This window comes from Bos mutus, chromosome 23 (assembly GCF_027580195.1).
Source record: "Bos mutus isolate GX-2022 chromosome 23, NWIPB_WYAK_1.1, whole genome shotgun sequence".
NCBI classification, from domain to species: domain Eukaryota; kingdom Metazoa; phylum Chordata; class Mammalia; order Artiodactyla; family Bovidae; genus Bos; species Bos mutus.
Window position 1 is genome coordinate 35649263 of NC_091639.1, and position 71590 is coordinate 35720852.

Consider the following 71590-nt stretch of genomic DNA (forward strand, 5'->3'; position numbering starts at 1 on the left):
AGCCACTGGTCAGGGTCTTCTCCTTTCTTGTCATGTGACACCACTGGCATCATCAGACCTCTTTCATCTTCCGACACCTCTAGGGCCTCACATTTCCCAGGCGCCCTTTGTGTCCGGCCCTTTATGGGACCAGGGAGGGGCCCACTGAGGTGTCCTAAGAAGAGGGACAGCCAAGGGAGGTGCTGACGTCACCAGAGGCCCAATCACCTCCTTCAACCTATCACTCCCTTTAAATGGAGATTCACTGCCTGGAGTCTAATGTGAGTCTTTCTTGCTGCTATAGGAACCCAGATCCCCTCGTTCTGTCCCCCTGAGTTAGAGAGGTGCTCATTAGCCTCTGCCTGCCTCCCCCAGCCCCGTTTAACTCCCACCCACCCCCTCGGCTTTTTCTACAAGTTCTATTTTTTTCCCAACTTTTCATCATTTCTCCTATTGGCTCTGGCTCCCCTCCAAAACCTCCAAATCCTTCTTAAATGTGACAGCTAAAATAAGACTCCAGGAGAAGGCCAAGTGCAGTGGGATGATCGCACCATGTCTTGCATGTGCGGCTTCCGCCTTCCTGGGCCCTGTCCCAGTGGTGGAGGCTGGCCCCTCCCTGAGGATATTATCAGGTTCATGGTCCCTATGACCCTGGGTCCCCTTAGGTCTTCTCCTCCCCTCCTTCTGGACCCAGAGGGGTTTGTGCTAACTTTTGAAAGCCTTGCCTTGTATTTCATCTGTCCTAAGTTTTTCTAATCCATCAAGCTTCTCCTGAGCTATATTCTGCCTCCCTTGGATTGAGTATTTTCCTTCTAGTGCTCCGGTAAATGCCAAGTTCTAGTTCCGGTCTTGCTTTTATTTATTTATTTTTTATTCACTCATCGATTTAGTCAACAGCTACTTTCCCCCTTGGTGTCAGCCACTCTGCTAGCTTAGGGATAATGCCATGGTACTAAAGCAGTTCCTGGCCTCCGTGGAGATCACAGTCTCAGCGAGGACCACAGAAATGCAACCAGGGCTGCCCTGCTGGATACAGAAGCATATAAGAGGGGAGCTGATATGGTGGGAGGACCTATTATAGCATACGGCATCTATATTGAGGTAATGTCAAGTATGCCCTGGTTAAAAAAATCAGAAAACCCTTCAAAATCTCAGTATCTTTTTTTAAAATTAATTTTGATTGGAGTACAGTTGCTTTACAATATTGGGTTAGTTTCGACTGTATAGCAAAAGGAATCAGCCATAGATATACACATATCCCCTCCCTTCGGGACTTCCTTCCCAGTGGGGTCACCACAGAACTTTATGTAAGTAGAGTTCCCTGTGCTATACGGCATGTTCTCAGTAGTCACAAATCTCAGTATCTTAATGCAATACAGATTTTTCTCACACACACATTCCATTGTAAGTTGTGTGATCCTCTGGACGGGAATCAAGGCTGCTTCTGTCTTGAGGCGTCGTGTTCAATACGCCCCAGCTTCTGAGCGACTGTGGCAGAGAAACAAGAACGCAGAACGTCACACCTGCTTCTAAACGCTTTGGATTGGAAGAGACGCGGAAGGCTCCTGCTCACACGCCATTGGCTGGTTCTGGTCACGTGGGCCCTGCTTGGGCGCAGGGGAGGCTGGGAGATGCAGCCTTGACTGGGGCTCAGAGGAGGAAACGGCTTGGTGAGCGGATGGCCTTGACTCTCCTGCAGGGAGTTACGTGGCCAGAGCCCAGAACGAGAAGCTCGGTGAGTCCTCCATCACCACAGTCAACCCTTTCTCCTCCACCATCTGCCTTCAAGGCAGTTCTTGGTCCTAAAGAAGCGGGCCAGGGCCAGAGGCCTGCTATGTCTGGTCCAGGGAAAGGCCCGCGATGGGGAGGTCCCAGCCTTGTGGCGGTCAACAGAGGCCTGGGTCCAACCCCCAACTAGCCGTGGGGTTTTGGCTCAGTGGCCTCGCAGCAGGTGCAGGGTGGTCTTGTGATCCCGTTGGGTTGGTCTTGGGCCTGTTAGCCTCAGTCCTTGCCCCGGTTTTCCATCTGCCTTCTCCAGACTCCTTGTCAGCGGGGTTTCATGTTGCAGGCTGGGAGCACAGGGTAAGGAAAGACGCTGTGGGGTCTGGGCCCCTCTCTCCCTGCCAGGGGTCAGCTTTGGCCTAGCTCTGGCTCTAGCTGTGGCCTCGCTCTTGTTCCAGCTGTCCTGGTGGCTCCAGCTTCCAGGTTCTGCCAACACACACCCTCTCCTTTCTCCCCTGACTCATCCCTCCCATCACCCCCCAGCCTCAGAGCTGACCATGGCTTCTGGATGCTGCTAATTTCTAAGTTGGGCTTCCCAGGTGGCTCGGTGGTAAAGGATATACCTGCCAATGCAGGAGAAATAAGAGATATAGGTTTGACCCCTGAATTGGGAAGATCCCCTGGAGGAGGGCATGGCAACCCACTCCAGTATTCTCGCCTGGAAAATCCCAGTGGACAGAGGAGCCTGGTGGGCTACAGTGCATGGGGTGGCAAAAGAGTCGGCCACTCTTTTAGTTGTTTAGTTGTTTAGTCGGCAACTAAACAACCACAACACTTTCTAAGCTGCTTTCCTACCCTTTTTTGACTCTTGACTCCTCCAGTGTCTATGTGACCAAGCCCCAGCATTACATTCCCTCCACTGGGTACTTGAACTGATTTCTGATTTCCTGTTTAGATCCTGCCTGATATGCCAACTACTTGGCAGAACCCTGGTTAGGGTGGTGGGAGGGGGTGGGCAGGAGTGGGTGTCAAGTGAAGTATTAACAGCAGGAAAAATAGAAATCAGGTACAAATGATGGGCCTGTCCCCTCTTTGTCGCCTCCAACGCAGATTTTCCTGGCCTCACTCCTCCAGACTGGTCCTTAGCCATGGAAGGTGGGGGAGGGGGGTGAACAGGCATTAAAACAAGATCCGGCTGACGCCCTCCTGGGCTGGTGCTCAAGCAAAAGAATAAATAGGCAGAGCCGAGCCCTCTGAATTAAAACAGAATTTTCCAGGCACCCCCCCCCCTGCAAAGCCCTGTGCTGGGGAGACGTTTGGGCACAGGCAGGGCCTTGCCGCATGGCATAAATCACCCCAAGAAGGCGACCAGCTTCTCAGCCAATGGGCTGGACTAACTCTGCCATCCATCCTGGCCTGGCTCACAGCAGCCCTGGGCCGGCAGGCAGCAGACAGCCCAAGTTCTCTGTATGCAGAAGAACAGCTCTGAGGCGGGGAAATAAATAAAATCAGAAACCATAAATAAACCCACTGGCCTCACCGGAGGTGAACAAGCAGCCCGCTGGGGAGCTGGGTGCTGGTTCCAAGGAGGTGATTAAATTCCAAGCCAACCCAGCACCGCCCCCCCCGGAAAGGCAGGGCAAGGACTTCGGGGCTGTGGGAGAGGATAAGAACACACAGTACTTCTAAAAAACCGAGGGATTTTAGAGTAAGAATCGGAACTTTAAATTGCAGTGGGCCTTCCTGGGGTTCTCAGCCCTAGCTGCACAGTGGGATCACCTGGAGGGCATTTGTAGAGAAAAGAGAGAGCAAAGCCAGGCTCCTCCCTTCTCTCACTGCTGAAGACGGTGACTCAGGCTGGATGGGGCCTGAGCTGCTCAGAGGAAGAGCTCCTGTTAAGGCCCTCCAGTCTCTCAGCTTCAGGCTCCACTGAGAACTTGGGGGCTCTGAGAGCGGGGCCAAGGGTTCCTCCACTCCAGTCGAATCATACAGCTCTTTTCCCCACGCATGGAAGAAATCAAGTTAACGTAGAGAATGTTCTGTGTTTAAAAGTTGCCCCCTCCCCATAAACGTTGCCACTCCTTCTGGCACCTGCTGCCGCTTGCCTGCCAGTAGCGAGTGAGAGACCACTATGAACAGGAACTCTCAGAAGCCATAGATCGCATCTACTCTGATGACTTTTTTTTTTGAAGGGAGTAGGGGCGGTAAGCCATTGTGCTTAAGCTTATGTTTCTGTATTGTGTTTCTAGCAGAAATTTAATTAAAGGTAGCTTTTCTATGCAATGTACGCTCTGGATAACAAAATCAAGTAGCAGTTCCTCAAATCTTCTTTAGAAGAAAGTGGGTTAGATGTGAATAAATATGAGTCCATCTTTTGACCATCCTCAAGGTATCCATAACTTAAGTGGTACAGCCCTCCTAGAGGTCAGGACACATCCCAGAATGAGTCCAGCAGGGGGTGAATGTCAGCCCCACTGCTAATTAGACAAGTGACCTTGAATAAGGTAACTGACATCCCTGTGCCTTAGTTTCCCCACATGGGGAACAGGGCTAATAAAAAGTACCCACTTCATGTGGTGGTTCTGAGGACTAAATAAGTCTGTGTATCTGAAAGTGTTTCAGCAGCACCTGGCGCTTAGTAATGCTATTAGCTAGATACATTTTAGGACTCAGCGGGGGTGTGGGATAGCAGAGTTAGTATCTTTAGAGAGGATGCTTTAGTCAAAGGGTTGGTCCTTTATCCGTTCTTTCTTTTTTTTTTTTTTTTTAACTTTTTTGAAAACAGTTTTAGGTTCACAGCAAAACTGAAGGGAAGGTTCAGAGATTTATCATGTACTCCCACGTGTTCAGAGCCTGTCCATTATCAAGATCACCCACCAGAGAGGTGCCTTTGTTGCAGCTGATGAACTTATACTGACACATCGTTATCACCTAAAGTCCATAGTTGGCCTTGGGGTTCACTCTTTGTGTTGCACATTCTATGGGTTTGGACAAATGTTTGATACAATGGCACGTATCCATCATTACAGTAGCATACAGAACATTTTCACGCCCTAAAAATCCTCTGTGCTCCACCTATTCATACCTCCCTCTCCTCTAGCCCCTGGAAACCACTGATCTTTTTATTATCTCTATAGTTTTGCCTTTTCCAGAATGTCTTAAAGTTGGAAACATACAGTAGGTAGCTTTTTCAGATTGCTTTCTTTCACTTAATAATATGCATCTAAGTTTCCTCTACATCTTTTCATGGCCTGATAGCTCATACCTTTTTAGCACTGAATAGTATTTCATTGTCTAGATGTACCAGTTTACTTATCCATTCACCTACTGAAGGGCATCTTGGTTGCTACTGAAGAACATCAATTACGAATAAAGCTGCTATAAACATTCATGTGCAGACTTTTATGTGAACATAAGTTTTCAGTTCCTGTGAGTAAATACCAAGGAGCATGATTGCTGGATTGTATGATTGGAGTATGTTTAGTTTTGTAAGAAACTACCAATCTGCTTTTCAAAGAGACTGTACCACTTTGCATCCCCACCAGCAATGAACAGGAGTTTCTGTTTCTCCACATCCTTGCCTGAATTTGGTGTTGTCAGTGTTCCAGATTTTGACCATTCGAATAGATGTGCAGTAGTAGTTTCTTGTTGTTTTGATTTGCATTTTCCTGGCGGTATGAGGTGGAGCATATTTATTTTTTATTGAAGTATAGTTGACTTACAATGTACCAATCTCTGCTGTACAGCAAAGTGACTCAGTAATACATGTATATATGTTCTTTTTTAATATTCTTTTTCATTATGGGTTATCACGGGCTATTGAATATCCTATGCTATGAATTAGGACCATGTTGTTTGTCCATTCTAAATGTAACAGTTTGCATCCTCCAACCCCAGACTCCCAGTCCATCCGTCTCCTCCCCAACCTGGGCAGCCAGCCGTCTGTTCTCTCTCTCTGTGCATCTGTTTCTGGATCATAGATAGGTTCACTTGTGCTGTATTTTAGTTTCCACATATAAGTGACATATGGTATTTGTCTTTCTGACTTAATCTACTCGATGTGATCATCTCTAACTGCATCCTTGTTGCTGCAAATGGCATTATTTTGTTCTTTTCATGGCTGAGTAATACTCCACTGCATGTATGTGCTACGTCTTCCTTATCCATTCATCTGTTGATGGACATTTAGGTTGTTTGCATCTCTTGGCTATTGTGAATAGTGTGGCTATGAACTTAGGGGTGTGTGTATCTTTTTGAATTAGAGTTTTGTCTGAGTATATTCCCTGGAAGGGGATTACTGGATCATATGGTAATTCTATTTTTAGTCTTCTGAGGAACCTCCATACTGTTTTCCATAGTGGCTGCCCCAACTTATATTCCCATCAACAGTGTAGGAGGATGAGGTGGAACCTATTTTTATATACTTCTTTGCCATCTGAATATCTTTTTTGATGAGGCATCTGTTTAGGTCTTTGGCCCAATTTTTAGTTGGGTTCTTTGCTTATTTTTGAGTTTTTAGAGTTCTTTGTGCATTTTGGAAACAGTTTTATTTTTTATCAGATGTCTTTTATAATTGTTTTCTCCCAGTCTATGACTTGTATTTTCATTCTCTTGACATAATTTTTTAATCACATAGTAACACACAAACCATTCTCCTTTGAAAACTGCAAACAATGTAGCAATGTATAGAAAGGAAAAGTGACAGTGTCTCTTGGGACCCGCCCCTCCTCCACCCACTTCTTCCCCGAGAGACCCGCTGCCCTCCAAGCAGCTGGAGTCCTGCTAAGATTTTTCTGGAGATCCACAGGTAATTAAGACAGATCTTGCTCTCTAGGGACTAACAGTCTGGGAAGAGGTCAGACAGGAAAGAAAAGAACACAGTAGAGAGTGGTGACTGGAAAAAGGCATCTAAGAGGAAGACGCACATGTAGTGTTTCCAGCATTACCTGTAAGGAAGGTGCCAGGTAAGGAGCTGGACCAGTGATTCTCCAAATGTGGGCCTCCAGCCAGCAGCGTCAGCATCACGTGGAAGCTTGTTAGAGAGTCTGAGGCCCACCCAGACCTTCTCTAGACAGATATCATATGATAGCACTTATGTGTGGGATCTAAAAAAATGGTACAAATGAACTTATCTCCAAAACAGAAATGGTCACGGATATAGAAAACAAACATGGTTCAGTTCACTTCAGTCGCTCAGTCGTGTCCGACTCTGCGACCCCATGAACCGCAGCACGCCAGGCCTCCCTGTCCATCACCAACTCCCGGAGTTCACTCAGACACGCGTCCATCGAGTCAGTGATGCCATCCAGCCATCTCATCCTCTCTCGTCCCCTTATCCTCCTGCCCTCAATCTTTCCCAGCATCAGGGTCCTTTCAAATGAGTCAGCCCTTTGCATCAGGTGGCCAGAGTATTTCAGCTTCAACGTCAGTTGAAGTTTGAAGTTGGAGTTTCAGCTTCAACATCAGTCCTTCCAATGAACACTCAGGACTGATCTCTTTTAGGATGGACTGGTTGGATCTCCTGCAGTCCAATGGACTCTCAAGAGTCTTCTCTAACACCACAGTTCAAAAGCATCAATTCTTCAGTGCTCAGCTTTCTTTATAGTCCAACACTCACATCCATGCACGACCACTGGGAAAACCATAGCCTTGACTAGACAGACTGTTGTTGACAAAGTAATGTCTCTGCTTTTTAATATGCTATCTAGGTTGGTCATAACTTTCCTTCCAAGGAGTAAGTGTGTTTTAATTTCATGGCTGCATTTACCAGGTGGGACAGTCGTGGCGGGGGCTGATAAATTGAGAGATTGGGATTGATAAACACACTACTGTATATAAAATCAATGACTAATAAGGACCTACTGTGTAGCACAGGTAACTACTCAATGCTCTATATAGGAGAAGAGTCTGAAAAAGTGTGGATATATGTTTATGTTTAACTGATTCACTTTGCTGTACACCTGAAACTAAACACAACATTGCAAATCAACTATACTCCAGTAAAAATTAAAAAAAAAAAAAAAAAAGAAGCAGCAGCTCTGGGGTGGGACCCAGCTATCTTGAGTTTCCCAGCCCTCCAGGGGGCTCTGATGGACCTGAAGGTTGAGAGTCACTGCCCTAGACAATCTAACTTGAGCTCTTTCTCTGAGACTCCCTCTTCTCCCTCCTGTAAACCCAGAAGGGCTACAGACAAAATGGGCACAGCCCAGGAAGATGCTGCTGTGGCCTTGAGCTCACCACTGGGTCAGTGAGTGGAGGGGCCAAGGGCACAGAGCTGCCCCGGGGGCAGGCAGGGTGGAGAGGAAGCACTTTACCCTTTAACCCTTTGCCCCTGACCCTTTCCTGGGTGAACTGTCATGACACACCGCATAACAGATCCCTCCAGAGGACTCAGCAGAGTGCACCCACCATTCCTAATGAGTGAGCCCATGTCCTGTGCCAGGCAGGTGGAGGTAGGACAGATTAGCCCTAGTAATGGAGTTAAAGTCAGGTTCATTTGTTTGCAGGAAGTCAAGAGTCCCTACATACAGAGCAGGGAAGGTGGCAGCCTGTTTCCTTGGTTGTGAGTCATGCTGTGTGTGACCCGAGCTCCATGCCTGCATATGTGTATTTTCCTGTAGACATTCTCAGGAGAGAAAGAGGAACACAGATGCCTTGTCTGAGAGCCCGAGACCCTGACTGGGACCTTCCCAGGACCCAGTTCTGGCTCGACCCCCAGCCTTGCGTGGGGCAGGGAGCTCTGTGAGTTTCTTAGTATGACCCAGTGATTTCTTCTTTCAAGATTCACCTACTCCTGGACTCTCACATGTTATCACAAAACCTGAGCCATGACTGGAGAAGCTGAACCGAAGGTTTCCCGAATGAGTGAAGGTATATAATCATGGCAGCACATGTAGGCCAAACCCACTCAGAGCACGATCAGGGTTGGGCTGGACTTGCAAGGCCCTGGCCACCAGCCTCAGCCAGGCTCCAGGGAGGAGGGTCTAAGGGCTCGGACCCCCGCAGCTCCTTCCTGGGAGAGTCCAGGTTTCAGGTGCGGGCATGCCATTGCTCTCTGGGGAAGTTACCCCCTGCCTTTGCCCAAAATCTTTGGATGAACACCTACTTGGGATAAAATCCAAACCACACGGTGCCACCCACAGGCCCAGAAGGACCTCGCCCCACCTGGGTGTCTGGTCTGTCCATTGCCAGCCCATCCTAAGCCCCTCGGCTGTTCCCAGACCACTCTGTCTCTGCCTTTGAACTCTGATATACGGTGTGTAAACGTGACCTCCTTCGGGAGCCTTCCCTGAGGGTCAGGAAGACTTTCTTCGTTCTTCCGCATCCTCGCAGTATCACTGTTCTGCCGTTTCTCTCACAGGACTCCACACAGCCTTTGGCAATGACTGGCTGCGAGCCTGACTCCCACAGCAGGCTGTGGGCTCCTGGCAGGAGAGGGGGTGTTTTCCTGCACATCTTTGTCTCCCCTCAGCTCACACACCAGGGCACCCCTGGGAGATGCCGAATGAACAAGGGACCAAAGAGGCTCAGCCTCCAGGAAGCCCTGTGGAGCTCAGGAGGCCGTGGATTCCCCAGGGATCCGGCCCCTCCAAGAGCAGCCACGTTCTTCCCCTAGCAGGGCCCGCTGTCATCACCAGAATGCCTTTTCTTTCTCCCAGAATACGAAAGCAGGAAGGAAGCGTATAGAAGCCGCTCAGTGACTTTTCTTATTGTCTCTAAGCCAGGCTCCCCCAGCAGGGTCAGAGCCTACTCCCTACTCCTCCTACCCACCAGATGGCTCCCTGAAACAGGCAGGGCTAATTTTACAGCCAGGAGGAGGCTGTGGGGATGGCACACTCCTGCCTCAGGGACTTTCATACCCTGGCATCTTGATGGATCAGCCTCCTTCCCAGAGGGAAAGGCCTCGGAACCCAGAGCCAGGCCGTCTTCGGGCATGGGTGGATGGGCATGTTGGCTGCCTTCTGATGAGGGAGGGAGTCTCTCAGGATGTGGCAGCGCCTCCTTTCTCCCTTAAATACACCCTTGCCCAGTGACAGCCGTGCAGCTCAAAGGCCCACCAGGAGCACTTCTCTCTTAGGGGCTGGGTTTACACCCCAGAATTCAAGTGTCCCTCTGAGGGATAATATAGCTCAGCCATTATTAGCTCTGTATCTTCAGGGGTATTTACTTTAACAGATGATGAGAACTGTCTTAATCCGCCGTGGCTGCCATAACGAAATACCACAGACTGGGTGGCATGAGCATTAGGAATTTGTTTCTCACAGTTCTGAAAGCTAGAAGTTCAAGACCCAGGTGCCAGCCTGGTTGGCTTCTGGTAACAGCCCTCTTCTGGGCTTGCAGACAGCCTCCTCCTCACTATGTGCTCACCAGGCAGAAAGAGCTCTTACCATGTCTCTTTCCTGTGAAGACACTGACCCCATCTCAAGAGCTCCAGCCCTTGTGACCTGATTATCTCCAAAGGCCCTATGTACAGATCCCGTCCCATCAAGGCTTCAACAGATGAATTGGTCAGGACACAAATATTCAATCCATAACATTCCAGTCCTGCTCCCCCGCCAAACGTGTGTCCTCTCATAAAAAATGCATTCATTCCCTTCCAACAGCCCCCAGAGCCTTAACTAATTCCAGCATCAAGTCTAAAGTCTCACCTAAATATCAGATGTGGGTGAGACTTGGGTAGGGTTCATCCTGAGGCAACGTTCCTCTCCAGCTGTGAACCTGTGAATCCACAAGTGATGTGCTTACAAGCAAAGGTTACGCATTTCCATTCCAAAGTGGAGGAACAGAAAAGGAAAAAGGAATAACCGATCCCAAGCAAGTCAAAACTTGGCAAGGGAAACACCACTAGATCTTCAGGCTCAAGGTAGTCCTTTTTGGTTCGATGCCCTGCCTTCCAGAACCACTGGGCCAGGAGTCCCTTCTCTGCAGCTCTGCCGAGTTGCGGTCATGGCCCCAAGACTGGGCAGCCTGGGCCCCAAGGTTCCACAGGTTGTCCTGAACCCACAAGGCTGTCCTGGCCTCTAGACTTCAGTTGGGGGCTGTCTGGCCTGTTGAAACTTAGAGGGTGGTTCTGATGACCTCTGAATTGCCTTTGGGGTCCATCTTTCCTTTCCCTGGAGAATAGTGCATGCTCACAGTCAAACAGCTCTATGACCCAGCCCTGTTGGCTCATCAAAGAATTCCAGCAGTTTTCCTTCATTTCATCTTGTTTTTTCTGTCCCCTGTAGTTCAAATGGGCAGTGTAATTGTATACAGTAAACCCTCTACATATCCAGGTTACAACCAGCCACAGGTCAAAAGTATTTTTTAAAAAAAGTTCCAAAACAGAACAACAGCAAAAAGCATTCCAGGAAGTTCCAAAAAGCAAAAGTTGAATTGCCACATGCAGGTAATTTTTTACAGGGCATTTACATTGTATTTACAAATATTTATATAGCTTTTACATTGTATTAGATATTACAAGTAATCTAGAGATGATTTAAAGTGTGTGGGAGGATGTGCATAGGTTATATGCAAATACAGTGTCATTTTATATGAGGAATTTGAACAAACATCCTTGGATTTTGTTAAATGTGAAGTTTCTGGAACTTGCCCCCTCCCCGCCCTCAGTGGATACTGAGGCATGACTGTAATCCCATCTCCATTTCTGGCTTCTGCTGAGATGTCTGATTAAGTCCTAGAGTTGTGCCCATGATCTCCTAATCAAATGCTTGTTCAGCCACACCCTTAATCTTCATTTCAGGTCAAGGCATCTCATTTTTGTAATACAGACAGACTGAAAATTTTCCAGATTGTCCAGTTCCGGCTTCTTTTTGCTTAACAACTGCTTCAAGTCACCTCTTTTCCTTTGTGTTTTACTGTAGGCAGTCAGGAGGAACCAAACCACTCCTTCAGTGCTCTGCTTAGAGATCTGAGTAGCTAAGTGTCCGATTTCATCCCCCAGAGGTTTATCTTCCACAAAACACTGGAGACAAGTCAGCCAAGTTCTTGGCCACACTAAAACAGGGGTCATGGCTTTCCTCCGGTTTCCATTAACGTGTTCCTTTTTTCTGTCTGAGGCCTCACCACAACCCCCTTAACATACATATTTCTAGAAGGCATCTTACAACTCTTTAGTCTCTATCCATTACCCAGTTCCTAAGTCAGTTCCACAGTTTTAGGTATTTGTGGCAGCAGCACCCCGCTTCTTGGTACCAGTATGCGCCTTACTCAGCTTGGGCTGCCATAACAAAAAGCACAGGTGGAGTGGTTTAGACAGTATTTCACGGGAGGCTGGAAGTCCCAAGGTCAGGGTGCCAGCTTGATTGGCTCCTGGTGAGGGCTCTTTTCTCAGCTTGCAGGCAGCTGCCTTCTTGCTGTGTCCTCACATGGCACAGAGAGAGCCAAGTGCCTCCTCTTCTTCCTGCTGTGCTAACTGTGCTCAGTTGTATCTGACTCTTTTTGACCCTATGGACTGTAGCCCACCAGGCTCCTCTGTCCATGGAATTCTCCAGGCAAGAATACTGGAGTGGGTTGCCATTCCCTACTCCAGGGGATCTTCCGGATCCAGGGATCGAACCCAGGTATCAGTCTCCTGCATTGCAGACAGTTTCTTTACTGTGTGAGCCACCAGGGAAGCCCCCCTCTTCTTATGAGGGCACTAATCCTATCATGAGTCCATCTACCCCTGCCCCCACCAGTGACCTCATCTAAACCTAATTCTCTCCTGAAGCCTCAAACACATGAATTTTTTTGGGAGGGGTGAATTTGGGAACCACAATTCAGTCCATAGAAAGAATAATGCCCTGCAAGAATAAAGGAGGTAACTTAAGTGTCCTGGCTAGAAAAATAAGGCAAACCTCATACATTCTCATAGGGCCTCATATCCTTCAGGCAGGGATATATATGTATGGTTGCTCAGGCTGTACACTGCACAGTCCTACTGTTTACCAGTCACATTAGAGACTTTGAAAACTTAATATGACAATTTTTGCAACAGATGGCAATTATATATCTTATTCTAAGAAAATCAGTATTTTATGATAAATTTCCATGTAATTTATGATAAATTTCCATGTTAACAACCTCTTGAGGAAGAGTTCTTTCCACACAAAAGGTACTGTGTAAACTGCAACGTCTCTTTTTTTTAAAATTTAAATTGGGGGATAATTGCTTTAGAGGGCTTCCTTGGTGGCTCAGATGGTAAAGAACCCACCTGCAGTGTGGGAGACCTGGGTTCAATACCTGGGTTTATCAGTCACATTGGAGACTTTGTGGCTTTGAAAACTTAATATGATAATTTTTACAACAGATGGCAATTATATCTTATTCTAAGAAAATCAGTATTTTATGATAAATTTCCATGTAAGGTACTACAACCTCTTGAGGAAGAGTTATTTCCACACAAAAGGTACTGTGTAAACTAGATTAGTCCTTCTGCAGCATCTCTCTTTTTTTAATTGGAGGATAATTATTTTAGAGGGCTTCTCTGGTGGCTCAGATTGTCAAGAATCCACCTGCAGTGTGGAAGACCTGGGTTCGATACCTGTGTTAGAAAGATCCCCTGGAGAAGGTCATGGCTACCCACTCGTGTTCTTGCCTGGAGAATCCCTCCTGGACAGAGAAGCCTGGTGGGCTACAGTCCATGAGGTTGCATAGTTGGACACAACTGAATGGCTAAGCACACAATTGCTTTACAATATTGTGATTTTTTTGCCATACATCAGCATCAGCCATAAGTATACATGTGTCTCCCCTATCCTGAACCCTCTTCCCACCTCGCTCCCCATCCTATCTGTCAAGCTAAGTCTGTGAGTGGGTGTTTGGGGTTCATTTTGCTATGAGGAAGTTGACATGGGCAAGATCAAAGTCATCTAGTGGGAAAGTAAGGAATTAGCCAACCTGCAAAGCAAGTCCAAAACAGAGACCTTTCCCCAGTGTCTGGCCCCTGTAAACACGGTCCTGTGTCTGGTTCCAGAACCTTCTATGAAGATGTTTTTCTGTTGATGGTCCTCCTCCATCAGTGTGGAGGACTGACCTCCCCACACCCTACCTCTTCAGGCACGCCTCCTCAGCTCCTCCAGGGAGCTCCAGCCCCTCCTGGCCTCACAGGGGCCACCTGGCTCAGGAGAATGGGGTTCAAGAGCTGATGGTTGAGCCCAGGAAAGTTGGGGGCCCCTCTGGAACTTCTGGGTTTACTTGGTTGGAATTTGGGAACTGGGTAAGGGGAGGGCTGAACCCCAGAATGGTCTCCTGAGTGAGGTCTCACTAAATCACCTGTAGGGAGATAAACTGAGAAATCCAGTAGGAAGCCTAGATGGGGAAACCCCAGGTTCTCTTTTTAATGAATGAATGAATTAAAGAACAAGTGCCATTTGAAGGGCTTGGAACTTGAGTCAAACCTGATAATGAATAGTTTTTTACGTTGAGGTATGGCGTACATACAATAGAGCACACAGGTCTGTAGTGTACAGCATGATGCCTTCTTATTTGTGACTGCTGCTGCTGCTGCTGCTAAGTCACTTCAGTCGTGTCCGACTCTGTGTGACCCCACAGACGGCAGCCCACCAGGCTCCCCCGTCCCTGGGATTCTCCAGGCAAGAACACTGGAGTGGGTTGCCATTTCCTTCTCCAGTGCATGAAAGTGAAAAGTCAAAGTGAAGACTACACCCGTACAACCCATTTTCCAGCACATCCTCAGTCTTCCTCGTGCCCCTTTCCAGTCTCTATCCCACGGGGTAACCACTATTTGATCTCTGTCACCAAAATTGGCTTTACTTCTTCTTGAGGTTCTGTAAATGCATGCACACAGTATGTTTTTTGTGTGTGTCTAGCTTTTAACAAAATATCTGTTGTGTACAAGTGTTCATTTTCTGTGCTAGGGAGTATTCCACATGTGAACCTGCCACAGATTTTGTATCCATTCTGTTGATTGATATTCTCTTGTTGCTAGTTTGGGGCCCCTAACTCAGGGTCACTTGAAAAGAATGGGGGATTTATTGTCTCAGGTGACCAAATAACCAGGAAGGCTGGCAAAGAAGCTGGCTTCAGGAATACTTGGATACAGCAGCTCTGTCTTTTTCCCTCCCCCTCATCTGCTTCCCAGCTTTTCTTTGCCTAAACTCTAATCTCACTGACCTTTTTTCTTCACATTGTAGGTGGAAGGGGGGCAGTTGTTGAGGAGCTGATCAATAACCAGCCCTGGACCCACCTCCATCTGGAAATTCTGTGACCAGGAAAGGCCTCTCTCTCCTGAGATTTTTGTCTGAAAATCCCCAGGGAGGGTTCTAAGACAATAAATCCCCCATTCTTTTCAGGTGACCCCAGAGTTAGGTTTCTGTCACTTGCTCCTGTGACAGTTCTGACAAATATACCACATATGAACCTTAGATTCAGACCAAAGGCCCTTGAGGGACTCCCCTAATCTTTTTCAGGCTCATCTACTTGGTGGTTCTCTTTGCACCAAAACATCACAAGTATATTCTCTGAAGCCAAGGACAGTGTGCACTTGTTAAGCACACACCTGGTGTGCCCCAGCCCTGGGGTGAGCTCTGGTGCATGGAGGCAAGTGGATAGCCTGGCCCCTGACCTTGAACTCTGCACTGCCTTACACAATTTCTCATAATTGCTTTCTGAATTATGCTCCTTTCCTTGGTATGATATTGACAAACTGAAGATTTGATAGATTCTCTCCAGGTCATATATTTTAAGGTATCACCAGTTAATATAGGAAAGAAACGATGTTCATTTTTTAAGTGATTGAACTCTAGCCACATTTATTTTCAGCAACGTGTCCAGAGACTTGAGTCGCTCCCTCTCCTGAGCTGGGGGTAGACTCCTTGGCCCCAGGAAGACCAGCCCTGTCTGACTGCTGCCTTCCTAGGTCTGTGACAGCCTAACATTGTGTTACCAGGAGCAACATGTGTGTAGTGAGAGAGTGAGACACCTTGACTCTGAAGCCATGACTGAAGTGGTTGGTGGGAGGAGAGTTCTGTCCATCTGCTCCCAAGTGCCAGTGGGACACCTTGATGGTCTGTTACACCAGCTGCCTGACATGCTTCCTGCAGCGGGGGGCTGACGCTGGCTGCGACAGGCTGCATCATTTGGCCACAATTCTTCCCTCTCCCTATACTCACACCCTTTGTTGTATGTTCTCAGCTGGGAGAGTGGTACCCATCCCTTGACTCTCAACTTGTCATGTAACTGGCTTTGTCCAGTGAAATATCCATGGGTGAGACCCCTCTGAGGCTTGCATAAATGCTCTCTTGAAAACACACCTAGGCCAGCCTGGAACAGAGCCACATGGAGCAGAACAGTCAGCCCAGTCCTCCTAGCCAAGACCAGTCTTTGTCAACCAGCACCCAGCCCAGCTCCAGACATGTGAGTTAAACCCAACTGAGGCCAGAAGAACCACCCAGCTGAGCCCAGACTGGCTCACAGACTGTTTAAATGTTATGGTTTAAAGCCACTAGATTCAGGAGTAGCAACATATAGATCACACATCTGCTATAATGCAGAGACTGTTAAACCAGATGCATGCAGATTAACCAGGTGGATAAAAATGCTGAACCACTGAAAGATCCACTGAGTTAAGATATTTGAAGTGAAAAGAGTATTTTGAGAATTGCTTTTTAGGGCCTATAGTCACTGAAGTAAATAGTAAGCACTTGTTATCAGGTAGAAGAATGTCCTTCACAGAAAGATAAAATTGAATTGTAATTAATTGATATGTCAGGGAGAACTGCCAAGTCATTTAGAAAACAATTTTAGTTGTTAGTTACATGAAATATTTTTCTTGCAATGGGTACCGATCCAGTTTTTTGTGTATTTTTTTTCCCATAAAAATGTTTGTCTTTCCTTTGTTGTTTTAACCCTAACTCCTCCATTTCTAGTGGCCTCTTCTCTTCCAGGGGTACACAGTGCCTTAAGCATGTCTTGGGGATCTTGGGTAAGAAAATAAGAAAACTAACTCAGATTAAAATGTGGCAAATTTTTGCACATTGGGGCACTGGAATGAGAGTGGAAGTTGAAGCAGACTTTTCTTCTAAATACTTCTACTCATGGACGGAGGAATGGCTAAAAAAGATGTGTTATGTATACACAATGGAATACTACTCAGACATTATAAGGAACAAGAGTGGGTCATTTGTAGAGATGTGGATGGACCTAGAGACTGTCATAGAGAATAAAGTAAATCAGAAAGAGAAAAACAAATATAGTCTATTAACACGTATGCTTGGAATCTAGAAAAATGGTACAGATGAACCTATTTGCCAAACAGAAGTAGACACAAACATAGAAAACAAATGTATGGACACCAAAGGGGGAACGAGGGGCGTGGGATGGGTTGGGAGAGAGGGGCTGATGTGTATACATGGCTATGCACGGAGCAGAGGACTGGTGAAACCTGCTGTATAACGCCGGGAACTCTACTCGATGCTCTGTGGCGACCCAGAAGGGAGGGGATATTAGTGCACATACAGCTGATTCACTTCACTGCACAGCAGAAAGTAGCACAACATTGTGAAGCAACTATACCCCGATTAAAAAGTACTTCTACCCTTAGAGGAAAGGTGGACCTGGGGCACCTGAAAAGAGCCAACTGTGGCCGTGGTAGCATGTCCTTGAAGGTTCATATTTAATCTAATATAGACACACCTCAGAGACACTGTGGGTTTGGTTCCAGATCATGGCCGTAAAGCAAGTCACACACATTTTTTTTGTTTTTGGCTTTTCAGCGCATAAAAGTTAGGCTTACACAATAGTGTAGCCTACTAAGTACACAATAGCAGTATGTCTAAGAAAACAATATGCATACCTTCATTTAAAAATACTTTATTGTTAAAAATATGCTGCCCATCACCTAAGCCTTCAGCAAGTCATGATCTTTCTGCTGGTGGAGGCTTGAAATATTGAGAGAATTACTAGCATGTGGCACACAGACACAAAGTGAGCAAATTAATTAGAAAATGGCACTGATAGACTTGCAGGAGGCGGGACCACCACAAGCCTACAATTTGTTAAAAAAAACAACAACGGTATCTGAGAAGCACAAAAAAGTGAAGTGCAATAAGACAGACCTGTAAATTTTTGTGAAACTTGCCTGTGATTCCAGATTGGTGGTACCCTAGGAGCCTTGCAGAAACCATATCTTTTCTGGAAAGCACACTTTTTAAAAAATTGAAGTATAGTTGTTCTGGGTGTTCATTGGAAGGACTGATGTTGAAGCTGAAACTCCACTACTTGGGCCACCTGATGTGAAGAGCTGACTCGTCAGAAAAGACCCTGATGCTCGGAAAGATGGAGGGCAAGAGGAGAAGGGGACGACAGAGGATGAGATGATTGGATGGCATCACCGACTCAGTGGACGTGAGTTTGGGTGGACTCCAGGAGTTAGTGATGGACAGGGAGGCCTGGCGTGCTGCGGTTCATGGGGTCACAAAGAGTCGGACACGATTGAGCGACTGAACTGAACTGATAGTGTTTTACAGTGTCACATTAATTTCTGCTGTACAGCAAAGTGATTCAGTTAAATGTATATAAACATCCTTCTTCATACTGTTTTCCATAATGGTTTATCACTGGGTATTGAATATATTACTAGTTCCCTGTGCTATATACAAAGATCTTGTTGTTCACCCGTTCTCTCGATAACAGTTTGCATCTGCTAGTCCCAACCTCCCACTCCATCCCTCCCCCAACCTCCTCTGTTCTCTGTGTCCAGGAGGCTGTTTCTCTTTTGTAGATAGGTTGATTTGGGTCATATTTTAGATTCCGAATATAAGTGATATCATATGGTATTTGTCTTTCTTGTTCTGACTTAGTTCATTCAGTATGATACTCTCTAGTTGCCTCCATGTTGCTGCAAATGGCATTATTTCATTCTTTTTGTGGCTGAGTAATATTCCATCGCATGTATATGCACCGCATCTTCTTTGTCCATTTGTCTGCTGATGTACATTTGGGCTGTTTCTTCATCTTGGCTGCTGTGAATGCAGGGATGCACGCATCTTTTTGAATTGTTGTGTCTGGATGTAAGCCCAGGAGTGACATTGTTGGAACTTACGGTAATTCTATGTTTAGTTTTGTGAGGATCCTCCATACTGTTTTCCGCAGTGGCTGCACCAGCTTACCAATAGTTAGGAAGGTTCCCTTTTCCTTACCCCTCTCCAGCTTTTGTTATTCGTAGGCTTTTTAATAATGGCCATTCTGACTGGTGTGGAGAACACACTTTAAATGCTAATCTTAAAGATTCTCACAGATAAAAATTGCAAAGAACATGAGCTCACAATTTCAAACCACCAAACACACAAGGAAACAAGCCACCATGAGCAAGAGTTATTAGAAGCAACAAATTGAAGGATCAGATCCCCCAAATGGGAACTTAGGTAATCGTGATACCAAGTACAAAAGTAGGAAGCTTAATATGTTTGAAGAATGAAAGGATTGAAAGTATGGTGTGAAGCAAAGAACAGCTACCAAAATTGACCAATTTGCAAAAGAACTGAATACACCTTCCATAAATGAAATGTAAAACTCTAAAGAAGGGACTCACGGCAGAGTGAGGCATTGCAGCCGTGAGAATTGGTGATCTAGAAAGTAGATGGGAATTGACCCCACTGCCTAGGAGACTTAGTCTTTGTCATGAAGAGAATGGATCTCAGTTCCTGGGGGAAGGGTGGTGTCTGGACCCAGCCTGGTGGTGCCCTGTTCCCTGAAGTGAGATGGGCAGATGGAAGAGCATCAGCCTTCACTTTCTTTATTAGGGAGGACAGGAGTCATGGAGACAGAAAAACGGGGGGATGTCTGCTCTGGTAGACAGAGCACAGTACATCAGGGAGGACTACCCAGAGCCACGAAATGCTTCAGAAGAGTCACAACAGGTGTTCTGGTGGTCTATTGCTATGTAGCAAACCACCCGAAAATTTAGGGACTTGAAACGGCAATACCATTGATTTTGCTTAGGACTCAACTATTGGGCAGGGTTGGGTGGGGAAGTTGGCCTTTACTTCTCATAGCATCTACTAAGTTACTCAAGGCGGGGTGATAGTTAGCTTTCAGAGTGCCCCCGCCCCGGACCCCAGCTGGCTGGTTGGTGCTGTCTGTCAGCTAGGAGACATGGGTCTCTCCGACACTTATGTGGCTTTGCTCACACCTTGGTGGCTGAGGCCCCGCAGAGAAGGCAGATGTTTGTGATGTTTTTGTTATCAGGCTTCTGAAGCCATACGGTGTCACTTCAGCTACACTGTATTCGCTGAGGCTGTCACAAAGGTCTGCCCTGGTTCAAGGAGTGGGGGGAGTGGGGAGGTTCTCCAAGAGCATGTGGAATGAGAGGTGCTGTTGCACCTCTTCAGGAAATGCAGTGTGCCACAGGTGAGGCCAGTACAGGATCAGGTGATGCTTGGAGACCTAGGCAGGTGACCCAGCCTGCTGCCATCGTTGGGCTGGGATCTGGTGGCAGAATTACAGCCCTGAAGCAGGTCGTAGACACAAGCAGGGCCAAACCTGGGAGATTATTAGCAGATGGCATAATATAGTGGTTAAGAGTACCAATTCTAGAGCCTGTGTCTGAGCCCTGGCTTCACCAACTAAGAGTTTATAATCTTGGGCAAGGAGCCCAACCCCTCTTTGCCTCTGTTTCCCCATCAGTTTCTGGGAGAATGACACTACTTAGCTGACAGGTGTGTTGTGAGACTTCAGGGAGTTTATGCAGTTAAAGAGCTTAGAACAGTGCCTGGTGCCCAGGAAGTGCTATCCAAGGATAAGCTAATACTGTTGATGGGCTGCTTCCCAGAAAAGCACTAATAACAAAAGGGGGAACCAAACCGCTGAATAGTGTGTACTGGAGCTCCTAAGTGAGGCGAACCTCCAGTAATTACAGGACCACCAGTAATGAGAAGGATGCTGCTGGCGGGAGGAGGGGCCTGTGGTGGATCCCTGGTGCCGTGAGGGAGGTGTCCTGGAGCGGGGAGAATGGTCTCTCAGCCCTGGCCTGGAGGTCTTGCTGGGCTCAGAGGTAAAGCCAAGTTCAAACACTATAAAATTCTCTGCAATGTTGTTCAAGCAGTAAAAATAGTCAGGAGTCCTGAGGCTACTTAGAAATAGAACAACTGTTTTCTCTTTAATGAGCCGCCATACGCGGTGTTTAATTAAAATTGCAGGAGCATGCAGGAACGTGGACCCAAGGATGGTGGAGGGCTGTGGCTGTACGCTTTTGTCTGTCAGGGCTGGTGAGGGGGGCACCCTCAAGGGCTGGGCGCAGCCACACCCCTACCCCCAGCTGCTTCCATGCAGCCCTGTGGCTGCCTTCAGGTTCCTCATGGGCCTTCATGATTATTTTCACCCTCATCATCCCAGGGAAGAGTCATGCTCTACCTGCTTCAAATATCTGTGAGGCAAATAGAGCAGATTCCATCTCTGAGCCTCGGTTTCCACACCTAGAAAGTGGTGAGGATAAATGAGTCCCCCTCACGAGCCTGTCACTAGATCAAGCAGGGTACATGCAGAAATGCTGGACACATGTCCACTCCCACCCTGTGGGCATCCCTGGTCAGAGCAATTGAGATGGATCTTGATGCTTCCAAGGTTACGGGTGTTGAATCCCAAGCCATGTCCTGGTGAGGTGCTCCTTCATTAGGGGATTCCGAAGTCAAATAAGTTTGGAAAGCTGTGTCGTCCATATGCTCCTTCCCACTTGCAGGGTTGTAGCTCCTGTGGGTATTGTATAGGTTCTGAGAAGTCCTGGTATAAGCAATCCTGCCATGTGTCATGTTGTCTAAAATTTCTCACCATGGAAACTCTGTTTCATACAAATTTTTCTTGTTTTGCCCATTAGCATCACGGAGCAGTCTCTAGGAAATACCGGGGTGGCAGAAATCACATGTGGAAAATCCTTGATTTCTCTGAACTCATTGCTCATCTGAAAAATGAAGGTAATTAACACCCACCTTGCAGGTTGTTATGAAGATTAGAGGCAGCGTACACAAAACTCCCAGCCCAGGGCCAGGCACACAATGGATGAACAGTGAGTTGAAGCCACTCTGGCTTGGGCAGGGCCGAAAGCACAGGGAATGATGCTGAGGGATGCAGATACTAAAGGTGGGAACTGAGGCAGGGGCTTGACCATGAAGGGCCAGACCAGCACAGCCTGGCTGGAAGCTGAGCCTAGGGGCCCAACATGGGAATTGGTCCTAGCAGGGGGTGCACAGCTGGGTTTGCAGGAGAGGGCTATGTGAGCTTGCTTGGGGCTCAGGGGACTACTGGTGGGTTAGTGAGTCATTGGTTAATGGCTTCATTCCCCACATTTTTATTGAGCACCTATTGCATGTATACCAGGTACTCTTAGCCGGAGAGGATATGTCAGTTAACAAAGCAAAGTTCCTGCCCTCCTGGAGCTCACGCTATCAACCAGTAAGCCGACCAATAATATTTTAGGTGATGATAACTGCTACAAAAAATAAAGCAATGTGGAGGGGCAGAAAGATGGATGGGTCTTATTTTAAGGTGGTCAGAGGAAGTCTCTGTGAGGAGGTGATGTGGGGAGAAAGCGGAAAGAAGCAAGTGATTTCAGACTCACTGACTCAGCATCGTCACTGTGGTCGTCAGTAACATCAGCATGTCAAGTGCCCCACCCACCTCCTTATCTTCACTGGTTGGTTGCAGTTTAGTCGCCCAGTCGTGTCTGACTCTTCAACCCCATGGATTGCAGCACTCCAGGCTTCTCTGTCCATCGTCAACTCCTGGAGCTTGCTCAAAGTCATGTCCATTGAGTCGGTGATGCCATCCAACCATCTCATCCTCTGTCGTCCCCTTCTCCTCCTGCCTTCAGTCTTTCCCAGCATCAGGGTCTTTTCCAATGAGTCAGTTCTTCACATCAAGTGGCCAAAGTATTGGAGCTTCAGCTTCAGCATGAGTCCTTCCAATGAATATTCAGGACTGATCACTTTTAGGATGGACTGGTTTGATCTCCTTCCAGTCCAAGGGACTCTCAAGAGTCTTCTCCAACGCCACAGTTCAAAAACATCAATTCTTCGATGCTTTCAGTGCCTCTCTCACATTGTTTGCCTCCTCAGGGTGCAGTTCCAATAATGTCCACAAGGTGGAGTAGTGACACTAACCCGGTCCAGGGACTGTGAATTCGTAGATGCATCCAGGTGTGTGCTCAGTTGCTCAGTCGTGTCTGACTCTTTGCCACCCCATGAATAGTCTGCCAAACTCCTCTGTTCATGGGATTTTAACAGCAACAGTACTGGAGTGGGTTGCCATTTCCTCCTCCAGGGATATTCCTGACCCAGGGATTGAACCCGCGTCTCCTGCATCTCCTGTATTAGCAGGCAGAGCCCCCGCCGCCCCGCCAAAGGATCCAGTCAAGGTTGAGAGTAGTCTCAACTACAGGGCTGTCTGCAGCCACAGGAAGCCCACATAATTGGGTTGTAAACTTGACCGAAGGGCTTCCTAGGTGGTGCAGAGGTAAAGAATCCACCTGCCAATGGAGGAGACTTAGGTTCGATCCCTGCGTTGGGAATATCTTCTGGAGGAGGAAATAACAACCCACTCCAAGATTCTTGCCTGGGAAATCCCGTGGACAGAGGATCCTGGCAGGCGACAGTCCATGGGGTCGCAAAGAGTCGAGCACAACTGAGCACACACACTGTCCATTGTGCTAAATGTGACTCACAGTGTGGTGGGGACCTCTGGCTGGCTGCCACCCAGTGACTACAGGCTTTGGGGAGGGAAAGGAAAGCCCCCAGGAACTTGGAGGGCAGCTGAGTGAGGGCAGGGTGAGAGGCCCCCATCAAGGGCTCCAGGGAGTCCCAGAGCTGGGGTTGGCACGGCCACCAGGAGAGTAGTTCCAGCTGGGACTTTTTCTCTTCGCGGTGAGGCGCAGCGGTGGGGGATTTAAGGCTCCATCTGCCTCTTGCTGTGAGGAAGGCAGGGGAGGACGCAGGAAGTTGGCTCTGAAAGCTGAGCCCTGCGTTCAGCACAGCCAGTCTGGAGAGAGGGTAACAACCTATCTGTGTGTGGTTTGTGCCCATTTAGCTGCTGTTACTAAATCCATCTTCGCTTTGGGAGAGGGCAGCTGTGAGCTAGCTGGCTGCCGGCCCCAGTTTATGGGGAGAAGGGGAGTTGCTCAGATCCCAACCCTGCTCATCATCCCCTGGGCAGTAGCTCCTGGACCATCCCGGGGGGCAAAACTGCCACGACCCTCTGTTTGGAGTCTTCTTTCAGTGCCCACTGAAAGGGGCAAGCTGGCACGCTCCTCTGGGTGGTCCTTTGCCAGGACCTGCCCCTTCCTCCCCAGCTGGGGGACTGACTGCCCTCCCAGACTCATTCCAGCGAGGTGGAATTGCAGGATTTCCGGTGTCCCTAGCACTTTGCTCCCAATAGCATGCGAACAGATGTGCATGGTTCTCTCCAAGGACTCCCAGGTAGGGAGAGCGGCATCTTCTCCGTGAGGTTCTTTGCTTTTCTCTGGGAGAAGAAAATCCGTTTCCCATGACTCTGGGATTTCACTAACCTGTATATGTGCAGCTGAGGGCTCTGGGTGTAGCTCCACCTGTGCCCTGACTCTCTCCATCTGCAAATGGGGCAAATAATACTTACTCGGTAGGGTCATCTGATTAACACAGGATAATACGTCTAACAGCAGCTGGCACCCCATCAGAGTTCAATAAACAGTGTGTGTTTTATGTCTAAATAGCCTAAAACATGGAGAAGGAAATGGCAATGCAGTCCAGTATTCTTGCCTGGAGAATCCCATGGACAGAGAAGCGTGACGGGCCACAGAGCATAGGGTTGCAAAGAGTTGGACATGACTGAAGCAACTGAGTGCACACACAGCCTGAAACAGTTTTTTATAACTATCAAGGGCCAACCATGCATTCTTAATCTGTGATCTTATTTATTCCACAGAAAAATCCTATTTGGTGCATTCCTCCTTTTTTTCTTATTAACTTTTTTTTCTGCAAGAAATATTTGCATTCTCATTGTAGCAGAGTCAAGCACTGCTTCAATATCTGAAGTAGAGTACAAATATCTTTCCTGAGCAACTGCTTCATGGACCCCCTACCCCTCATCCCCAGCCACCCCACACACAACATTCATTAGAGGTAACTTCTGCGCAAGCTTAGTGCTTACCTTTCCAGACTTTGCACACTCGTGTGTTTATAGGATAGTCCATGGAGATGCAAAATTCAGATCCTTGTCGGTGTTAGGTGAGCATTCCTGTTAGAATCAGCTTCCGGAGAAGGTGCAGACTAGCTGTTTCTCCCAGGCGGTGCTTAGGTCCCTATCAACACTCATCAGAGTGCCCAGAGCATGTGAGCTTTGGTAAAGCAGACCTTCAGCGGGGGTTGGCAGCACTCTGTAAATAATTACCATTGAGGTCTAGAAAGTCATAGCAGTGAATGTGTGGGGTCCACTTGCTACTAAATGCCCTTGGCCTCTGTTTCAGGCTCTCATCAGGGGATATAGCTGCTGATTGCCAGGACGTGACTCTTCAGGCCATTTTCTGCCAAACTGAGGAGCCAAGGACAGAGGCCATGCCTGGCTGCGCTGGGGTGGGTCAGACACTGGGTCTGGGTTTTTGCTGTCTTCCTTGCTGCACACAGGCTTTCTCTAGTTGTGGAGTGTGGGCTTCTCGTGCAGCGGCTCCTCTTGCTCTAGGCACGCAGAATCCTCCCCGACCAGGGATTGAACCCACGTTGCCTGCATTGGCAGGCAGATCCTCAACCGTTGGACCACCAGAGAAGTCTTGGTCTGGGTTTTGAGGTCTGTTTGGGCAGGGAGGACAGTGTTCTGTGGGCACTAGGGAGCCTTAAGGCCAGAATTGGGCCCCCACCTTCCCCAGCTGTCCCGGGGCTGGAAGCACAGCGCTTCCTGGGCAGGCCTGCAGGGCTCTCCTCACGGGCTACCCATCCACTCCTCATGAGACCAGCTGTAAGGGGAGTACAGTACCCCGCTAGTACCAGTAGTACCCCGCTTCACAGACAAACTTCTAGAGAAGCAAAGGGTTAAGAACACACACAGACTGGGAACCAGTCAGCACTGGAACAAAGTTGCTGGATTGAAACCCCAGTGTCAACAGGAGGTCTCACTTGCTTATTCCTTCATTTTTTGTGCACAGGGAACATGTGAGTACATTCTGATTATACATAAGATAAAAATGAAGCTCTTTCAAACCCCTGGTAGCCCCCTCCCCATTGGTAACCACCATTTTTTTTCAAGTGTGTCCTTCCAGACTTTTTACTACACACACACACACACACACACACACACACACACATGCACACAGCTGCTACTTTAAAAATAGAAAGAGATTACGGTATACAAATATTTCTATGACCTTTTCTTCTTCAGTGTGTTTCTTTCCAGATTCACGTATTTAGACCTATTTCCTCTTTTTAAATGGCTGTACCGTGTTCTGCAGTGTGGCTATATTGTAATTTCACTTCAGCTCTATTAATATTCCGTTTAGTCTCTGTAAAATGTAGATAGTAATAGTACCTGCCACATAGGATTATTGCGAGATTAGATGAGATAATACATGCAAATAGCTTAGAATCAATCCTGGCACATATGTGCATATACATTCACACGTTATCTCTCAGGATCTTTACCAGCATTACCATCACTGTTCTCAATAGGCTAACATTATTTCCAGTCTCTTGTTACGAAGAATGCTACAGTGAAGATTTTGTGTGTGAGTTTGCCTATGGAGTATTTTTCTGAAATGCTGGCTGAGGAGTCAAGGGTGGCAGGAGAGAGGGTGGGGAATTTCTCCCCTAGTTCAGCCCCATGTCCCTGGCATTTGCTTTCTCTGAGACCACAGCTCCCACAGGGCGGCCCCTCTGCATGCTGTACCTCTTGTGGAACTTAAATCCCTTTAGCCTTGAGTGGTGACAGCCTCTGGGGGCCTCCCCATCCCTTGCTTATTCCCTTAACCCTGTTCACCCCCCATAAGCTGATCCTTTATGTGAAAAGTGAAAGTGTTAGTTGCTCAGTCATGTCCGACTCCTTGTGACCCTAAGGACTATAGCCCACCAGGCTCCTCTGTCCATGGGATTCTCCAGGCACGAATACTGCAGTGGGTTGCCATGCCCTCCTCCAGGGGGTCTTCCTGACCCAGAGATGGAAGCCCATCCCTGACACCTCCTGCATTGGTAAGCAGGTTCTTTACCTCTTGTACCACCTGGCCTTAGCGCCATTTGAACCCTCTGGGGCTGAACTCTGTGTCTTGTCTGGGCTCTGACACACCAGCCTTTTGCTTGTTATAAATCACCTATTCATCTTCCTTGACTGTTTTCATAGCATTGCCTTTATGATTATTTATAAAAACTCTTCAAATAGTATAAACATTAGAATTTCATTAAATATGGTATGTTTTATCGTAGCTCATCTTTAAAAAATTTAATGTAATACATGCTTGTAGTAAAATATTCCTCAATAAAGAAGAGTATAAAATGATAAAACGAGAGTCAGATGTCCCCAGAATGAGAGGCCTTCCAGTGAGTTCTGTGAACACGCAGAGCGTGGATGCTGACACAGAAAGGAAGGTGTGAGGGTGACCCCTACATCCCAGCCGTCTCGAGGAGGTCATTTCTGCGGCTAGCACCGTTCTGGTTCCAGCCTGGGGTAAACACCACCCCTGCAGCCATTCTCCACAATGGGGCCTGGGGCAGCCCACAGCACAGCCCTTCTCCAGACAGGCCCCCAGCGAATCACCTCGACTGTGACCTGCCGTCCTCATCTGGCCCCACGTTTGTCAGCTGCAAGGGAAGGAGTCTCTTCCTCCCCGCTGCCCTCCGAGTCCTGGTGAGTTTGGGCGGTGGCCCTTCTGCTCTGGATTTCCCTGGTCTGACTCAATCTCACCCTTGCTCTCCACTGAGACCTCGGGTCCCTCCTGCCTGCAGGTGTTGGATACTCTCCCTTTGGACTGTCTTTGCTGCCGTTTCAGTGGGAAGGGGTAACAGATACGCTTGTCCTGTGCAGAAAGCCTGCGATGACTTGAATCACAGGAAACAATTGTATCTCCCGGGGACGTGGCTTGATGGGCAGCCCGTGTCTCCTCCAGCCTCGATCGACCCCTAGCCCTTCCTGCTAGCCCTCCCCTGACACGTGGGCCCACACCCACCCTGCCTGCCCTCCGTCTCTCCTGTACCCGCAGGTTAGATTCTCTGCCTCCTGCCAAAAAGTTAAGCTCGGAGGTCAGCACCAGACTGTACACCACATCACCTCCCTCCGAGGGCCCTGGCCAATACCCGGCTGGCATTCTGACTTCCCCACCTCGAGCACCCAGTTTGAGGTCCTTCCCAGGCCCTCTCATCCTCTCTGCTGGAGCCCAGCACCCACCCCTCTCCCCCTGAGACCCCTTCCTGCCCCAGTTTCCTGACTCTGCAGACTGCAGCCCACCACCTGATTTTAATAAATGAAGCTTTATCTTTTGTCTGTGGCTGCTTTCAAGACCCAAAGACAGAATTAAGTCTTTGTGACAGAGATCACAGGGCTCCCCATTTAATCGACAGTATTTTGTGTGGCCCTTCGCAGACCAAGTTTGCCCACCCCTGCGCATACTGCTGCCAGAAAGGGAGGTCGTTGGTGACCTCCTGCCCTGGACCTTGCGACGTGGTCAGTGGCTCCTCCAGGAGGAAGCATAGGTGACTCTTGTCCCCTTGCCCTGGTGGTTGCAGTGACCTGCAGCCTTGCACATGTTCCTCGGTTACCTGGCCTTGGGGCAGGGAGCGCACCCCATGGCTGGAGGGAAGCACACGACCTGGGTCAACAGGCTGACGGAGGAAGGCGAGAACCCCTCCACCCGCACGCTTCGGGAGGTGAGAAGTTTCACCTGGAGGGGGCGCTGGTGAGCAGGGAAAGCAACGCAGGTCTTTTGTGGAAGGGCACTTGCCAGCTGTGCCCTGATTCCTGGGGCACGGGGTGGATGTGGAGCGAGCAAGGCAAGGGGCGGTGGAGGTTTCTGGAAGCTGCGGCTCCGGCAATTAAGGGAACCTGGAGCTCCTGAAATGAGCTCCAGGAATGCCACTCCCGCGAAGGTCAGAGCATCACAAGACTGGCCTGAACCTAATCCCTGCCACCCTCAGCCACCCACAGGGCTCCCCCAAGCTGCCGCCTTCACCGCTGCCCTGCTCTGGCCCCCACATAACCAGGAGGCAATTCTTTGGAAATTTCTAGTTCTACCACCTGCTGCTGCTCTTTGAAGGTCACCTTTGCCTGCCATGTGGCTGAATCCCATCGGTTAGTCACCTGACCCCATCTTGCTGGGCCATCCTGCATCCTCTGACATGTTCTTAAGTTCTCTTAGATCTTTTAAACTGTCTCTTCTCTTGGCTTCCGTGACCTCACACTTGTGCTCTGCTTCCTCCTCCTTTTGCCCTTCTTTGCTGGAGCTTCCATCTTGGCCGTCCCCTAGACGCTGCATGCGGGTCTAGGACCCATTGGGACCCATCTTCTTTGGTCCCAGGTGTAGAACCCCTGCCCTGGCTTCTCCACTGGGCTCCAGACCCCTTTACAGAGCCAGCTACTTGACATCACTACTCAGATCCTCATCTCCACCTTAGCATGTCCCAAAGCAGAAGTCCTGATTTCCCCACCCGAGACCTGGTCCTCTCCTGTTCTTCCAGTCTCCACATGGCAGTACCTGCCACACATCACTCAAACCCCATGAGCTCAGTTCAGTCACTCAGTTGTGTCCAACTCTTTGTGACCCCATAGACTGCAGCCTGTCAGGCTTTCCTGTCCATCACTAACTCCCAGAGCTTGCTCAAACTCATGTCCATCGAGTCAGTGATGCCATCCAGCCATCTCATCCTCTGTCGTCCCCTTCTCCTCCTGCATTCAATCTCTCCCAGCATCAGGGTCTTTTCTAATGAATCAGTTTTTTTGTGTCAGGTGGCCAAAGTATTGGTGTTTCAGCTTCAGCATCAGTCCTTCCAATGAATATTCAGGATTAATTTCCTTTAGGATTGACTGGTTTTTATCTCAATTCCAGACTTTCCCCTCTCCCCTCACCTCCACATGAATAATGCATTCTGTTGGTTCCAATTCAAGACATTACCCATAACTATCCTTGCACCTACATCTCCACGGCCCCTGCACCTCTACAAGCTGCTCGTTGCTGGTGCCTATGCTTGCGATAGCCTCCTAACTAGCTGCCCGACTCTTTTATGCACCCAGGGCTGTTTTTTATTTTATATGTGAATCGTGTCAATCCTCCTCCTGCTAAAATATCAAAGGTTACTCATCCCACTTACGATAGTGCTGCTGCTTATCATGGTTCATGAATTTTGTGGCCACACCCATCTCTGCCTGCATTGTCTGTGCCTCTGTGCTCCAGCTACACTAGCCTGTGGTCCTGCTGTAGGACATCACGCTTGTCCCCTCCACGCCTAGGATGCTGTCCTGGCTCATCCCTTGGCTGGATCCTTCTAGTCATCCCTGTGTTAGGTCAAAAGGCATCTTCTCAGTAAGGTCTTCCATGTTCATCAATTCCAGGTGACCACTCCACTCACCCACTGCCAGTTTGCTACCGTATCGTACTTGTCGTTTTCCAAGCAATCTCCCCTCCCTAAAATGACATCATTCATTAATGTGTCAGGAGGTTAAGAACTGAGATTCTGGAGCCCAACTACCTGGGTGCAAATCTCAGCTCTGCCATTTCTAACTGTGTGACCTCAGAAAACCTAGATGGTGTGCCTGTGCCTCAGTTTCCACATCTGTGAAATGGGGTGATCTAAACCCTGCCCACAGGCCGAATCCAGTGCATCACCTGTTTTTTATTCACCCACAAGTTAAGAAGGGTTTTACATTTCTAAATGGTTGGAAAAGTCAAAAGGATATTCTGTGACTTGTGAAAATTACATGAAATTTAAAATTTTAGTGACTGTAAGTTTTATTGGAACACAGCTACCGCCTACCACTGCTTCCTTATTGCCATAGCAGAATGGAGACATTGTGAGACTGCAGGGTCCATAAAGCCTAAACTAGTCAAGCCTGAAGTATCTACTGTTGGTTCTTAACAGCAAATATTTGCTGACCTTTTGGATAAATACCATCTAGGCTTGATATAAATGATTTATTACATGTTGTGCTTGATATCTATATATAGATAGATTAGCTGTAGATGTTAGGTAGATATGTAGATAGGTGGGTAGATGGATGGACGGATGGATGGATGGAGAGAGAGAGAGGTGCCTTTCAACAACATGAGGGTGTCCACTGTTGTTTAATACCGGCCCTCCCCGTGCCAGCCTGTGCAGTGGAACTTTCTGCCACGGTGGAAACGCTCTGTATCCGCGCCATGTGGTGCGGCCGCCGCCAGTCACGTGTGCCTATGGAGCATTTGATACGTGGCTCGGGTGACTCAGGAACTGAATTTTCAATTATAGTTAATTATAATTAATCTCAATTTTAATTTAAAATGCCACCCGAGGCTAGTGGCTACCAGATTGGACAGCCCGGCGGTAACGCAAAGCCCACGAGAAAATGCGAGCCTGACATATGGCAAGGCCTCCATAAACACGGGCTGCCTGCCCCCTCTCTTCCCCCAGCTTCTGCCCTCCATCTCCTCTCTCTCCTCCCCTGGCCCCGCACTTCTCCTTCGCTCTTGGTCCAACTTTCTCTCCTTAGGGCACGTCCTGTCTCTCCCCAAAGCATCCCCCCATCGCTACCCTGCAGGCCCCTCCTGCAGGGCAGGGCCTGCTAGCATCCACGCCTCGCCCTCAGCTGACTTCGTTGTGGCTGTAAATCAGCTCCGATAATTTTCCATCTGGTCTGGGGCCTTAGCAGAAGAGAGGGAGCCAGGCCAGGTGGATCCTGCCTGGAGGCGGGGAGGGTAACTGGGCCCCTCAGTGCGGCAGCCAGGGATGCGCCATCATTTCCGAGGCTGGTGCCGCGCTCACAGGCACCCATGCCAGGAGCCGGCGCCAGGCCCGAGCGGGGCTGCCAATCACAGAGGAGCCAGGGGCCTGGATGCAGGTGCCGGGGCCGACAGCAGATGGATGTTCTGGAGGCAGGGACGAGGGGTCTGCTGGGCAGCGTCCCCAGAGTGTTCTGTTCCTAGTCAAGGGCCTTGTTACCATCACTGCAGCTGCGGGGCCCTTGTTAGTGGCAAGAAAGGGCATCGGGGAAGCCTTGTTCAAGAGTGAATTTCCTGTCCAGTGACAGCCCATGCTAGACCCTGTCCTCATACAGAGCCCATCGGCCATAGGGCACACGGGCCCCCTCCAGGGAGGCTGGAACAAGCAGGAGGGGCGTGGGTCCCAGCAGGAGAGTGCCAGGTTAGGGAGGGGACATGGCCCCGGGCTCAGAGAACATCGCAATCATTTTTCATTAAGGCGTGAAAAAGCAAGGGCGAACCGCCCAAGTGGTTTTGCGAACAAGCCAGTTCACGGCTCAGGAAGCCTGCCCTCCACACCCATCTAGGCCTCTCAGAACTAGCTGTATGCTGCTGGACAAGTCACTTGCCTTCATCTGGGAAACAAAGGGGTTGACTACATGGACGTTTCCTACCCGAATGCAGGGAGAGTCGTGAGCAGTGTGTGGGGGCTTCTTGGTTGTCACAGTGACAAGGAGGTGGCATGGGCCGGGGTTGTCCGCCTCCTGCAAAGAGAGATTATTCCACCCAAGAAAAGTCATTCCACCAGAATGCTGGTAGCGCCCACTGGGGCGGCCCCTCAGCTGGGACATCCGCCTGCCTGTGGGAGCCTCTGCTGGCGCTCCACCCGCTCCCCCCGGCATTGACTGTTTTAGCCTCTCCCAGGTTAACTCTCAGCTGGCAGCACCTGCATTTCTTCACCAGAGGACTTTCCCTGGCAGCTGGGTTCTGTTCTGCCTGCTCACGTGGCAGCCAGAACACTGGGAGTTAATGGGCCCTGGGATCAGCCCTGGCCAGTAACTGAGGGTTAGGGTTTTAGGTGTATATATCACAGGCGGGTAACTGAATTGCATTCCACTCAGTCTCCCAGAGGACGCCTGTGGAATCAGCCTTCATCACCCACAGTGGGACCTAGGATGGTAACATGGGCTTCTTCCCTTCCTTGTCTTATCTCCCAGGTCCCTTATTCTTACTTGAATTCTTGTCTTGGGATTGGCTTGGGGGTGTCCAGTCAAAGACTTTCCTGCTAAGCTATCCAGGGAGACAGGAAGATGAGTGCCCCTGCCCACCTGAAGTTTGGAGGGAGTCTGAATAACTGCTTGGGACTTGAACTTAACTGGGAGGAAGTGGCTGGGTCAAGAGCACAGATGGCAGGTGCCCCACGCTGCCCAGGGTCCAGGTGTCCTGAGCAGACACAGGGACAGCTTGGGGACCCAGATCCCATTTCTCTCCTCAGCATCCGCCTTTAGGTACATCGCTGGGTGAAATCACCTACTGGCCAGGAAAGGAGAGCAGACACATCAAAACACATCCTTCTCATCATGGCTAGTGCTCAGCCACTGAAGGAGTGATGATGGTCACTTCATCTCTCCCAGGGGCTTCTTTTTCAAAGGAAGATAAAAGTGGAGGAAGGAAAAAAACAGGAGCAACCCATGGTGATTTTCCATCTCTTTTCTGACTAGCCTCAATGAAAAAAAATCCAACATGTGGCCTAAATGGTCCCAAAGACCAGAGCCACTCAGGTCTAGCCATGAGTTACAAATAACAAAGGACATGGGTAGTGAAATAGAATGGGCCAGCTGCCCCACAAAGAAAAGGAAAAGGGGCCATGTCTGGGTGGCAGAAAGAACTGGTTGACTGCCCCAGCCCTCAATCCAACCCCCTCCCTTTCCACCCAAGAGTACTAAGTGACAACCCTTCTATCCAATCAATGTGTACTGGGGGGACCATGGGGACAGCTCTTGCTGACCTAATAGAGATGCTGCCCCTCTCCTTTCCACCATACTTCCACTTTCTTCCTGCCGGAAATGCAAATGTGATGGCTGGAACTGCAGCAATCATCCTGGGCTCATAAAGGAAAGACTTAAGAAAACCTCATGTGAAGAGTTGACTCATTGGAAAAGACTCTAATGCTGGGAGGGATTGGGGGCAGGAGGAGAAGGGGATGACAGAGGATGAGATGGCTGGATGGCATCACCAACTCAATGGACATGAGCTTGAGTGAACTCCAGGAGTTGGTGATGGACAGGGAGGTCTGGCATGCTGCGATTCATGGGGTCGCAAAGAGTCGGACACGACTGAGTGACTGAACTGAACTGAAGAAAATCTCAGACTTTGGTGCTGACATCCTTGAACTTGTAGCCTCTTCTTATGGGAGGAAAAATGAATTTCTTTCTTTTTTGGACACTGAAGTTGGGTTTTCTGATCACTGCTGCCCAACACATTCCTGACCAACCGAGGCAGTTGGCCATGCTGTCTGACCCCTGTGTGGCTTCATCATGTGTCAAGTCCATCACGTGCCCAGCCTCTCGTTCCAGCTCTTTATCTCGGCTGCTGCTGTGGGAACCAGCTTCTCACAGCATCCTCCGACAGCACCCTGTCTGCTCAGTCCCACCCTCTCCCCACCTCGGCAGTGGACACCTAGAGCCTGCCCAGCCATGCAGATGTACAAACAACCTTGAAAAGTGAAAAGTATCGGTACTGCTGTGGCATGACACGGCCATCGCTCAGTGATGGTCAGGAACTGAAGGATAAGCGGTGCCCTCCACCCACCCCGACCCTGACCCTGAGTAGACATTTTAGGAGCACATAGAGGCCCCCAGTTTGATGGTAGAGTATTCAAATCAGCTTATTCACCTTCCTATTTTGTTCTTCCCAGACCTCTACTTCTGTTCTTTCCCTTACCCTTAGACCCTGTTTCAGACTTTGCTTTGGGGGCTGGGGGAACCCAGGCCTAAGACATTTTAGATCGCTGCATCGGTCAGCATGCTCACCCTCTCTGGACCTCAGTTTTCTCCTCTGCACAGTGGGTAGACTGGGGGCCGCATGCTCTCCCTCTGTGCATCCCTGTGCCCTGTCCTTGTCCCGCCACATCACCGTGTCAGCCCCAACTGAAGGTGCCCCAGGCGTAGGGCCCACGACTGCCTCAGTCTGTCTCTGGGGGACCCAGGCCGGCATCACATGGACAGTGAGTGGAGGAGGGAAGAGAACAGCAAGAAGAAAGTGTTAATTATAAAACGAAGCAAGCCAGAAAGAAGGAACAAACCCTCAGGCTGGAAGCTCAGTCATGTGAAGAGAGAGAGGATGGAGGTTGCCAGGCGGGTGCTGAGCCCATTAAATGGGAATGAGCTGGGGTGGTGAGCGCCAGCCAGGGGCAGAGGTCAGACACACAGCCGGTGCTAATTAGCTGCAAGTGGCTTTGGTCACAGGTCACTGAGAGCAGAAAAACAGTCCTGCCAGGGCATTGCTGAGTCAGCTGGGGACCAGGGGAGAGCGGGCAGAAGACCGCTGATGGGCTGGCAGACGGGCTGGAGGCACGGGGGCTGGGATCCGTGGCCGGCACTGAGCTGTCTGATCCTTTCAAAACCCCCTGACTTCCCAGGTCCACTCCTGTGGGAAGTTCTGAGGCAGTGCAAGAAGCCCCCACAGCCCCCGAGTGCCCGCCTGCACCATTTTCCACAGTAAAAAGGCATGCAGTCTGCGACCTCACAGAGGTCAGTGTGGAAGGCCTTTCTAGACGAGGCCGCACGGGCTGAGGGAGTGCTTCCAGAAAGGTTTCCGGGAAGACATGTCGTCTTTGTTCAGATCTAGAAGCCATCTAGAAAAGGAAAATGGGGAAGGGGCAAAGCATGCCCAGCAGAGGGACTGGCAGGTGCAAAGTCCAGGAGGCAAGAGAGAGCAGGGCAGTTTCAGGAGCTCTCAGCCCTTCTGAGATAGTTGGGGAGTTTGAGATCAACATGTACACACTGCTACATTTACAACGGATAACCAACAAACACCTACTGTATAGCACAGGGAACTCTGCTCAATGTTATGTGGCAGCCTGGATGGGAGGGGAGTATCCTGTATGTTTCAAGCTATGGGCAACATTTTTCACTTGTAGCAAGAGCACTAGAGTACAGAGGTTAAAGTAAAGAAACAGATCCAATATGGAGTAGGTTTTGTCCCTATTATATCAAGAGTACCTACTTGGCGCTCAGGTGCCTGCAACCAGCAAGCACCAGCTACCCTTGGTCAAGAGGGGATAGCGGTGACTGAGAATTTTCCTCCCTCTCACTGCCTGGTTTCTAGCCCTGAGATATCTGTCCCAGGCCTCCTGAGATGAACCAGGAAGTCAAGCACCAGATGCTCACCTCCGGGGCCAGGACAGCAATGCAAACTTGGCTTTGCTCTTTCCCTTCCGTTTCCCCTTCTCCAGTTGCAGGGACCACTTCCCAGGAAAGGGAAGGTCTGCAAGCCTTAGTCCCCAGGCAGGTCAACCGAGACGTGGGCTCTGCAGGGAGTCCTCACTCTCTCTGTCCCACTTTCCCTCACACACCAGCCACTGCCCAAGGGGCCCTTGACCTGAATTCCGAGACCAAATCCTGGGTCTGTACTTTGCGCTGTGAGTCCTCGGGCATAGCTTCAGCCTCCCCTCCCCTGTCTGTAAGCTGGCAGAAGGCACGCCTCGAGCCTCCCTCAGGGCACCGCCCTCACCAGGGATGCCCTTGGTGCAGGACATGCAGCCCTGCTTACCCCACAGGGCTATGTGAGGTGCTGGGTGCATCTAGCCTGCCCTTGGCGCAAGGTAGGAGCTTCATGGAGCTCACTTCTCTCCCTTCTGCCATAAGTCTGAGGATCTTCTGAGGGCAGGGCTGTGTCTCCCCTCAGACGGGGGCTCCTGAGGGCAGGGCCGGGAGCATGCCCCTGCCTTCCTCCAGCTCAGTAGCTGTCTCCCCCTCTTCACCGCCCCCAGCCCTGGTGATGCTCTAGTCTTCTTTCTGCTCCAGAAGATGTCTCTTCTCTCCCAGGCAAGCCTGCCACCTCTGGATCTGCTGCTCATCCTCTCTCTCTCTCTCTGTCCTTCTGCCTGTGTGTGTGAGGAGGAACACGCTGCATTATGCTAACTCCTAGCTTATCCTTTGGTGATTAGAAGGAACATCGTGCTGCAGGCAGAGCCATCCTAATTACAAGGTGGAAAGCACAGCTTTTTACCAAGAGACAGCTCTGTGCCACCAGGGACCCTCTGTGCCTTTCCCGAGCACAGCTGTGGGTGTACAGCACCGGCACAGGCTCCAAGGTGTTGGGCAGGGGCGCTCCCCCGAGGAGCCACCTGGTCCCCTCTCTGTTTTGCCCACCTTCTACCTTGTGATGGGGGAGAGAGTGACCTTTGCAGGGAGGAAATGAAATCCCTCCACAGGCCAGATTCATAACAGGCATCCATGACCCCAAACCAACTCTCTTCCCTGCAAACACAGAGGCCACGGCAGGAAGAGCATGCCAGGTGGGGGGCTGGGGCTAGGGAAGATGGTCACAGAGCCCAAGCAGGGCAGTCAAGGCCTCCTCATCTCAGACTCATTCCTGCTGGTCTGTTCCGTCCCTACCCCCAGTCCCAGCCAAGGACCCTGCCTTCCCATCACAAGGGCAGCGACAGCCCCTGGTGCCTCAGGGCTTTCCAAGTCTCTCTCACACTTTTCATATTCGTTGTCTCCCTGCCCCACTTCGTGTCCTCCCTTCCATCAACCACTGAGCACCAGCTTTGGGACCATGCTCAGCCCTGGGGATGCACTGTGAGGAGGGAGACACGGCCCCACCCTCACCAAGTTTGATTGTAACTAAAGAGATAGATAGTAAGCAAATGACAATAGAAAATATTAGCAAATAGGGTTGAGATGGGTATTTGAGAGAAAAGTTCAGGGAGATTTACCTAATCAGGGGTTAAAATCTTACACAGTAAAGATTGAGGTTACTATGTATCAGCAGCTGTCACAATTCCGCTCATTGACTCATTTATTCATTCACTCCTTACCAAAAATCACAGTTTGCCAAGCTTGTGGCCTTGGTGAAGAGGAAGTCAAAGTCACCCCTCTTCCCTCGAGGAGCCCACTTTCCAGATGGAAAGAGCTGAAACAGCCCAGAGAGTGTAGTTATGATAACACCCAGCGCCAGGCTTCGTGTTGTGTTTTAGGTACTTCGTAGGCTATTCCTGACAGCAATTCTGGGGGTCATTTTTATCTCCAACCTGCAAATGAAGAAGCTGTTGTGTCTATGAAGCCACAGACTTTTGAAACTCAGTGATGCCCTGAGTACTTGGAAGTTGTATATATGTAAATTCCAGCAAGATCAAGAGACTCTGACCCTTCCCTGGGCTGGGAGTCACTGTGAACAGGCTCCTTCCTTATCCACAACCCAGTAACAGTGTCACCCTGGGTGGTACCTGACAACTCGTGCCTGAGCAGATAAGGAAGGCCGGTCTTGTCTGCAGGACCACACAGCCACCCAGGCCCAGAAGCATTTCCAGGCTCAGCAGAGGCCCACTTCTCTCCTTGATAGCGACAGTTTCCCAAGGCCTGCAGGGGAGAAATCGTTTTAAATGTAATGATTTCTTTTTACATATGTCTATTGACTTTTCTCCACGTTCCACTAGCGTTCTCCAATACTCAGTCCAGTTACACCAACTCGCAGCAAACGGGGATGTATATATTCATCGCCACCGGCCCTCAGCTCCTGAGCTGGGCTGCTGCTCCCAGCGCATCAGGGCTCACAACTTCAGGGGTGGGTGGCCCTGTGCAGCAGGACATCCAGTCCCTTCTTTCTCCAGCCTGCATGCCTCACCTTGTGGGAGCTCCCCAGCCAGGGTCGGCGAATTAGGGACCTAAACAGGACTCAAGGTGCAGGCGTTATCGTGTCTCTCAAGGTCAAGGGTGTGGGCAGGCTAGGTGAAGCTGTTGGATCAAGCGAGGTCTTTGTCTCATCCTTGAACTTAAAGTGCTCCGTGTTCAGGCCTGATAGGCGTGTTCTGTGTCAGGACTTGGGGAAGTTCATGGAATGGGGCTGCAGGGGCTGATCTGTTAACCTGGACAAGACTGGATGGGGACAGCATCCAGTGTATCAGCTGTTTCAGATCTTCAAACGCTCACCCCTCGGGGTCTACCTGCTTCAATTTCTGAGATAGAGGTGGGGATCCCTGTCCTCTTCCGCCACCTAGAACATCACAGTGGCCGCACTGAGCACTGTCAGTGCCCCCTCCCATGTCCCCTCTGGTGCATGCCGGCCCACTTCCCAATGCTTTTTTCAATTTTTTTTGGCTGAGGGCTTTTCTTGACCTTGGAAGGCTTTTGTGCCCCTACATTACAGGCTGGAAGAGCTGGGGATAACCAGCCCGGGAGCAGTTCAGCCCGTGATTGACAGGAACAGGGTATATAAATGCCCTAGCTCCCTCATCTCTAGGGGTATACAAGCCCAAAGCACAGGTTCTGCACTGGCTCCTGGACCCCCAACAGGATGAAGCAGGATCAGCTGGGGATCTGACTGTCCATGCACACGGCCCTGGCTTCCTTCCCTTCCCTGCCACCTCTCCACTCCTCTGCCTGAGTTTTCCAGGACCAGCTCCTAACTAAGCTACTTGTACACAAGTCCTTGACTCAGGTCAGGCCTGTGTAGGGGAACCCAAGTGAACATGTCCATATCCATTAGTGTATGGATATGGACGCCATTTCCTCCACTTAGACCTTGGGCAAGAGACTTAAGCTCTCTTTGCCTCTGTGTCTTTACGTAGAATGAGCATAATGACAGACCCTACCTCATAAACTTGTTCGGAGGATTAGCCGGGAGATTACACTGACAGCCTGACAATAGCACCTGGCATGTGGGAGTGCTCAAATGTTACTAAACCACAAGGTCAGGGGTGTCTCCACTCGCTCACCTTGTGTGTGTTGTCAGCCACTCTCAGACCAGCAGGGTGCTTGGCGATACCTACTGAATGGAGTTCTCATCCTGATTCTGACCCCAGTGCCCCTGACCTTGGCGCCTCCTCTGCTCCTGGCTGCATGCTGTGTTGTGCATCTGAGCTCTGGTTCCCAGCCCAGCCTCTGTCCCCATGATGCCCGGCCACTGTGCTGAAATTAGTGGTGTTGCTGGTCAGGCGAGCCCGAGGCTGTTTCTGGGCAATCCTGCTCTCTCTAGGCACGCACACAGGCCTGGGAGCTCAGACTTGGGGTGACGTCTTTGTATTCAATGAGACCTATTTTCTGGCTCCCCTTCCCTTCCTTCACCCTGGCCAGGGGTGCCCACCAGAGGCCCAGGGCAGCCTCTCTTAGGACTGAAGTTTCTAATTAGCCTCTGCTCTCTGAAAAGAGTAAAATGCTACACAAATGTGAGTTGTTAATAAGAACTATTAATCTTGTTGGGGTTTAGCATGTGGCCGACAGAGCCTCTTCCTTCTCCTTGATGGAGGCAGAGTAATAGAAAACAGTCCTGGAAGAAAGCAGCCCAGGAGTTTTCCCACCTAGTACTGATGTTGCTGAAATTCAGCCTCTGTTCACTGGTGCCAAATAGAAGCAGAGAGTTTTGGGTGAAATAGAAAAGAGTAGCTTTTATTGCTTTGCTAGTCAAAGGGGGGCACAGTGCGCTAACTCCTTGAAGACCATGCAACCCTGCCTGGAGGGGGTAGGGAGGAGTTTTATAGTGCTCAAGGAGCAGGGCGTGATCAGCTTGTGGACAATTCAGGGATTGGTTGGCATCAAGGTGAAGTTTCAAGCATCATCAGCCTTCAGGTTTCTACCAGTCTAGGGTCTCTGTTATTGGGGTCAGCAGTTTTCCTCATCCTGTAAAAACAACTTCGGAATGTGTGTCAGGCTTTTATCTATACCTTTCAGGGAAGTGGGAGTTGGTGATTCTGTTATGTGGCACAATTATAGTCTAAATTGTTACCAGTACCTTAGCCCAGCAGCTACTCTTTGTTTCTACATCTTCACATTTCCCAATCATTAATTCTTGAGTCAGCATTTTACTTCAAAGGACAAGGAACCAAAAAGACAGGGGCTTTCTTTTACACGATTGCACTGACTCGCTGGGTGACCTTGGATGAAGCATGTCTTCCATGCAGCCTCAGTGTCCTCACGGATACAACAAGGATGTTTATAGGTTCTTCCCATCTCTGATTCCACAGTAGACCTTACCAAGGATTGCAAGCGGAGGGCCAGACATTCAATACCTGTTACATGCCTGAGGATTCTCCTCCATGGACTAATCTATTCTGCACCGTGACCTGGACTGCTTCCAGATTTCTAGATGAGAACATCAAGACTGGGAGAATGTACATAACTCACCTAATGTCACATGCTAACAGTGATGGAGCTGGCGTGTGTACATGCACCTGTGTATGTTTGGGCATGTGTACATGCACAAGTGTGTGTGTACACACATGACTGTGTGTTTATGTGTGTGTGTCCTCAGTCGCTTCAGTCATGTCTGATTCTTTGCAACCCCATGGACTGTAGCCCACCAGGCTCCTCTGTCCATGGGATTCTCCAGGCAGGAATACTGGAGTGGGTTGCCATGCCGTCCTCCAGGGGATCTTCCCGACTCAGGGATCGAAACCACGTCTCCTGCTGTGCAGGCAAATTCTTTACCGCAGAGCTACTGGGAAGTTCTCTTTACATATATGTGCCTGGTGGTGTGAATGTGTGTTTGTGCATGTGGGTCTGCTTGTGTGTATTGAGCTGCAAGTGTGGAGTACACACCTGTGACATCTGATCAATAGTTTCCTCTGCGATGCCCTGGATGGCCGGCTCCCCAGGTCCCACCTTCTCTCCTTTTCTGTCCTTCTTCCCTCCTACCTGTGTCTCTAGGCAGAAGCACCGGAGCTGGTTTTCTTTAGGAGAAAAAACAAAGCCTGCTCTTTCCAAACTCCAAAGGCTTTTACTTGCTGGAAAAATCCATAACAATTAACCAGATCTGCTGGAGGGGAAAAAAAAGAAAACCCGAGACCTGCTTGAGAAGTCTGTAGGAAAGGTGGTGGTTCTCCTATGCTGGTTAAAAATTCAGAAGGCACATTGGCATACGATATGAGGCACAGTCTTCAACTAAAGAGATTTAATGGCCCACAATTCAATTTGAACTGAAAGAATCCCCCCGATGACTCCTTATAAAGTCTTCCTGAGCCCCAGGTCGATATCTTGGGGGCTGGCAAGGAGCAACAATCGATTAGCTGTCTCGGTCAATGAGCATTACAAGCCGAGGAGGCTGGAGGGGAGTCGTACACGCCGTTCCACAGGCGGCCCCTCGTAAAATCGGCCCATCGATGGCTGCAGGGCCGTCCCAGCCCGGACGAAGCATGGCTACCTTGGGGCCTGCAAGCTAAGCAAACACCCCAGGAACCCACTTGGCCAAATGAATCCGGAGGCCACTCTCTTACCAGGGGGCCTGTAGCAGGGGCCAGAAGCCAAGTTTCTAATAATTTCAAGCCAGAGGATCCTCAGGTGTGAGGTGAAGACCTGATTTTACAAGAAATTTCACTGAGTTCTATCCAGTTCAGGAAAGTGAGACGTTACTATGATGCTGCGTTTTTCCTTAGGCCACCGTTCGGCAACCTCAGCTTTACAAGAGTATAACAAGGACGCCAGAGTAAGAAAGCAATGGCTTCCGGGCATCTAAAAAGTCCTCGCGGTAAAGTCTCTGCATTAAAACACATGTACTCTTCAGGGAGAGGAATTCAGACCCTCACTCGGAACCTATGAACTCTCGCTTTATCCACACTTCTAACAAGCTTTCTTTTTCTGATCGCACTGCACAGTTTAATACTAGAAAACGAGTAAGATTTAAGTGAGGAACGGGTGGCTGTGCTAAAGGGAATGACCTTATTGGCGGCAAGAGGTAATAGCTAAGAGCTGAGGCAAAGAGACTATAAAACCAGAGTGGGGTGGACACTGAAATTTGGAGTCACTCTGGTAAGGGCAAACCTCTCTACATTCTGGAGTCTCTGTATGAGTCTGTGCTCAGGCTGCTAAAGCAAAACACCGTAGACTGGGTGGCTTAAACTGACACTGATTTTTCTCATAAGTTTGGAAGCTGAAAGTCCAAGATCAGGGTGTGAGAAGGATTGGCTTGTGGTGAGGACTCTCTTCTTGGCTTATAGATTGCGGTCTCCATACTTTTTTTTTTTTTTAGTATTTATCTATTTATTTATTTGGCTGTGTTACGAAGTCCAAGCTCACTCTGCTCGCCACATGACAGGCCAGTGAATCCGACAGATGAGGTGTGGAGGCAAGGGAGAGACTTTAATTGGGGAGCCTGCAGACTGAGAAGATGGAAGGCTAGCACCTCAAAATAGCCAACTTATTGGGGTCTGGATACAAGGTTCTTTTATAGATCAGAGAGAAAGAAGCAATGAGGAACTAAAGTCAGAAGACAGAATAGAGAGGAAGGGGCAGTGGGGAAGTAAAGTGAAAGGGTCTTCAGTCTTGCAAAACATCTCCAAGGGAATGGCCAGCATTTGGAAGGGGTGTGTTAACCTCTCCTGTTCACAAGGTCAGTTTAGTTCAGTTTGGTCACTCTGTTGTGTCTGACTCTTTGCTACCTCATGGACTGCAGCACACCAGGCGTCCCTTCCATCACCAACTCCCGGAGTTCACTCAAACTCATGTCCTGATCACAGGTGGGCAGGGACAAACCATCTCTCTAAGAGCTGAACAAGGGCACTGTAGTTCACAGGCAGGCAGAGGGGCAGGGTCCTCCAGGCGAGCCAGTAATCATGATTATAATCACAAAAGCAACTAAAAGCAAGTCAGAGAAACAGTTTCCAACCTGGAGTCAGAGTTGGCTTCCTCCCTGCAACAGCTGCATCGCATCTGCTTTAGTTGTGGCCTGCAGGGTCTTTAGTTGCTATGTGTGAACCCTTAGTTGTGGCATGTGGGATCTAGTTCCCTAACTAGGGATTGAACCCAGCCCCCTGCATGGGGAGCACAGCACCTCAGCCACTGGGCCGCCAGGGAAGTCCCAGCGCTGTGTCTTCACACGGCCTTTTCTCTGTGGGCGCAGGGGGAGACAGAAAGCTCTGGTGCCCTTCTGTTTGTAAGAAAACCAGTTCTACCGCATGGAGACCCACTCTGATGACATTGTTAACCTTAACTGCCTCCTTAAAGGTTCTAGACTTGGATACGGTGAGTTGGGATTAAGGCTTCAACATATGAATTTGGGTGGGGACACTATTCAGCCCGTAACAGTCATCCAAGTCTGCAGTGCCTAGCACAGGACAACAGTTGATGTTCATAAAGAATTAGCAAGAGTGGCTTTCAATCATGTGAAGTTACTTCTCTTTAAGATGGCAGGGAAATGATGGATGCATTTTATAAAGACTGCCAAAGAATATTGGCGAAAATGTTGGCTTTTCAGGGAGAGAGTTCCATTTTAAAAGAATGTCACTCTTGTGAAGGAGTTCTTTTTCAGAGTCTTGACAGAGCTGTTAAGCAATGTCAGTCTCAAATTAGGGTCATTTGAGGCAACTTTAATAAAGGAGTGTTACCCAGGTTCAATCCCTGGGTCAGGAAGATCCCCTGGAGGTGGGCATGGCAACCCACTCCAGTATTCTTGCCTGGAAAATCCCATGGACTGGCAGGCTACAGTCCATGGAGTCACAGAGTCGGACACAACTGAGCGACTTCAGTTCACTTCACTTTACAAAGGTGCAGGTAGGGAGGGAACCACAAGGGGGAACACTGTAGCCCAGGCAGGGGGAGGGTGGGGTGGGTGCCCCAGGCCCCGAAGCCCCAGGTCACCTGGGCCCTGAGATCTGAGGGCTGTGAGTAGAGCGCTGCCCTACAAGAAGTGGAATCTCAGTCCTAGTGGGGCAGGAAGACCCTGCAAAGGAGAGGAAGGAGAGGGGAAGTAAGTCACCTGAGCTTGCTCTCTCTTCCTTCCTCCCTGCCCGTCTCTAGTAGGTGCTCCCCATGTGTTGAATCCAACCAGTAACCACACCAGGGAGGGCTGAGTGCATGGTTTCACCCTCCTGGGGAGGAGAGTGGACACGGAAGAGTAAACTGAAGACACTCTGGTGCCTTCCCTTTCCCAGATGCACCTGTCTTTGCGACAGGTCACCTTGCCCATCCTGCTGGGTGTTGGGTGGGTGCAGGGGCTGGCGGAGAGGTTGCCTCCTCTCCTCACTCCCCTCCTTCCAGCTCCAGCCCTGTTTCATTCCCTAGTCTTCCCCAAAGACAAGAGAAGGAAAGAAGTCACCGAAAATGTCTCTCCAGCTCCAACCCACTGTGTACCACCATCACACACACACACACACACACACCATGTATGTGTCCCTCTCCTCAACAAGAAGAGAAACTAATTTCACACCATTAAATGCTTCCAAATGGAGCTCCATCATTTGCTGAAGCTCATCCATCCTGGAGGCCTATCGTTTATTCAAGCCCCGCCCTATTTGAGGAGCCAGCACCTCAGCCTCCACTGGTGCTGGAAAGAACAGAGGCAGCTTCTCCACACCTGCAATGACTGATTTGCACCAAACGACTCTAATTAGCACTTCCATGCTGTGATTAGGCTTCCAAGGGAAACATGCCAAATGCCATTAATTATGGATGTGATCTTAAATTATTCACTTGGATTTTTTTTTTCTTGATGTGCCCCTTTCATCTCCCACTAACTTTTTGTCACATCCAAGAATAGATCCAATTAAGCCTCCAAACATGGAAGTTTATTATGTTAAAGAAAAGGTAAACTGCAAATGAATCACTTTTTCTTCCCCGAGTTGTGGTGGTGGTGGTGATCAAGAAGCAACCAAAAGGAGGGAAAAGGGATGTGTTTTCTTCCCTCCCTTTCCTCTCTGCAGAGCTTGGTGCATATGGCTTATCGGTGCTGCCTTGCTCATTCTTATGGATGGGGATCTCTTAGGTGGGTTCCTTAGAAGTAGATCTGGAACTGAGGATTCAGACGCAAAAGATCTAATTAGGAAACTGGAAGCGTATCAGGGAAACAAGGAAGGCAAGGCAAGGTGCGATTTCAGGGCACATCCCAGCCTCAGCCTGATCCCACAGGGAGCTCTAAAGAACAAGTGACACCTTCACTTCTCTAAGGCAAGGGAGGTGGGTTTTCAGACTTCTGCACGGGTCAGTCATTGGCTAAAGACTGCTGGGAGCCAGAAGTGGTGTAAACTCCTGGGCACTTGACTGCTGACTGTAGGGTGAACCAAGCAATTCCCAAAGGAAGGTCTTTGATGAGAACAGCAGACATGGGCCATTAGAGGCTACATTGGACTTCGCTGTTGGTCCAGTGGTTGAGAATCCGCCTGCCAATGCAGGGGACATGGATCGATCTCTGCTTGGGGAAGATCCTACATGCTGTGGGGCAGCCAAGCCCGTGTGCCTAGAGCCGGTGCTCTGCAGCAAGAGAAGCCACCACCATGAGAAGGCTGAGCAGCACATCTGGACAGGAGCCACAGGTTGCTGCAACTTGAGAAAGCCAACACGCAGCAACAGAGACCCAGCACAGCCAGACACAGATACATTAATTAAAAAAAAAAACTAAATAGAAGCTGGAGTCTGGCTGCACAGAATCTCCACTAAATGGGGGTCAACAGAATAGAAAATGGAGCCCCCAGAAGTCAGCATGCCCATGTGTGGTCTGTGGGTGAGGATTCTCCAAGCACCCGTGTAGACTCAGCACTGTATCCCGTGCTGTGGTAGAGACACAGGAATCAACACTCCATGTCAGAAACTCGCCTAACGCCAGTGAAAAGAAAAACGGGAGGGTGCCCAGATTAAATGCAGAATTGAGTGGTTGAAATGTGATGACTGGGAGAAGTGAAAGTGAAAGTCATTCAGTTGTGTCTGACTCTTTGTGACCCCATGCACTCTAGCCCACAAGGCTCCTCCGTCCTTGGGATTCTCCAAGCAAGAATACTGGAATGGGTAGCCATTCCCTTCTCCAAGCGATCTTCCAGACCCAGGGATCGAACCTGTGTCTCCCACATTGCAGGCAGATTCTTTACTGTGATGACTGGAAAGGTTCATAAATGTGAAGAATGTCTCCTGGGGGAGAGAAAACTGACTTGGGCTCAGGAAGATGAGAAGAAAAAGTAAAAATTCCTTCCCTATAGTGCTGCACTAAAACCAGACTCCCATCTGTTTTCTCGTTTAAGCCTTAACATGACAGCCTAAGGTGGTATAATACACCCATTTTATAAATGAGAAAAACTGAGGCTCAGAAAGGTCCTGGGCTGATTTGTCCAAGGTGCTCAAGTACCATGTAGAGAAACAGAGTCTTGAGTTGCTGGCTTTAGATTTTAATGCCTGTGTTCTCTCCATGACACCACACTGTCTCCCAAAGGGTAGGAGCTAGTAGGGCAGAGAGGACGATGAAGGGCATTCTGGGTGGGAGAAGAGCAACAAACAGTCTTGGCTGAAATGGACATGTCAAGATGATAAGGGAAGGAGCTGGTTTGATTAACAGCCATGTTATTGTAGCCTTGGAGGAAGGTCATTCCCACCCCACGTCATATGGGAATTCTTGAGTCTCCCTCTAGAAGGAAGGAACCCAGGCCTAGCAGCAAGCCCATGTGGAAGTGACTGCCCATATTGGCCTTTTAGAGTCAACAGGAGTCACGTAGGAGGCAATACACAGGAGGCTGGGAGCCAGAAGGATGCACAGGGCAGGAAGGACACCGTTGGTCAGAGACCCAGACCAAGAAGGGTGGCTCCATATGTCAGCATAGGTCAGCAGCCAAGAGTGGCATCAGACAGCTAGAGATGCCCCACACCAGTCACTGCTGCCTCCTGTCCCATCTCAGCTGCAGAGTGGCATCAGAGAAAGAGTGACTGTCCAGTTCACCAGACATTTAGTTAGCATCTCCTAAGTACCAGACTCAGCCACCCAGTGTCCCATATACTACAACCGGGGGATTTTTTTATATCTGCCCAAGTAATCATTAGCACCCCTCCTTTCAAAAGGAGGAGCCGAACTCCCTTGAAGGGGGGTTGTACTTCGTGATTCTTCTTTCCTGGTCAGTAGAACTGTAGTGGAAGTGCCAATAACTTTATAATTTCCAAAGCTAGGTCATAAAGATATTGCTAGTTCTGTCTGCCTCACTGTCTTGAGTTGCTCACTCTGGGGAAAGCCAGCCAGCTTCGAGGCACTCATGCGGCCAGAAAGAGGCTGCCCTGAGGAAGAACAATGCCTCCTGCCAAGCGCAGCATCAGCGCAGCAGCCTCATGAGGGAGCCATGCTGGAAGCTGCTGCTTCTCCTCCCAGGCTCCTCCAGCCCCAGCCAGGCCTTTCAGTGAAAACATCCTTGGCCAATGTCTTACAGACAGCCTCGTGAGAGATCTCTAGCCAGTACTACCCAGCTAAGCTGCAGCCAAGTTTCTGAACCAGAAACCGTAGATACTCATTGTTGCTTTATTTTTTACTTATTTTATTTTCATTTATTTATTTAATTGTGGCATGTAGGATCTTTGATCTTTTAGTTGTGGCATGTCGGATCTAGTTCCCTGACCAGGGTCCGAACTTAGAAGAGTGTAGAGTCTTAGCTAGTGGACCACTAGGGAAGCCCCTATTGTTTTAAGCCACCAAGTCTCCAAGTAACTCATCAAGCAGCAGTAACTAATAATGCAGGACAGGACAGAGTGTCAGGACCTATTAAAAATGGGCCTTCTTTTTTCCATCTAAGGAACCACATCAGCATCACACTAATGATACAGAATAAATTGTATCCGGAAGTTTTTGCAAATACTGGGCTGCTAAGTCACTTCAGTCGTGTCCGACTCTGTGCGACCCCATAGACAGCAGCCCACCAGGCTCCGCTGTCCCTGGGATTCTCCAGGCAAGAACACTGGAGTGGGTTGCCATTGCCTTCTCCAATGCATGAAAGTGAAAGTGAAGTTGCTCAGGCGTGTCTGACCCTCAGCGACCCCATGGACTGCAGCCTTCCAGGCTCCTCCGTCCATGGGATTTTCGAGGCAAGAGTACTGGAGTGGGGTGCCATTGCCTTCTCTGAAATACTGGGCAGTTTTGCTGAAAATTCTCTGGGAGAGGAGTAAGGTAAGAATTATATCTCACAGAAGAGGCCCAAGGGCTTTCCAGGTGGTGCCAGTAGTAAAGAACCCGCCTGCCAACGGTGGAGATGCAGGTCCAATCCCTGGGTTGGGAAGATCCCCTAGAGGAGGCCATGGCAATCCACTCCAATATTCTTGGGCTTCCCTGGTGGCTCAGATGGTAAAGAATACACCTGCAATGCAGGAGACCTGGGTTAGATCCCTGGGTTGGGAAGATCCCCTGGAGGAGGGGCATGGCAACCCACTCCAGTATTCTTGCCTGGAGAATCCCATGGACAGAGGACCCTGGTGGGCTACAGTCCACGGGGTCACAAAGAGTGGGACACAACTGAAGCAACTCAGCACACAGACCCAAACTCCTTAAAAATCTCCTTTAACCTCCTCTTCCTTCTTAAAAATGCTCTCTAGATGTCTCTGCTTTTTCCAGAGCTCTAGCCCACCTGTGTCATGCCTCCACGATGCTTCCATGGGTAGTGCTACTAAGCCACGTTTGTTTTGTCAAATGCGCAGCAAACCAAAACGCTGGACACCAGGATTTGCAGCAAATAGAGGGTTTATTTGCAAGTCAGCCATTCAAGGAGACAGGAGGAGAAATCTCAAATCCTCCTCTCTCAAGGCAAGGGCCTCGGGTGTTTATGGGATAAAGAAAAAGTAAGCAGGGCAGTCTCAGGCCTGTGGACATGGGGCCGTTGGGGCAAGGTGATTGGAAAAAGGTGCAGTAATTACCTTCTGCCCAGGTGTAACTAAAGAACAGGGCTTCACATGTGCAAAGTGCCCTAAGGACCCTAGTGCATGCCCAGTTGAAGGGTCAGGAATCCCATTCGATCTTAAACTGTTCAGCTTGAGATAGGCAACTGATTCCAAGTTCCTGGGAAACAGTTTGATGAACATCTTATCTTTTAGGATACCTGCTGCTTGGAGGACAGGTAAGTCTTAACCTGGATAAGTGAAGGCAGATGAAGGGGATTTAACTACCAAATTGGTAGCACCATTCCAGTATTCCTCTCCACCTGTTACTATGGCCAGGACGACAGAGGCATCAGCAAGCAGGACAAACCTCTGGAAGGTGGGGACAGCTGTGATCCTTCAGTAGGCTGGCCCTGCCATCGCAGCGAGAGCAGCAGTGGACAATTGTGCAAAATCAGTGTGAGTCCAGGGGAGGGCGTTACTGCTGGCTGGAGGTGACGGAGCTTCAATGGAGGGTGAGTGAGGGCTGAGATGTGAGAGATCCCAGGCAGAGAGGGAACCTAAGGCTAAGACCTCAGGTTGTGCACAGGTGTAAGGGCATGGCCACAGTGCTTGGCAACGTGAGGGCTGGTGGTGTGTTTGGGGGCTGGTGCCCCGTGACTCTTGCTCCTAAGAAGAGAGAGGACTCCAGGATCCAGAGGGCTCTGGCCAACCTGTCCAGGCTTCAGGGGCAGATGTTGAGGTTCCCAGGGCAAACTTGAGCTCGCCTGAACCTTGAATTATTGTTCTTCTATTGGAAAACAACCTGGTTTGGGGTTCACTTTGATTTCTAAGTGGTAGCAAGGGCTTTTTCCAGCCAGTTCACCACTCTGGGCCTCAGTTTTCTCCTCTGCATACAGGGTCAGGACTCTCAAGCTGTAATTAGCTCAGAATCACACAGAGATATGGTTAAATGCTGATTCCTGGGCCCCAGCCCCAGAGGTTCTAAGTCCTCAGAATCAAGGCAAAGCCTGGGAACCTGCCATGTAACAAGGGTCCGGGGGGCTTCAGCCACAGGTGGCCCTCATGTGAGCAGCTTCCTGAGCTGTCTTGATGTGAAGAACCACCTGGGGAGTTGTGAAAAGCACAGATCTCTTCCCTGGAGGCTCGGGTCTGGGGAATTGGCCTTGGGACTCTCAAAGTGGAGTCCGGCTGCAATAGGAGCCGGCACACCTGGGGATTTGTTACACTTGCACAATGCCAGGTCCCACACTTGGCTCCTGAGGCTCAATCTCCAGGGCCAGGGCCCTCATTTGCTTGAACAAGCTCTCCAGGTGAGTCTGATGCCTGCTAACATGACAGCCGTGGCCCAGGATTTGAATTGCTTAATGACAACAGCAGGTGGTTGGTAGCATTGGACAGGGTTGGGAAGCCTTGCAATCATCGAGGTTCATCCAGCTCCTGTTGCCCAAGGTTCCCAAAAGGCGTGGCTACTCCTCAGCTTGCCTTTGGTCTTCTCCAGGAAAAGGGTATCCAAGAAACAGTCACTGATTTCCCTTTTACAAGCAAGTAATTTTCAAAAGAGCTGGGGACCCGGTAATTGAAACCCCCACCTCACAACCTGCTCACAACAACCACTCTTCCATACCTGGCTCCCAGTGCTCCCCTAAGAAGCAGCAGAGGCCATGGAGAAACTTCCAGAATCCAAAATTTACTATGAATGAGCCTGGGTCAGCAGGGGCTACTTCCTTTTATTAATTCTTTCCTGCCAGCTGACATCTCATTTTCTGGAAGCCGACCCGTGGAGCCCGGCTTCCCCGCCCCTCCCCACCAGCTCCCGCTCTCCTGCTTTCCCCGCTGCCAGGCAAGAGCATCCCCGCTAAGAATAACAAGGAGAGCTGAGCACGCTCTGGGCCCACCAGTCATCAGAAAAGTGAACCGCTCCCTCTCTTCCCCTTTCAACTTGTTTTTGAATTCTGAGGCAGACCCATTAACTCAGGACTGACAGGGAAGGGAGGTCCCTGCAGGGTTGAGGGTGAAACCCAGGTTTGTCATCAAAGGAATGGAACACTGGTCTGGCAGGGTGGTCTGATTAGCTGTGATCTTGGAGGAGTCACTTTATCCTGAAGCCTCATACCTTCTGTGGTGTGTCGGGGCGGGAGTTCTCTGTAAACTAGGGGTCATCATAAACACTCTGCCAATGAGATCTCTGTGGCTGCACCTGGCAGACTAGAAACAGCTGTAGATACTTTGCGTGTGTGCCTGCTCAGTCGCTCAGTTGTGTCCAGCTCTCTGCAACTCTATGGACTATAGCGCACCAGGCTCCTCCGTCTGTGGGATTCTCCAGGCAAGAACACTGGAGTGGGTTGCCATTTCCTTCTCCAGGGGATCTTCCTGACCCAGGGATCAAACCTGGATCTCCTGCATCGAAGGCAGATTCTTTACCATCTGAGCCACCAGGGAAGTTTCACTTTAACACCTTATCCCTTTCTAATTATTCAGCTAATTCTGTGTGTTTCACTCTGATCCATGCTCTTCCGGTTATTTACATCTACCATAGGCACAGAGTGGAACTGCCGTATGACAGAAGGCAACTGCCTCTTCTCCACTCTGCAGTCAGCGGCATCATATCAGGAGCTTGAAACTGGCCCTGCTGGGAATATTTATACCTTGGAAATTGACAAACACTGTAAATCACAATTGGTCCTCCCCTCTTCCAAAGAGTGGACTGCCAGCCTACCAATGCCGGCAGCCCCCTGCAGAGTGGATCTGAGGCAGGAGCTCCCTTTCTAGTCTGCTCTCAGATGGCCTCTGAGTCTGGAGGAGGGGGAGATGGGAGTTGGTGCTGAGGACAATGTCAGGGCCTGGCAGAGGCAGTTAGGGTATGCTGGGCAGGGTCTCCAGCCCTGGAGCCGCCCTGACTGCATGCTTGTCTGTCCTCCCTCCAGAGTGAACAGCAGCCAACTCGTTATCCCACACTGCAGCTCAGGAGGCAGTCTGAACTCCTTGGAGTGCCCAGCCCCATGCCTGCAGCCTCCCAGGGGTGGTGATAATGTAGCAATTTACATTCATTGCTTTTAAAATTCTCTCAACAACCTTGATCAGGTAGACATTGTCATCTTCCTCATCTCATGGAAAGGGAATCTAAAGCACAGAGAGCTTTAGTAACTTGTGCAAAGTTGCACACCTGGTACCAAATCCAAGCTAGTACTATTCACTGCATGACAGGCCAGTAAACAGAGTGATGAGGTGTTGGGGCAAGGAACAGCCAGCAGATGAAGAGATGGTGGACTAGTATTGCAAAGACCCATCTTACCCCAGTTGGAATTCAGGCTTCTTTTATAGTAAAAGGAGAGGGGTGTGGTTAGCTATTGCAGACTGCTCGGTGTCAAAATCCTTTGTTCCTGCAGCTATCGCTGTAGGTCTGGTTGCTATGTTCCTATAAACCTACAACAACGAGAATGTTTGTTCTGCAACTTTTATCTCTATGTGAATGGCAAAGTGTTATATACCTTTAAAGGTCAGAGCCTTGAGAAAGGGCTGTCCTGTATATTTCAGGCTAGAGGCAACATTCTTGTAGCCAAAGCAATAGAATACAAAGGTTAAAATAAAAGAAATAGACTCAATATGGAGTCAGATTTGTTCTTCCCTCTGACACAGCTACTAAGTAGCAGCCTTAAGTGGAGCCCAGGCTACTGGCTCTAGAGTCCACACTACTTACCATGAAGCAACTCTATGACATGAGAGGTGAGGGCCCTAAACCCAAAAAGCTTATGCTGGGGTGGGGAGATTGAGAATATCTGGGCTTTGAGGGACAGATGGCATTTTGCCGGAAAGAGATGGAATTGAAAAGGACATCCCAGGTGGAGGGAACAGACAGTGCAAAGGCCCAGAGAGTCGGGGAGAAAGGGATGCATGCAGGAAACAGCCAATGGCCCCGTCTGGCTGTCATCTTCCACAGCCTCCCTGACCCTGGAGAAGCTTGCTTTTGGGGCCTCAAAATGAGTTTTCAAAAATAACTTATCTTCAGCTTTGTGTATGTCTTTGCTCGATGATTCACATGTTCCTCAAGGTGGTAGTACAATGGATTAGTTCCATGAACACAGAGACTGGGGAAGGTGTGTGTATGTGTTGGGGTGGGGGGTGCCAGACAGGAGACTGGGTAGAGAGACTCGGGTCTAGGATTAAGCATTTTCCTGGGGTCTGTTAATTATCTGCCTTGAGCAAGGCTACGTGGCAGAGGCTGGTGGCAGCAGGGCAGGAGGGACGAGCACTGTGCGTGGTTGTCCTCGTCCCTTTCTCTAGGAGCTCAGAATCTGCTGTCCCGGTCACTCTCAGGAGGTTGATGAGATAATGAACGTCTCTGAGTCAACTGGTCTGTTATCCAGTTATACTTTGTAAGAGCCATTTATGCAATAGATCCCTCCAGGAAGTGCAGACTTCTCTTTCTGAACTCTGAGCAGAGACCACCCTCTTTGCAGGAGAGATTTCATCTCACCAGATGAATCTCGGCCTCTTTTTATCTGTTCGTGTGAACTGTATAACCTAACCATCAATATCTAAGAGATTGCATCCTGTAAATTTCATGCTGCTCTGTGTGTGTAATGGGCTTTAGAAAACAGAAAAGCCCCAGTGGAAATTTCCATTGAGGTTCAGAGTAACCATTCTTCCTGAAAAAATACTCTTGGACACTGTAATAGAAATCTTCTCGTTTTCCTGGACTCTTAAAAGAGTGCTGAAGAAAGGAGCCCAGGGACTCTTGTTTCTCCAGAAGGTTTGGAAGATCTGAAGGTCATGGACTATTCTGGCAATAAGCACAGGACCTGGAGTACTGAGGATTCATGGTTGAGAGATGAATGGACTTCAGCCAGTGTCCATGAGAGCAGCAGAGGAAGAGTCAGAATAAGCACCACTGCATTCACGGTGGACTGGCAGTGAACACATGGGGTGCATGTGTCTGGAGGCTGAGTGTGGAGGGGCTCCCTGCCTGAGGGTTGGAGGTGAGCCTTCTGCAAGGCAGTTATTGGGGCTTCTGATTCTGGAACTAAGAGACCAGCCAATCTCCCCCAAACAAGAACTCAATGCATTTTCCCTTTAACCTGGGCTACCAGGACATTCAGAAGCAAAATTAGTGTGCAAATAGTGACTAGACATTTCAGGCTCCTGACATCTAGTTCTTAGTGAATCTGGTTTTGGTCCTTGTTAAAACTGTGCTAGAAAAAGAAAGAAAGAAAGAAAAAAATAACGGAGGCAACACTAAAGTAGAAGTGTTTTTTAAAAATTAATCTTTAGCCTCAAAGAGTGACTCTTCATGAGACCCTGGAAAAGAATGTGTGAAGAACCACATGATTAGCTTCTCTCTGCCCTTCTCATGCTGATTCTCACATAGCACCTCTAATAAACTCATATCCCAAACAATTCTAGCTCCACATACTCTAGGCTCTATCCCATTCAGGTCCATTCACCTGTTCATCGCTCCATTCATCCATCCATCCTCCCTGCTACAGCCTCCACTCTCAGCAAACACTGACTGTTCTTCCTCTGTGCAAGGACAGAGCTGTGCACTGACTCAGAGCTGGTATCTGCCTGCCAGCAGCCTTATATCCAGTAGGGGAGAAGACCTGCCAGTGGGGAAGTTCAAGAGATGCTCAGACAATGGAGCAGTAATCCATTCAAGGTTCAGAGAAAAGGGAGCCTGGGCTTTGGTACCAGGATGTCTGGGTTTTATATCCTGGCTCCAGCACTTATGAGCTGTGTGACCTTGGACAAACTACATAACTTCCCTGTGTCTAAATTTCCTCCGTTGTCAAACGGTATTCCATTGGACCTATCTCAGAAGGTTGTTCTGTTATCTACTGCTGCATAACAAAGTTCTCCTGCCATTTTATTATACCTCACAATTTGGGGGTCAGTTACTCATGGCTTGGCTGCTTGGTGCTTTTGCCCCACCTGGCATCAGCTGAGATCACTCAGTGGTTATTCAGCTCAAGGGTCTCATGCCCGGCACCTTGGCCAGGATGGCCGAAAGGCTGGGTCCAGCTGGAACTGTTCACAAGAGTGCACAGATGTGGCCCCTCCAGGGTGGCAGTCTTGGGCTACTCAGACTCCTGCCACCACTGCCTGAGGCTGCCAAAGAAAGCGTGCCTAGAGATGTTGGTGGAGGCTGCGTCTTTAGACTGGGTCTAGAAACTGGCATGGTATCACTTCCCCAACATTGGACTGGTCAAGTGGACCCAGGGTCTGTCCAGATTCAAGGTGAAAATACTTAGACTCAAAACTCTCCAGTGGGAAGAATTTGTGGCCATTCTTAAGCACCACAGTTACGTGACGATGAAACGAGTTAACACGTGGACAGCAGCTAGTGTGGTGACTGACAGCAAAAGAGACCTGCAGTGCTCGTTGTTGCTGTTACCACCAGCGTTGAGCTGAGCTTTAATAGATGAGTCTATGTCCTCCGGGTAGACAAGGAGCTCGGGAGCAGTGGGCCAGATGCATGGTGTTATTTGCACATAGTTGCATTTTGCGGGCAATTTTGTCTTTGCTAATTCAAAGTAGATGATCAGACCAACTGACATATGCAAAACATGTATCTGATTAGTAATTAACAGACTTCACATCCCTCCCGGGGGACAACCAGGAGCCTAGTCTGGTGGGAGACTCAGAGGGCGGGATGGCTAGGAGGCCAGTCCCCTCACTCAGCACTTGCAGGCTCAGCTCCGAGGGGCGCACAGACCCAGAAATGTATGATGAGTGGACCCAGCTCTGGGCCACCTTCCTGGGCTCCCCCTCCCGGAGCCCACTGCCTAATTAGAAAGGGCCATTTCAACATCTTAACAGAAAATGGAGTTTTTCTTTCCTCGATGTCGTGATTTGACTGGGAGTTAGCAAAGCATCAGTAGAATCCTAAACGTCTATTTTAAAAAGAAGTCAAGCCTTCATCTCAGCTTGGCGCGGGGCTCTGCTCTCCCTTTGTGGGAGGAAGATAAAACGCTTCCATGCGTGTCCTCCTGCCTTGAACATGGGCTGGTTAAACATCTCTGGTAATGGTTGAGCTGTGCCAAGGATTTTATCTCTTCCCAGTAACATTTCCTGCCTTTAAACGGCTTCCGCGGGGAAGAGCCATAACACACACGTGCAGAACAGAGGCTGAGAAAGTCGTCCGGAAGGAGGGCTTGTTTCTAAGGGGCAGGCAGAGCCGTGGTGTGGGCCACACTCGGTCCCACACATCATTTACCTTGTGTAATTTCCTCACTGCACTGGGGTGAGAGATGAGGGGAGAAACCAGGGTTATCTTTACCCCCCTTTATAGTCAAGAAATCTGGAGCCCAGAAAGGCTGAGTGAACCGCCAAAGTCATACCCCTGGCAGGGGCAGAGTTAGGGGTGGTGCAGAGCAGTTCCTATCCAAGTGTGTCTGACTATGTGTTTTTACTCTGCCAGGAGGACTGGGGCCCTCTCTACCTCCCTGTTGCTCCCTTCACCCCACATACAGATGAGGATCCCACTCTGTCGGGGCCCCCCTCTCTGAGTAGACCAATGGTGGGGGTCACAGGTTGGTGGTGTGGTTCACGGAGCAAGACGCCAAGCATGGCTTGTACTGAGTCTGAATGAGAGCAGAGGCTAGGCTCAAGGGTGTGCTGCAGGGGAGGGAAGGGGGTACTCTGACAGTCCTTGAGGAAGGGACATCTCATGGTGCTGCTCTCAGAGCCAAGAGCTATGGGTACACGCAGCCCAGCCATTTCATTGAGGCAGCACTGCATGGCCCTGGAAAAGCCTTGTCTCTACCAGGAGCCTTGGTTTCTTCATTTTAAAGTTGAGTGACTGCACTCTAGGCTTTCTGAGGTTCCCGTCAGCCCTGAGACTGGGAATTTACCAGGGCTGCTGCACAGCTAAATAGGCTGTGAACCGCACAACGCCACATAGGTGCCCCTTGTAGACTGTGGTGTAAGCTGGGCACTGCATCCCACTCTGTGGTCCTGGAATCTGTAAGTGGGGATACAGACTGAAAGCACCAGAGCGCAGAGAAGAGGGGAGAAGTTCCAAGCAGATGGTGGCCTGTGACCACTTCTTCTCCCATCAAGATGCAGACAAGTATTTATACCACAAAAAGGACTAGTCAGGTAGGTGTGTCAGGACCTGTGGTCAGAGATCCGAGGGGTCTGTCACTAGTCACACTCGCGGCCTGCGTCTAAGCAGGACCACCCTGTGCTTTGCTGTTTATTCTCCGACTGCACCATGTGGCTTGTAGGATTTTAGTTTCCTGACCAGGGATCGAACCTGGGTCCCCAGCAGTGAGAGCCTGGAGTTCCAACCACTGGACCTCCAGGAAGTTGCCCTGAGTACAACCACTTTTATTTGGCTCTGATTTAAAAGGATGGAGTTGGTCCACTAGGGGTCTAACATGTGGGGCCTCCAGTTTTCAGAGGTGGCTTCCTATGGGAAGCCTTCCAGGTAGTCCCGTAAGCACATGGCTCCTCGGCCACACTTCCTCCAGGGCTTACGTATTTGGACAGTACTTGCTGGTAGCTATTGCACTGCCTCAAGAAAAGCAACTGTGTCTCCCCTCAGACTGGGGCTCCCTGAGGAGGGGCTGTGTCTCCCCTCAGACTGGGGCTCCCTGAGGCAGGGCTGTGTCTCCCCTCAGATTCGGAACCCTGCCATCAGAAACTGTGTCTCTGTCCTTCATTTGGCATTTGCTGAGGACCTATTTAGTGCCAGACACTGTTCTAGGCTCTCAGAATATTACACTGATAAATAGCAAACAGTGTAAGATAACAAAGCTTACCACTGCTAAACGCTAAGAAGCAAATGAAAAGCAGAGTGGACGATTCTGTAGGGTGGAGTTTCTGACTCTTTCAGCTGAGGTGTTCCAGGAAGGCCTTTCTGAGCCAAGAAATCAGATAATGAGGAATCAGCCATGGGAAGGTCTGGGTGAGAAGCATTCCAGCCAGAACCAGCCACAGTACAAAGGCCCTGAGTGGGGAAGAACAGAATGGTCTGTGTATCTGGACACAGTAGCACAAGATGAGGTCAGAGGTTGGGGAGGAGGACACGTGGGGATGACACAGGGCCTCATAGATACCGTGAGGAATGGGAGGTCATGGGGTTGCTATTGCTCAGCCGCTCAGTCATTCCTGACTCTCTGTGACCCCTTGGACTGCAGCACACCAGGCTTCCCTGTCCTTCACCATCCCCCGGAGCTTGCTCAAAGTCATGTACGTTGAGTCAGTGATGCCATCCAACCATCTCATCCTCTGTCATCCCCTTCTCCCTCCTTCAATCTTTCCCTGCATCAAGGTCTTATCCAATGAGTCTGCTCTTCGCATCAGGTGGCAAAGTATTGGAGCTTCAGCTTCAGCATCAGTCCTTCCAATGACTATTCAGGGGTACTGACTACCATCCCGTGGATGTCTCTGAGATTTTTGTGGCTTCTCTGTGATACCAACTCGGGGCTCTGAGCGCCGTTCCCTGCCACCTTCCTCTGTCACTCCAGAATATCATGGAGGGGGTGTCCTGCCAGTGCAATGCCTTCCTGCAGCCACCTCTGACCCGCACCCCCTCCCCCACCACCATCCAGTCTGTGAACTCCCTGCCCTGGCTTTGCTCTTGCAGACCTTGGCTCTGGAGCCTAGCCCCTCGCTTCCTATTCCTTAGAACCATCTTAAGTCAGCAAGGAGAAAATCTCCTTGACCTGAACTTGGAATTCACAAACCAGGGCAGGAGAAGCGTGTAGTTGGGCAAATTCAGCAAGGCTTTGCCTCCAGTCCGTCTTCAGGGACCGACAGTGATCAGCCCCAAGCCTCATCCTGTCTCCACCCCACAATGCAGACATCCTATAACACACACCAGTGAGTACCTGGCCTTGTCACGTGCCCTCCAGATGGGCTCTTAAGAGGCCAGGCTGGGAAGTCAACCTGAGCCCTTGTTGAAACCAGTTGAGTTATATAGCCTCTCAGGCCCTTGGTTTCCCCAGCTCTAAAATGGGAATAATGGCATGTACTTTGCAGAGTTGACATTAGACAGTAGATACTTGGGAGGGGGCTCTGTGTGTCACCATGGTAACAGTTACTGTTCTCTGTGCCAGGCACTGGGCTGCACTTTTATAAGCAGTATCTCATTTCATCTTCATAGCCCAGTGAGGAAGGCACCATAATCCCCACTGTTCATGAGAGGACCCTGAGGTACAGGGAAGCCCCCCGCCCCAGCTCTTGGAAAAGGTCCTTAGCCAGGGTGACAGTCTCCCAAGGGAATATGTTGAGATATAGGATTTTGATTGTCACAGTGGCTGGGGCCATGAGGGGGTGGGGAAGTGGGTGTTTCTAGTGAATATGGGGATCCCCATGGGGCAGCGTGTGGAATAGTCCTATACGGGAAGAACTGACCCCCTCAAGTGCCAATGGACTCCTGTTTTGAGAAACACTAATTCTAGAACAACCCCTCTTTGATAAATTAAAGACTGAGTCCCTGGTAAGAAAGGTGACTAGTCCAGGCTCACCTGGTGCATCAGGGCAGAGCTAGGACCACAGCCACGTCCTCACCTTGACCATCACTTCACCATACAGAACCCACACCAAAATCTCAACCACCTTCAGGGTCAGGCCAGATGGCCGCCCTGGGCTGGTGTGTCCCTCAAAAGCCACTGGCTGTGGCCTTTGACACCTTTCCCAGCCCTGGCTTGAAAGATGAACTTGGTTGGGTTTCTTTGATGGGTTTCTCAGATTCCCATCACCCACAGCCACCTCTGACAAAAAGAAGTTGTCGATGATGGTAATTACATTTCTGCCCTCCCTACTGTGTCATTAATAATTGCCATTAAGCTGGTACACTTAGTCAAATAACGCAGGGCCTGACTGGCTGTGCGTCTTTTCTCCTTTTGATTGAGACAATCCATGCTCTAGGCATTTGCAGTGCAGTTAGCTCGGCAGGACCCGTCAGTGGCTTGTACAGGGCAATTTGCATGGCATTTGGGAGAGGAAGCTGAGCCAAGGGGTGAGGGTGCTGGGCCCTGGGAGTTGGGGGCAGAGGGGCAAAGATTAAGCCCTGGATTCGGGCAGCTATGGGTTGTCATAGCTCTGTTTAACCCTGGCCTCAGCCTGGATATCAGGTGTACCTTAGGGCTTACTCTGGTTCCCAACACAGATCAGCTCCTGAACCTTCCTCTCACTTTGGGGGTGTGTGTATATGTGTGGGCAGGTGGACTGGCTCTCTTCTCTTCTTGCCCCAGGGGTTGGTTTGTATCCCACCTGGTGGAAATACCACCACTGTAACCCTGGCTTCTGTCTATCCAGCTCTCAGGCCACACGTGGGTTCTGGAGCATCCATTCTCTATGTAATCTGAGTTGCAGAACACCAGCTGAATCCTCTGTTCCCAAACCTCTTCCTGAGATTTCCTTGCTATGTGCTTGAAATTTTACCATAAGAGATTTCATTGCTTTGTGACCTGGCCTGGGGTAGGTCAGTGGATGGGTGGTTGATTCTCTCTTTTTTTCCCCCTAATTACATCAGGATTATTTTTTATTATAAATGATAGGCAGAACACTTAGCTTAGTGTTAGGTAATATAATTGAATGAATTAGTTATTGAAAAGTTCAGAGATAGTCCTGCTGGCTTCCAGCATGCTTTGATCCAGGGGTTCCCACTGTCAACGGGACTCTAGCTCCATTTCGTTGTGATTCCCTGGGCTCAGCTCCACTCCTACATGGGTTTTTTGACCACCTGCCCACCAGCCCCTATCACACTGGTGGCTACAGAACCACCTGTAGATAAATAGCTTCTCTCTAAGAGGTTCCTATACAAGAAGTAGCTTTGAAGAAGCCCCCCAACCCCAAACATCTCATAACTCGTTGACCAAAACTGGATAATGTGTTCCCATCACTTTCCTCCTTCAGCAATCACTGTGGTCCAGGTGATGGTATAGTTATCCCTGGACAGTATCATCGTATTTATTACACAGTAAACTATGGTCCGAGGGCAGAGAGAGTCTTCAAAACACAATGCAGACCTGTGAGCTGAGACGGGGAACGGAGTTGGAATGTCCCAGACCACTGCACAGGTCATGCACTACGGCAGCATCTCGGGCAGCCCAGTGAGGAGCTCTGGACCAGAATGCCCATTAGGTAAGTCTGGCTCTGGGTGGAAAAGACCGGGCCCCAACACCTGCCATGCTGTCATTCATTGACTGGGCCTGACTGGGAGGAACTGGCCTGGGCTCCAGAGCTGGGATGGCCCCCTGAAGGTGTATAACCAGAGGCTGTCAGCTAACTGCCCTCCTTGTCACTGAACAGGGAATTCCTCCTTGAAGAAGGATCTGAGAGGTGTGCCTCTAAGGCCATTTCACAGCTAGGAAGTAAATCAGGATTCAGACCCCAGGGGTTTGGGGCCAGATGTCTGTATACTTTCTTGCTGTACGCCTTGGTGGACAGTGTGGAGGAGGGAGGCGGGAGTATAAGGAACACAGCACTAGTCTTGGGTATCCTGGCTCTGCCTCTACCAGCTAGATGTCCTTGGGCAAGTTGCTACATCATTCATTCGTTCCAGCACTTACTGAGCCTTTGCTGAGTGTCAAGTCATGTGCTAAGACCCTGGAAATACAGAATCTGCTCCAGCAGATCACCAGTCTGGGACTAGGGTGTAGATCCAGGGAGAGACCCAGCCTGGACCTGTGCAAGCTGTGACACGGGCACTGCTGCCCATCACTCTTCCGCAGAGCTGTCTCTCCACTTTGAGGCTCAGTGGCTGACTGACCTTGGGGTGGGGTTTGTGCCTTGGGGTCTGGATATAAGGCCTTTGACACGCCAAACCCCAGGGTAAGTCCTTCAACTTTGCCTTCATGCAGACACACTGGGTCCAGGCAGAGAGCCAGGCCAGCCAGGCAGGAACCTTCGGGTAAACAATAGACATTCATCAGCTGATGGATGAGTCCGAGAGAAATCAGCAAACTCATTTAAAAAACCAAGCACCCAGAATTTCCTGTTCCTCACCCAGCCAGCCTAGATACATGACCTTGAAGAGGTCCCTTATCTTGCTGCAAGTTATTGCCAGGGAATCTATGGCCAATTAAACAAGCAAATGTTTCTCCGCACCTTTTCCTTTAGCTCTCTTAAATAAGCTCTGGCCTGACCCGTGGAGGAGACGCTGGACTCGCCAATTCCCTTCATCAGAAGAAACATTTCCCCCACAGCACAGGCTCCAGGCCTTGGTTATTAAATCAGCAAAACCCAAACGCTCCCAAGATAAACTCCTGATGTTGCGATAATAGCAGTCACCCTGGAGAATCCCACCTGGTGCTTCTCACCCGTGCAAATGCCATCAGCAGCAAGCATCCTGGCCACAACAGCCCAACAGGTAATTTGCTGGTTTATGGCTCAGATGCTAAAACGCGAATGTAAACAGGCTCCAGTGGCCAATGCAAAAGCATCGGTAGTGCAAAATGCTTTTCCTCACCTTCTCCAGGAAAAGTCCCAGAAACACTGAGCATCGCTGGTCAGAGAGCCTTCCTCTCTCCTGCAGCCATTGTTGGGGCCACTGTAAAGGAATATGGAGACTAACAGGTTGCAGGAGACAGTTTCTTTCCTAAAATGAGCCAGATCCTGCCCTCTCCCCAGCTCTGTTGGGCGGGTGTGCTATGGTGCCTACTCCCCACCCCTCACCGTGCCCCCTCTCAAGAGCAGCTGTCTGTCTGTTTCTCTCTTCTCCTCTTCCAGTCTCTGCCTGTCTTATTCTCTCTCATCTGTTTTTTTCTCTGTCACACTTTCTCCCCTCCTCTTTTTCTCTCTCTTCATTTCCCCGAGGTGGGTCCTTCGTAGCTTTCCACTTCAATATTCTCACATCAGAAAGTCCTCCCTAACCCTGGGCCAGTCTTGGGGGTTACTTCCCTAACTTTAGGCCAGTCCTGGGGCCTTCCCCTCCTGCCCTCACAGGGGCTGTCATCCTGAAGTTCCCAACCTGGTCCCAGTAAAAGGCCAGGCTCCTCCAGCAGGCAGATTGAGAGCCTTCCAGAGCCACCGCCAGGCCACAGGGCAGCTCTGGGTAAACGTGAGCTAAAGGAGACAGAGGCAGCTCCCGTGTCAGGGCGCATATCCTGAGGACTTCATCGTCCCTGGGCTCCCCGCTTGGCCAGAAACCCTGCATGCGCATGTGGAAGTTGGGGCTGCCAGGACCGATTTCTCTGTGAGACGCAGCCTTGGGGAGGGAAGACAGAAGGACTGCTGTGGACTAAGTGGGTTCTTCCCACTGCTGCAGAGGCAAAGCCCAGAGTGACCCTCGACAAAGAAAGGCTCATGGCCATGGATTTCCCAGAGGAGCTTGCTTAACATGCAGATTCCTGGTCCAGCGAAGCTGCTGAAGCGGGTTTGACCTGGGCCCTGAACAGAGCTCCCCAGGTGATGCTGACCCAGCCCACACTCTGAGAGCCCCCGGTTCCCCAGAGCAGCGACCTGGAACCTGTGCGGATTTGTATCCCAAGGATGAACACATTTTACTCCTCACCCTCAAAATAAGGGTATTAACGTGTAAGTTTTATACATGTAATCCTGAAATCCAGGATATTAAATAATAGGAAAACATTTTTTAAGGATAAAAATAAACACAGATAGAAATTGTAATTCTTCCCTCCTGCTCCCTCAATTCTGTGTTCTAATCCTCCATGCTCCCCACTTTGGAGGTCATGGCCAGAGGGACTGGGAAAGGAGATTTAGCCACTGAGAAGAAGCTAGAAACTCAGCCTCTGTGCTCTGGTGCCAAATTGAATCTCAGAGGCAGAATTTGGGGTGAAATAGAAAAGAACAGCTTTATTGCTTTGCCACGCGAAGAGGAACACAGCAGACTAGAATCCTGAAAAACTGTGTGTCCCACCCCAGGGGGATTTGGTGAGGAGTTTTATAGCGATGGTTCAAGGATGGAGTTGCTGATAAGGACTGAGGTGTGTGCAGGGCCTGTGTGCGTGTGCTGTGCTAAGTCACTTCAGTCGTGTCCGACTCTGTGCGACTCCATGGACTATAGCCTGCCAGGCTCCTCTGTCCGTGGGATTCTCCAGGCAAGAATACTGGAGTGGGTTGCCGTTCCCTTCTCTGGGGGATCTTCCCAACTCGGGGACCGAACCCGCACCTCTTATGGGTTCCTTTACCACTAGCGCCACCTGGAGCAGGGCCTGCACGCCTTTAATCTGGTCTCAGGTGGTCTCCTGATGAGCGTCTCTGGGTTATCAAACTGTGGTCTTCTCTGGGATGAAGGACGCTAACATCTTCCGTTTGTCGGGTGTTTTATTTCTGTAAAGAGCAAGGATTATGTGTACCCCTTGAGTGAACCGGGACGCTGCCCCAAGGCTGCAGTGTGGTTTCTTGGCCGCTTCTCCCTCGTCCCTGCCTCCCTCCCTTCCCTGATTAGGAACTGTTTGAAAGCTTTCATGGCTAGGTGCCCCACAGGGTCCTGCTTAGTTTCAAAGACAGGAATCATCTCCCCTTATGGGCCCTTCAGGCTTCCCTGGTGGCTCAGATGGTAAAGAATCTGCCTGCAATGCGAGAGACCTGGGTTCAGTCCCTGGGTTGGGAAGATCCCCTGGAGAAGGTTATAGCCGTCCACTCCAGTATTCTTGCCTGGAGACTCCCATGGACAGAGGAGCCTGGCAGGCTGCAGTCCACAGGGTCACAGAGGGTCAGACACGACTGAGCGACTTTCACTACGGGTCCTTCTCACCTCGTCCCCCTCTGCGTCCTCGGCTCCAGCTGGCAAGTGCTGATTCTCAGGAGGGAACCCAGAGCTTACAATCAGGTAAAACCTCAGGCTTCCTTTCCCTCCACCGTGAATTCCTCCTGATTCTGCGGCCTTTGGAAGGTGTGGGAGGCCGTGGTGGGGGCCTCCTGACCCGCCGGGGTGCTCCCTGACTGCACGTGCTGAAGACGGCACTCTGTGGTTCTGCCTTTGCTGTAAGTGTGCGGACTTTTCTCTCTATCGCTGGGCCTCAGCCACTGTGCCGTGCATCAAGCCTGTGCTGATTTAGTGGCGAGCTGTATTTTAGGTGACATACTTCCTCACCTGTAAAATGAGAGGCGTGGGCTGAGTGATTACTTGGGCTCCTTCCAGGCCCGAGGAGCGCGGCTTCCATCAACCCTGGCTGTGCCATTCGTGAGTGGAAGAGTAAGTGGCAGCCTTGAAAAGGGCCAGGAGTAAGAGGGAGAATCTGTTTAGTAAGGGGATGACCATCTTGTGGCCACTTCCATGTGAGAGTCAAGGGTCCCCAAAGCAAAGGGGACTTGGTCTGGGTGCTACAAGTGGGGTCAGTGGCCACCTGATTCAAGTTCTAGTCCAGAATTTGGAGAAAGTTTCTGTGACCAGTTATTTTTTAAATAAAGTATAGTAGCTGTAAAATATTGTATAAGTTACAGGTGTAAAATATAGTGAGTCACAATTTTTAAAGGTTTTACTCCATTTAGAGTTATTATAAAATAGTGGCTCTATTCCCCATGCTGTGCAATATATCCTTCTAAACCAATTCTTTTCCCTCACCTGTTTCCAAAAAGACAGGATCAGGTTAGATGATCACTGTGGATGCTATCATGGCTGTGGTATAAAATGGATTTTTCCAAAATGTGAGCCATGAAAAAATATGTAATTATTTGGTGAGTCAGAGTAGGGTTTGGCAGAATAGAATGTTTTCTTGAAATTTTGTTGTGTGTGTGTGTGTGTGTACACACACGCAAGCATACTGCGTCACTGTGCCTGAGGGAGGAACGGAACAGGCCGAGCTGACTGCATCTTGCAAAAGAAGGAAACTCCATCTTGCACTCTCAGTGAGCTTTGGACTATGTGCCTGGTAGCCTTGGGGATAACATACCTATGGCCAAACTGGCCTCCTGGACTGACAAACACTAGATTCCATACCAAGATTTCGTGTCGCCAAAAAGAATGTAATAATCCCCTTTGTAGTCAATCACCTTCGTCATCTTGATGGCACCCATTGGTGTAGGCTACAATGTATAACCAGCTGACCCTTCTGATTATGATCATGGCTGTAACCAGCTTATATCTCCCTTTAACTCTTTCCAGGCTAGGTTTAAGGTATTTGGGGATGTGAGCTTGAGAGTACACTTAAGGTATATAAGTTTTTTACAAAAGTTGGTTGGGGTAGTTGGGTAAGAGGAGACTCTGCCTTGGGCCCGGCATTGTAAAAAACTGCACTCCACTATCTGCATTGTCCTTCTGAGTGAGTTTGTTTCCCAGAACACGTGGCTACCACATGCCAATCACTTCAATGAGAATAATTTGAGCAGGGCTTCATGGACTGTTAATGAAGGCAGAGAATAGGGAAATCAAAGATGCAGGACCAGGACTTGGCGGTTGCAGGGCTGTTACTACCCCTCAGACAAAAGGAATGTGGGAAGGGAGTGCTTTCCAGAACCCAACAAGGGGGTCCTGTAGAAAAGGCCACTCTGAGAGGAGCAATGGCCTTCCTTGGAGGGACGGCCAGGCTGCTGAGACCTGGCAGGAAGGAAGCCAGGAGAGAAAATACCCCAACTTCACCCTCCACCCTTCCATGTTCTACTGGGGCTGCCCACTGGCAGAGCGACCCAGAGGCCAGACGGCAAGAAAAAACCATGGCACAGTGCCTGCAGCTCCTGGGGTAGAGGGACCCCAAGGGATAAAGGGACAGTTTCCAGCACAGGGAAATGTCACATCTGTGTTTTCCCGAGGGTTGCAGTCAAGTACTCTTGACAGCCATTGTCCACTGGAGACCAAGGAGGCCTTGGAAATCTTCATGGGTTTGAAGTCAGCCAGAATTAGGCTTGAATCCTTGAATCCTGGCCCTGCCACCTGCAGGCTGGACAGACTACTCACCCTCCTACATAGTATGAGAGCTGGGACAATGATGTTCACTGCGCAGTTTGAAAATGCCAGTACCTGGTATGGTTAGCATTCATCCTGTGCTCTCTGTGTGGCAATAGGAATGAGTCTCTGAGGACGGGCAGCCCTTTCTAGGCACTGAGGGGAGTAGGGTTGGATGATGGTGGTGCTGGAGGAGGGCCTGTCTCTGTTTCTTTAAACATCACCCCTGTCTTCCACAGCCCTTCTTTCTTCTGCATCCTCACCACTCAGTCTTTGGTGGCTTCGTTTCTTCTGCAGGCAATTACTGATGGAGTGATTTATAAATTGCAAGATGTTTACTGCTCTTGGAGAAAGCACAGGCTAGTTGTCAACAGAATTTACTGAGAAATTAAGTGGTAAGAAGGATTAAAGCCCAAGGAAGGACTTTGGGAGGAGCTTTCCTGGGGAGCTGGAGGTCTGTGCATATTTTCACTGTAGTTTGCCGGTGCAGGCTGCTGGGGGAGGAAAGGAGCCTGCTATGCTCAGTCAAAGACTGTTGGGGAGCTTTGTCTTTACCTGCACCGCAATTTGGATTGAACCTAAGTTTCCCCCTTGTGTCTGCTCTGGGGACCCAGTCCCTTTGATTTTGTTGCAGAAAAAAAAAATTAAGTGTATTTCTCTTCTTAACAAACACTGAGATTTCTTTTTCATGGTAAATCAAACCAGACTGCTCAGCCTTGATTGACTCCATCTTTTTGGCGCCTCAGTTTCCTCAACTGGAAAATGGAAAAGGTAACTCCTGCTGTAGGGGATGGCTGTGAAGTGTAGAAATGAAGAACCTAAAGAGTCTGGAAATTGATATGGAAACTGATCAGACCTGGGTCAATCCTCCCACAGATAACAGTGCTGACCCTCCTGCCCAGGCAGCCACGGCTCTTCTTCTGTAAACTGGTCAGCCTGATTTGCCTGCATTCTCCCTTTGTGATTTAAAAGCTGTTGATGCTGCTAAAGGCTGCCTCTGGCTCTGCAGAAAGATAGTGATAATTGTACTTGGTGCCGCCTGGGGGAGGGTTGGAGGGAGGCTGCTCTGCTGAAGCCTTTAGCCCTTTGTGGTGTGTGCTCATTTGCATTAGAATCAGGGGCATCTATTACTCTCCAGCCACACACACACACAAGTTTGTGAAAGGCTGTGGATCAGGCTTGTCATTGGTGCTTTTGTAACTGATGCAGAGGATCAGAGGAGCAAGTCAGGAGCTCTTCCTCAAAAGGGATGACAATACAGGTGGCTCAGAGGAAGTCCTTCAAGGGCAGTACTAGCCAGTACTAAGAGCAGAGCTTCTGAACCAGAGGGCTTTAGGCTTTAGGCTGGGCTCTAAACCAAGCTTTACCACCTACCAGCTGGACGGCCTTGGGCAAGATACTTAGCCTCTCTGTGCCTTAGTTTCTTTAATTGAAAATGGGGATCGATGTGTGTTGTGATGAAGATTTCATGAGTCCGTACAGGTCAGGAGGCTAGAATAAGGCCCAGGACATATAAGCAACATAATACATGTCACCTGCCATCACCAGCTTCAGCTTCATCTGCATCATCTCCTCTTCCTCCATCATCATCATCTTCCTAAAATATAGTTGTATAGTGAGAGGAACCTTGGACTAGGGAAGGCAGAACTAGCATTCAATTATTATCATCATTTTTTCAAATGTATTATTCCAAATGGGATGTGTGATGAGTCAGAAACATCCTTAGACTTCATCAAAAGAGACAAAGTTCATGGGAGAATATGGGGGAGCAAGGGCAAGGTGAGTGTACAGAAGGCTCCCTGTGAGGTCCTGTGGGGTTTCTGGTGAGTGTGAATGAGTGAAAGTCACTCAGTCATGTCCAACTCTTGCGACCCCATGGAAGGTATCCCACCAGGCTCTCCTCTGTCCATGGGATTCTCCAGGAAAGAATACTGGAGTGGGTTGCGTTCCCTTCTCTAGGGGGTTTATGGAAGGGGTCATTATAGCAGCTCTCAGCTCCCTGAAAATATGATCAGTTGCAGAATTCACTGACAAAGACAAGTCAGTTGCAAAATGGATGACCCTCCCCCAACCCAAACAGAAGGTGGAATTAAAGAAGTCAGATGCAAAAGAGTACATGCTGTGAAATGCCACTAAATAATAAGTACAAAAACAGGCAAAACTAATCCATGCTGTTGTCAGTCAAGATAATTGTTATACTTGGAGGTGGGGCGATGAATAGAAAGATGGTAGGGCAGGGTCCCCGGGGGGTCCTGGTTATGGCCTATTTCTCAATCTGAGTGTGGATTTGTGAGAATTCTTCAAGCTGCATTTATGATATTTATGTGTTTGTGTATATGTGTTTCACTGACAATTTCAAATAAAAGTGGTTGCTTGGAGGAAGCATGGCATTTCAATACACTGTGTCTATAAGTGACTTTTTTTTTAGTTTTATTGAAGTGTAGTTGATTTACAGTGTGTTAATTTCTACTGTGAAGCAAGGTGACCCCATTATATATCTTTTTTTGTATTCTTTTCCATTGTGGTTTATCACAGGATATTGAGCATAGTTCCCTGTGCTGTACAGTACAGCCTTCTTGTTTATCCCTCCTATATTTAATAGTTTGCACTTGCTAATCCCCGAGTCCCAGCCCTTCCCTACCCCACCCCGTGCCCTGGCAACAACAAGTCCGCTTTCTCTGTTTGTAAGTCTGTCCCTGTTTTGTGGGTAAGTTCATTTGTGTTGTATTTTAGATCCCACATATAAGTGATATAAGGTATTTGTCTTTCTCTTTCTGATTTACTTCACTTATGAATTGTATGATAATCTCTAGTTACAGCCATGCTGCTGCAAATGGCATTATTTCATTCTTTTTGATCATGGCTGAGTAGTATTCCATCATGTGTGTGCACGTGTGTGTGTGTATGTCACACACACACGTGCACACACACCACATCTTCTTTATCTGTTCATCTGTCAATGGACAGTTAGGTTGTCTCCATGTCTTGGCTGTTGTGAATAGGGCTGCTATGAACACAGGGGTGCATGCATATTTTTGAATTGTAGTTTTATCTGGATATATGCCCAGGAGTGGGATGGCTGGATCATATGGTAGTTCTATTTTTAATTTTTTGAGGAAACTCCATACTCTTTTCCATACGTAGGGACTACACCAATTTACATTCCCACCAACAGAGCGACACTTATCATTAATGACAGAAAGAGAGCTAACTGTCACTGGGCGTGTGCTTTAATCACTGGTGCATATTTCCCTCACCACCATCGTGAGGTGGGTGCCACCCCACCTTTAGAGTGGGGCAGCTGAGGCTCACTAGGGTTGGGTAACTTTCCAGCACCCCAGATCCCTTCCTGGTAGAGCACACTGCTTAGTGAGTCCTCACACCTCCACCCTCACAGCTAGTAGTGAACACCCCGAGGATACAGCACAGAATCTGGTACACAACTGATGCTCCGTGAGTGAGGGAAGGAGGGAGGGAGCAAGCATGTCATTTTCGTCTCCCCTCTTATTCCGATTGCACTTATGCGTGGCTCCAAACTGCACTTAATTGCTTGCTGTTGCTAGGGCTAAAACGTTCTGTCACTTGGGCCTGCCTGCGCCTCCAAGCTGCACGATCTCGTTTGATGTGACTGAGGGGTAAAGAGAGATACTTCTGTCCCTCACTGGAGAACAGACTGGGTGGAAGAGGGAGGAGGGGCAGATGTGAGCTAGGGTCGGGGAGGGCTGGAGAATGATGCCGGCACCTGGCTGCCTCCCACCTGCCCCATCCCTTAGGTTCTTTTTTTTTTGAGGATGATTGATTTACAGTGCTGTGTTGGTTTCTGCTGTAGAACATGAATCGGCTATATGTATAGATACCACCCCTCCCTCTTGAACCTCCCTCCCACACAAAACCCAGTCCCACCCTGCAAGGTCATCACAGACCACCCACCGAGCTAAGCTCCTGGTGCTACACAACAGCTCCCCGCTAGCTAGCTATTTTGCGCACCCAATCCAAACCCTTGGAGCAGGAAATGGCAACCCACTCCAGTATTCTTGCCTGGAAATTCTCATGGGCAGAGGAACCTGATGGACTCCAGTCCATGAGTTCGCAGAGTCGGACACGACTCATCAAATGAGTATGCATTCACAGCCCAAACCCTTAAGTCCTTAACCCAGCACCTGGAGGGAAAATGAGTGAATGGCTCCCAAATGGAAGCATCTCCTCCCCCACCCCAGGGTCTCACTTCTGTCCCTGTCCTGTGCAGGAGCCCTTTCCCATCCTAATGAATTCAGGTCAACACTTAGCCCAAGTTGTGGGCGATTTCCCACAAAGCCTGCAGGTGTACTCTCCCTGCTGAAAGCCTGTTTCTCCGGGGTAGACTTTAGTGGACACCAGAAAGCTTCTGGGGAGTCCTGGGGAGACGGCACTCTCCTCTGATCCCCTCGAGTTCTTTCCATCTCCCTCTGGGATTGCTGGGGCCCTGGCTGTCCTGCCCTTTGGGAGGATCCTGTCTTTCCGCCA

General features: G+C 49.5%; 1 long non-coding RNA gene across 1 annotated transcript; it reads left to right on the top strand.

Moving 5' to 3' along the window:
* The first annotated feature begins 1603 nt into the window (after window positions 1-1603).
* On the top strand, window positions 1604-27492 carry LOC138985005 (uncharacterized). The gene is made up of 3 exons (XR_011462237.1): window positions 1604-1714; window positions 21515-21611; window positions 27383-27492. It is a non-coding gene; the product is annotated as an uncharacterized lncRNA (long non-coding RNA).
* The last annotated feature ends 44098 nt before the right edge of the window (window positions 27493-71590 follow it).